The following is a 69,652-nucleotide window of genomic DNA, read 5'->3' on the forward strand; positions in this document are numbered from 1 at the left end:
CACATGTCCAGCTCTCCCAAGCCCTGACTCATGCTCTGCTCCAGCAGTGTTCTGGGTGGGGGCAAAAGGGTGGGTGGTCTACAGGTTTGCAAGTTCAACCAGCAAGCGTCCAGCCAGAAAATGTGAGGCCCATCTCTCTCCAGGCAGTTACTGTCAGAGCTCAGCTTCAGCCGCTTAGTCTTACTGTGTCCTCCAGCTTGACTCCAACTCCTCAACAAGCCACTCTTTTCTGTGGCCATACAGCATGCTGTCTGGACACGGCAAGCTGGAAATATGAAAGAATCCACACCCTCAAGTAACACCTCAGTCAATGATGGATAGGACCTGGTGGGTAAATACCCCAGCTTCCTCACCCTCGGGTGGATAACATTGAAATGCAACTCAAATCAGATGAACTTGAAACAAGGAGATTACCTGGGTGTTTCTGAACTTACATGTTCTGTTGGGTCCAGATTTTAGAGGAAGTCAGAGAATTAAAGTATCCACTAACTCTGACTTGAAGATGGGGGAAAACATGCGGCAAGTAATGTGGGTGGCCTCAAGGGCCAGGGAGCAACATAATTATCAGTCAGCACAGAAATGAGACTTAATCTCTATTAACACATAGTAATGAATCATGCCAACAATAAGAATGAGCTGACTAGACCAATAAACTTGTGTATATGAATACAATGAACACCAAAAAGAAAAAAACAAAAACTCAACAAAATCTAGAAAACTGAATCCAGCAACATATAAAAGAATTATAAACCATGACCAGCGATTTTAATCCTAAGAATGCAAGGTAGGTTTAATATCTGAAAATCAATAAATGTAATATGCCATATCAATAAAATAAATAGCACCCAACAAAATTCAAAACCTTTCATGATAAAATACTCAACAAACTAGGAATGAAAAGGAACTGACTCAAGTTGACAGAGCGTCTATAACCAATCCACAGCTAAGACCACACTTAGTGGGGGCAGACAGAATGACCCCGCCTCCAGTCAAGAGCAGGAACAAAGCAAGGCTATCTGCTCTCATTACACTCAAATTCTAGGCAGGGAAACTAGAAATGAAGAAGTTAAAAGCATCCAGATTATAAAGGATGCAAAATTATTTCTATTTCCAGATGACACGGTCTTGTGCATAGAAAATCCTAAGGAATCAACAACTATTTGAAATAATAAACAAGTACAGCAAATTCAATATACAAAATCTATTTACAAAACTCAACGAACAAGCCAAAAATGAACTTAAGAAAATAATTCCATTTACAGTGACATTGAAAGAATCAGATACTTATGGAATAAATTTAACCAAAGGGGCACAAAACTTGTACTCTGAAAACTAAAAAAAAAAATTGTTGACAGAGCTTTTAAAAGACCTAAATAAATAGAAAGACACCCATGCTCATAGGGGAAAAAAAAACTTAATAATGCTGAGGTAAGACTACCAGGATTCAGTGCAATCCCTACCAAAATCCCAGATGACTTCTTCAAAGAAATTCAGAAGCTGATCCTAAACTTCACATGAAAGGACCTAAAATTATCAAAACAATAATGAAAAGGAAGAATCAGACTGGAGGATTCACAATTCATGATTTCAAGACTGCAGAACGGCTGTGAGGAGGAGCTAAGCAGAGGGGTTCAGGAGAAATGAGGGGGAAAACACAATTGTGACTCCGCCCACCACTGGGCTGGTGGGAGGTCCGAGGCTGACCAGGTCGCTCCCTGAAGTCTGCACCCCGATGTCCAGCTACTGCGTTATCCGGGCTTAACTGAAACAGGACTTTACTGTCTCCTCTCATCTTGGGGTTTCAATCTTTTTTTTTATTTTTTAAGATTTATTTATTTATACACACAAGACCCGGGGTAGAGGCCAGAGGTGTGGGGGGGTGAGAGGATTCACCAGAGACAGAGTGGGGAGCAGAACAGGCAGACTGACTGAAATCCACTGCTGGGGGGAGCAGCGGGGAGACAGGAGAGGTCTGCCACGCCATGTGGGTTGCTCCCTGGCCAGGGATTGAACTCGTGCTGCAGTGGCTACAGACAGGCTCATAGGTTGCGGCTCAACCCCTTGTGCCACCAGGGAGGCCCTCATCTTGGGGTTTCAAAAAAATTTTTTCAGGATATTTAACACTAAGATGACAGGTTCTGGAACGGAAGGGATGAGCATGCCACAAACCACAGAGAGGCGGGGGTGGGGGGGCGGCAGGTGTCGCCTCCACCAGAAATGCTGCTGAATTCAAGAAAAACAAAGATCAAGGGTTCTCCTGCTGGGTGCGTGTGATTTCTCTGGGAACACGCAGTGAGGAAAACATGCATAAATCAAAGGGTTTTCCATGTGGCACAGTGAAATCTCTCTACACTTCGGCTCGCATTCCCCCGGGAGAGTGTCTTACTAGAATATTTGAACACACTTGTCTGGCAGAAGCGCTGTCCCCTCGGTGATGAACTCGCAGCCGGCCCAGGAGCGGGGGCAGGCGCCGCCTCCAGCCCTGCTCCTCGCCTGCGCTCAGAGGGAACCGGCACCCGCGTGTTCTGTCTTAAATGTCACGTCTTCTTTGTGGGGGCTGCGCCCTCTGCTCCTCCACAGGACACCAGAGGCAGACTGGACCTGCTCCTTCCAGACGAGGGGGCTTGCAGGGCGGAGTGCTCTGGAGGTGGTTTTTAAAACGGTTTCCAACGCCTGGAACATTTTCTTCTGACAAGATCTTAAGGGGAATCTCAACAAACAACAAAGACTTGGAAGGTCTAAAAAGGCAGCAGCCAACACTTGCTGGGGGCTGCCCCCCCAGCCTCACCGGGTTGTGCGAAAGGAGTCGGGCCTGCTGTGGGAGATGGGTTTCCCCGGGGTGTCTGATTCCTCTGTGGGATGCCCCCACCCCACCCCACACCCCACCCCCGCCACGCCCTGCTTGCATCCTGAGCTCCCCGCTGTCTGTGGGCTCCCAGCCCGGCTGGCTCCCCCACTGGGTGTCTGCAGCTGTCGGGGAGCAGTGGGGAGCAGGACGTTTCCTGCGGCCCCCTCCCTGGATCAGTCAGCTGGGGCTGCTTCTGAAGTGTGGCTACATCATCCTGGTTTTCTGAGTCTTTTTACGTCTCACGCAGCCTGTTCTGGAGTGGGGGCTGTGGGCCCTGAGATGTTCAGGCACGAACCTCAAGCCTTCCCTGACGAATATTCGCATGTGTTCTTTTACCTGGAATCCAGCTTGGCGGTTGCCTGAGAGACAAAATGCACTGCTTTGTGCCATTTAAATGTTGAGAGGTCTTGGGTATTTTTTTCTGCAAAAAGCCTGTTTACCAGGTGCTGAGTGCCCTGGGCCTCACAGTTTCACAGGTTAGGAAGTCCCCTTTCATTAGAAAGTTCTTTAGGAAATGAAGGGAATGGATTTCATTAATGCCGATGTGCTTTCTGCAACTCCAAATTAATTCCAGGCCGACGTTTAACAGGTCAGATCCACAGGGTCACCGCGATCTTTCTAGGTAGGCCGCCCACACTATTAACTGAGCACCAGCTTCGTTCTCCACAGGCCTGACCCATTGTCAATAATCCCCGACACCCCCCGGGAGGTGGGGTGTCTTCCCATTGAAGAAAATGAGGCGGCGAAATCAGCCGAGTCATTCAAAAGAGCTGGAACCGGAAGCCGTCTCGGTGCCCAAAGCCTGGACTCTCCCGCCAACACACGCAGCCCCCTGCACTTCACCCTCACATGTCTGGGGTGTCAGTCTGGCAATGTGCACATTTTGAGGCTGACCTCGTTCTCCTGCCCCTAACTGCTCAGTCTGTGAGCAAGCTCCGCCGTCTCCCAGCACTGCTGACTGAGCACCAGGAGGTCCCGTGTCACTCGGGATGGTGGAAACAAAGTCCCTTATTTGAGACGACACTGGGCACTTCTCCACCCAGAGCTCACGCATGCCCATGCCTTAGAGTTCAGTCCCCTGGGACGGAGAACGTCATAGCTGGTGTGCCCAGTGCCAGCTCCCGTCAGGACACTCGTGCAGGAGCCTCGGCAACTCAGGAAAGGGAACTATGCTGACAGCAGGGTCTCAGTGAAGAGGTCAAGAAAAGGCACTTTTTAAACTAAATGGAATTCACATGGCACGAAACTCACCCGTTGAAAGTGTACAGTTCAGTCGATTTTAAAATCTTCACCAAGTTGGGCAACCAGTAGCACTGCCTAATTCCAGAACATTCTCATCACCCCAAAGAGAAATCCCACGCCTCTTAGCAGACACTCGCCCCCACCTCCCCAACTCCCGGCCACCACGAGTCCGCCTCTGTCTCTTCGGGCTGCCCGTTCGGGGCACGTCCTATAAGTGGGCTTGGGCACAGCTGACCTTCCGTCACCCTCCACCCGCTGCGAGGTTTCCAGCTCCCTCCGAGGTGCGCTGTGCCGTAGTCCACTCCTTCTGTCTGATCACATCACATTTTCCATCCATTCATCAGCTGAAGGACATTGGGCTGTTTCCATGTCTTACTGTTATGAATAACTGCTGGAAATGTCCGAGCATGAGCCGCTGTGTGGCTTTTTTTTTTTTTTTTTTAACAGTCCTTGTGGGCAAATATCAAGGTGTGGGGCATGATGACAATGTTATCTTCCAAGGAATGGCCAGAGTGTTTTCCACAGGGACCCCACCATTTCACACTCCCACCATGGGGCTTGGGGTTCCAGTGTCGCCACAAGTTTGCCAATGCATGGGATTGTTGCTCTTTCTTCCTGTGACCATCTCGTTGGTGTGAAGTGGTAACTGATAGTGGTTTTGATTTACATTCCCCTTAAGCCTAATGATGTTGAGCTTCTTTTCATGCATTTATTGGTCATTATTATCTCTTTTTTGGAGAATGTCTGTTCAGATCTTTTGCATGTTAAAAAATTGGGTTTTCTATTGTTAGGAGTAGCTTATATATTCTGGACACAAGTATTTTATCGGTATATGATTTGCAGGTATTTTCTCCCCTTTTGTATTTTGTCTTCTCACTTTCTCGATGGTGTCCTTTGAAGCGCAGGGGTTTTTAATTTTTTTTTTTATTTTACTAAAGACCTGTGTAGAAAATGCCTCGCCATTTTTTTCCTGAAAAAGAGTAGTGCTCCTCTCTTTCCGGCCAGCGCCGAGTGATGGGCATCTCTCGGGACAACTGGCACAAACGCCGCAAGACCGGGGGCAAGAGAAAGCCCTACCACAAGAAGCGAAAGTATGAGTTGGGACGCCCAGCTGCCAACACTAAGATTGGCATTCGGCGCATACACACAGTTCGAGTTCGGGGAGGCAACAAGAAGTACCGAGCCTTGAGGCTGGATGTGGGGAACTTCTCTTGGGGCTCTGAGTGTTGTACTCGCAAAAACAAGGATTATTGATGTTGTCTACAATGCGTCCAACAACGAGCTGGTTCGCACCAAGACCCTGGTAAAGAACTGCATCGTCAAAAATCCTCAATAAAATTTTAGCTATCAGAATCCAACAATGTATCCATAAGATAATTCACCACGACCAAGTTGGATTCATTCCAGGGGCACAAGGATGGTTTAACATCCGAAAATCAATCAACGTTATCCAACACATCAACAAAAAGAAATATAAAAACCATATGATAATATCAATAGATGCTGAGAAAGCTTTCGACAAAGTGCAACACCCATTCATGATAAAAGCCCTTGAAATTCTTGGGATACAAGGAACATACCTCAACATCATAAAGGCCATCTATGACAAGCCAACAGCCAGTATCATTCTCAATGGTGAAAAGCTGAAAGCAATTCCATTAAGATCTGGAACAAGACAAGGATGTCCACTCTCACCACTGCTTTTCAATATAATACTGGAAGTCCTAGCCAGAGCAATAAGACAAGAGAAAGACATCCAAGGAATCCAAATAGGAAAAGAAGAAGTCAAACTATCACTATTTGCAGATGATATGATAATATACATAGAGAACCCCAAAATCTCCACAGAAAAACTAATTCAACTCATCAATCAATTCAGTAAAGTGGCAGGATACAAAATCAACACGCAAAAGTCAGTAGCCTTCCTATACACAAACAATAAATCTGAAGAAGAAGAAATCAAAAAAACCACCCCTTTTATTATCGAAACAAAAAAAATCAAATATTTGGGAATAAATCTAACAAAAGAGGTAAAGGACCTATACAAAGAAAACTATAAAACACTGTTAAAAGAAATAGAAGAAGACACAAAGAAATGGAAAGACATCCCCTGCTCATGGATTGGAAGAATAAACATTATTAAAATGGCCATCCTACCAAAAGCAATATACAGATTCAATGCTATTCCAATCAAAATCTCAATGTCATTCTTCAAAGAAATAGAACAATTATTGATGAAATTCATATGGAATCACCAAAAACCCGAATAGCCAAAGCTCTACTGAAAAAAAAGAAGGAAATGGAGGCATCACACTCCCAGACTTCAAACTATACTACAAAGCCATAATCATCAAAACTGCATGGTATTGGAACAAGAACAGACATACAGACCAATGGAATCGAATAGAAAATCCAGAAATAAACCCACAGATTATGGTCAACTAATCTTTGACAAAGGAGCAAAGACTATGCATTGGAGCAAAGAAAGTTTGTTCAATAAATGGTGCTGGGAAAACTGGGTCGCTACATGCAAAAGAATGAAGCTTGACCACTACCTCACACCATACACAAAAATCAACTCAAAATGGATTAAAGAACTAGACATAAGACCTGAAACCATAAAATACATAGAAGGAAATATAGGCGAAACACTACGGGATTTGCACATCAAAGACATCTTTACAGACACATCACCCAAAGCAGTGATAGTGAAGAGAAAGATCAACAGCTGGGACTACATCAAATTAAAGAGCTTCTGCACAGCAAAAGAGACAATAACAAAAACAAAGAGAAACCCCACCAACTGGGAGAACATTTTTGCACCCAACACTAATGATAAAGGACTGATCACAAAAATCTGCAAAGAGCTGATGAGACTCAGCAACAACAAAGAATATAATCCAGTCAAAAAATGGGCAGAAGAGCTAAAAAAGAAACTTCTCTGAAGAGGAATGCAAATGGCCAACAGACATATGAAAAAATGTTCAACATCACTTGTAATCAGGGAAATGCAAATCAAAACTACCATGAGATACCATCTCACACCAGTGAGAATGGCACATATTAAAAAAACTAGCAACAACAAATGTTGGCGAGGATGTGAGAAAAAGGAACTCTTGTGCACTGTTGGTGGGAGTGCAAACTGGTCCAACCACTATGGAGAGCTGTGTGGAGATTTCTGGACCTACTAAACATAGAGCTTCCATATGATCCAGCAATTCCACTCCTAGGTATTTACCCAAAGGACACAGAAACATCAATTCCAAAGAGCACCTGCACTCCTATGTTTATAGCAGCACTGTTTACAATAGCTAAGCTTTGGAAACAGCCCAAATGCCCAAAAATAGATGACTGGATCAAGAAGATGTGGTACATATATACCATGGAATATTACTCAGCATTCAAAAAAGATAAACACATGCAATTTGCAGCAACATGGATGGCACTGGAAGGGATCATGCTCAGCGAAATAAGCCAAAAAGAAAAAGAAAAATACCGGATGGTCTCACTCATAGCAGGAATCTAGAAAACTTAAATAAGGGACCAGGAAAATGAATATAAGAAAGTGAAAATCAAAATCAACAAAAACTATGAACCAGAGACACTTTTTGGGGGGTGGGGGGGCGGGAGGGGAAGGATTGGGGTCAGAATGGGGCGTTTGCAATTGTATGGGGGAATATAAAAATAAAATTTAATATTTAAAAAAAAAATAAAAAAAAAAAAAAAAAAAAAAAAAAAAAAAAAAAGAACTGCATCGTGCGTATTGACAGCACACCATACCGGCAGTGGTATGAGTCCCACTATGCACTGCTCCTGGGTCGCAAGAAGGGAGCCAAGCTGGCTCCTGAAGAGGAAGAGATCCTGAACAAAAAGCGATCCAAGAAAATTCAGAAGAAATATGATGAAAGGAAAAAGAATGCCAAAATCAGCAGTCTTTTGGAGGAGCAGTTCCAGCAGGGCAAGCTTCTTGCATGCATCGCTTCAAGACCAGGCCAGCGTGGCCGAGCAGATGGCTATGTGCTGGAGGGCAAGGAGCTAGAGTTCTATCTGAGGAAATCAAAGCCCGGAAAGGCAAATGAGTCCTCCTCCCTCCTCTCTTAGCTCCTGTAATAAAGGTCTTTGTTGTTCTTTGAAAAAAAAAAAAGAGTGGTGCTCCTGAAGACATTACATTCCAAGGACGTCTAGGTCGTTCTGGAAGGGCATCCCGTGGCTTTGAGAGAGACAACCCAGCAGCAAAGCCGGGATGATGCAGCCCAGGCGCCTGGGCCGTGAGCTGTCCGTGGTGCTGCACCAGCCTGTGGCACTGCAGCCTCGGCCAGAAAGTGGGTCCAGAGGATGATCTCACAGAAGTCTTGAGAGTGAAGGAAGAATTTGCCAAGTGGACAAAAGAGGAAGAGCATTCCAGGCTGTGCAAACAGCAGAAACAAAAACACAGAGGCAGACCCCAGAACGGCACATTCAACGAACCGCGGTCGGCTGAAATCCTGAGGCAACATGATGGAAGTGGCTTGGATTAAAGAGTAGCAGTCCTAGTGGAAAGGGGTGAACAGGTTGAGGGTGTTTAGAGGTAGAGTCGTGAAGACTTGAAACATGTAAGGGGTAAGGAGAAGAGGAATCAAAGGCACTCCTGAGTCTTTGACTGGAGAGACCAGATAGTTGAAGGTGCCATCTACCCATGAAGGCGCTCTCCCTCCCTCCCTTGGACACAAGTAGAAAAAATGAGTTTTTAAAATGGAATCAAAATCAAGGTGTCTGCTAAGATTAAGAGTGAGAGAGGAGAGGCTGCTATGCCTGTTTTCTTGCTTGTTGGTTAGTGTTGCTTTTGACCATATGGAGACTTCCTCGCCCTGTGGTGTGTAAACATGCCTTTATTATTAACCTATAAATTAGTTCTTCTTATGGGGAAGGGACAAACAATGGTTAAAGGTAGAGACTCTGGGGTCAAATGACCAGGGTTCAAACTCAAATTCCACTGCTTTGAACCCAGTTCCTCTTGGGTTAGAGACAGGTCATTATCTCAGAGATAAAGGTCTATCTTAGAGATAGAATGTTAATAATGTTAACATTAAATTAAATATTAAGCATCTTATTATTCTATATCATATTAAATATTAATTATTAAATGATTAAATATGTTATAAACCTGGAGAATGACTCTTTAAAAGATTTGGTTATTTATGCATACAAGAACTGGGGTACAGGCCAGAGGTGCAGGGGGTAAGAGGATTCACCAGAGACAGAGTTGGGAACAGAACAGGCAGATTGAATGAAATCCACTGCTGAGGGGAGCAGCGGGGAGACAGGAGAGGTCTGCTGTGCCATGTGGGCAGTTCTGGCTGCCTGGGGATCAAACTCGTGCTGCAGAGGCTGCGGATAGCTTCATAGTGCAGTGCTTAACCCTTTGCACCACCAAGGAGGCCCCAGGCTCTTAATGGATACAAGGTTTCTTTTTTGGGGTGATGAAATTAAAGAACAGTGATGACTGCATACCCCTCTGAATAGGTTAAAACCACTGGGTTGTATAATTTAAAGGTAGATAAATATTATGGCATGTAAATTATGCCCACAAAATATTTGGCATAATGCTAAGGAAGTGTTTGTTAAAGAACATTTACATTAATTGCATAAGTAATAAATTATAAGATGTTCCAGCGTCTATTTCACCACTGCAGAGCTGTCATCCTCGACCCTCTTTCTCATACATTCTCCTGTCGCCTCCCACCCAGCTGGTTCCCTTCCAGCTCCAAATGTCCCTCTTTCTGCCACATAAAGCAATATTGTTCCCCTGAGGCCTTTGCTCAATTTTGTGTGTCCAACCCAAGAACCAGAGTACCTCCCATTTAACAAGATTCACCCCTCATTAAAAAGCAATTATGGCCTATGTTTGCCTTTCCTTACACCAGTAATTGTGACAGAGACAAAGTGTGTCCTTTTTATTGAAAGAACTGAGAAGATAGAGTGGAGAAGGAAAAACTGGGTCCTCACACCAGGGACTGGGGAGTACAGACGGGCCTGGCAGCTACTGGTGCGCTTCTCACATGCTGACTGTCCCCACCACCTGGCCACTTCCCTCAGGTGTTTTCAATCTGCTCACACCCTTGATCTCCTCAGGTCTCTAGGATGTTCCACTGCTCCCTGAAAACCAACACCAGACTGTACTTCAGACTTCATCCCCCACACTCACTGTCCCTCTTGCCTGCTCTCCTTTATCCTTCTTAACTTGTATTAAGATCTGCCACCATATATGTTGTAGTGTCTACTTCTCTCTCTCTCTCTCTCTGCCAGCTCCCTCAAAGTTGGATGCCTCTTCCCTTTCCACTATGTTATTCCAGCACCTAGAGCAGCGCCTGGCACGTAAAGGTCTGTTAGATGGCTGAATGAGTGAACAAGTACATGAATGACATGAGAAGCCCAGCTCATGGAGTATTCTAGATGAGGGTGATATTTTGCAGAGCTGGGGGGTATAACTGTGGGAATGTTAATTGTCGTTTTGCCTTGTGAGTGAGTGAGCGAAGAGAGGCAGGGGCCGGATCACCTTTTAAAGCAAATAGCTCAGACAGTGCATGGGTTGGAATTCCAAGAGCTGGACGGAGCCAATTAACGTGTCCTAAAAATTGTTGTAAAGTCGTTAGTGTGACCGAGTCAGATAAATGTAAAGTGGGAATTTTAGGAATTACTGGGGAATAAAGCATCTTGAATCCTAAATAAGAATAAGGATTAGTCTATTGAATCTTGTCAGATGCCACCACCAACGCTGCCAGTTTTAAATGGGTCATTAAAACTTGTGAACACACCTGTGGGTGGTTAGTAGCTGGTGCTGCTAGCAAAATGTCATCCATGTAATGGTATATAAGACCAGAGGGAAAATCATTATGAACTGAATGTAAAGCATTGTCCACAAATAGGTAACACATGGTGGGACGATTCATCAACCCTTGAGGTAAAAAACACCATTGAAAACATTGTAAGGGTCGACCATTATTAATTTCAGGAACTGAGAAGGCAAATTTTTCTTTATCATCCGAGTATAAAGGGATTGTGAAAAAACAATCTTTTAAGTCCACAACCAGGAGATGAAAAGCCGAGGGGCTCATGGCTGGGTTAGGGAGGCCTGGTTGAAGTGCCCCATCAGCTGCATTTGAGCATTAGCTGCCCCTTAAATCCTGAATAAGTTGGCATTTTGCCGATTTTTTTTGGAGCACAGAATATAGGGGTGTTCCATGGACTGGTCGAGGGTTCAATAGGACCTAAACGTAATTGTTCATTGACGAATAGGTGGACTTGAGCCGATTTGTCCCCCTTTAGGGGCCACTGTCCCACCCAAACTGGGCAACCTGATTTCCATTTAATTTTGAGTGGGGAAGCGACAGTGGCCATAGCTAAACATGGAAAAATGGGATGTAACAGAGACGCACCATTGAGATAATAAATCTCGTCCCCAGGCAGTAGTAGGAACGGGAAGAATAAATAAGCCGCTCCTCCATCTCGATCAAAACATTGTAAAGAGTGGGGAGCTCTGGTACAGGAGAGGTGGAGCCGCCTATTCCTGATAGGGAGTCAGTTGTAGAACAGGTTTGCCAAGTAGGGGGGGCCAGTCTTTTTTAGCTATTATTGAGACATCTCTCTGGTGTCAATGAGACTGGCAAAAATTTGTTCGAGGTAGAGACAGTTAAAGAAGGTCGGGTATTTGTAATAGCAGTTGCCCAGAAGGCTTGATTTCCAGAGCTGCCAAACCCTCGAGGCCCCTTTGTTGAGATCGTGAGGTTGGGGCCCAGTATGGCAAAAGTAACAACTGTGCAATGCGAGTATGAGGGGAGATCACAACATATTTATGGGCCATAAGCATAATCTTAATTTTGCCCGAGTAATTGGAGTCCACCATGCCTGGGAGGACAAATATTCCATCTATAGTAATGCTCAAACGCCCTGAGATTAGACCTGAAACCTTGAGGGAGTGGCCCGAAAATCCCCGTGTTACCAAGGCGTACTTCTCCGGAGACATTAAGAATTAATTCATTAGGAAGAGATAAATCCAATCCCGTGCTGCCTTTAAAAGCTGCCTTTTGGGCCTCCCCGGTGGCGCAGCGGTTGAGCGCTGGGTTGCGAAGCTGCCCGCAGCCTCTGCAGCGCCAGTTCGATCCCCAGCTGCTCCCTGGCCACCGGAGGAGGGTCCCACATGGCGCGCAGACCTCTCCTGCCGCCCGCTGCTCCCCTCAGCAGTGTCCTTCGGTCCTTCTGCCTGCTCTGCTCCCCGCTCTGGCTCTGGTGAATTCTCTCACCCTCCCACGCTTCTGACTGTGCCCAGTGCTTGTATAAATAAATAAATAAATCTTTAAAAAAATAAAATAAAATAAAAGCTGCCTTTAGATCGAAAATTGATTGGTGAGGTTTCCCCCCTGAGGTTGGGGGTTTGGAAGGCTGGTCTGAGGCCACGTTGTTTGTGATATCCCTGGAGCTTCCATTTGCGACATGGAGACAGAAAGCTGGTTAGGGATGTGTGCTGGAGCCTGATAACTGCCTTGATTTGTTGGGTGAATTTAGAACTGCAGTAAATTGCCCGAGGGCAACCTCACTCACAACGGGGACATTTGGTTTTTGGTTTGTCAGTCCTAGGAGTTTTACCTGAATTAGTATTGGGACAATTTTTACAAAAATGACCCATTTGTCCACACTTACAGCAAGGGGCTGTCGTTCGTAAAGCAGAGGCCAAGACCAGCGCCTTATGGGTTTCTGTTCCAATATCCTGGCAAGCGTGCAGCATTTTTGTGATGGTATGAGGCTTGCCCACTATGGAAGCTAGCGCCTTTTGCATCCAGTATTAGCATTGTTATAAGCCCATTGTAATGTTAAAATCCGTTTTGCTTGTGCATTGTCAACTTGGCGATTTATTGCCCTCTGGAGAAGGTCTAGGAACTATAGACAAGATTCAGAGGCTTCTTGTCTGATAGTGACGAAGGTGCCCTCCCGGGCAGTGTCCTCAGGAACACAAGCCCAGGCCCGAAAGGCTGCATCTGCTATCTGGGTATGTGCTCTCTCATCTAAATGTAATTGATCTTGTACAGTGGCATATATGCCTTCGCCTAAAAGCATTTCCAGTGTGATAGGAATGTCTTCTGCTGCATTTCAGCGTGCCTGTATTTCTAAGAAATCCCTAAATTCTTTTTTTTTATTTGGTGGGACCCTTGCCGGCGGGGCTGGGGAATGAACCGGCACTGCAGGGGCTGTGGGCAGCCTCGCAGCCCAGCGCTCAACGGCTGCGCCACCAGCGGAGGCCCAGAAACCCCTAAATTCTTGATACCACAAGGTACATTGTGGTGCACTGAGAACTGTTTTTACCAAGTTTCCAGTCCCATGGTGTCATCTGATAACTGCCACCTACTCCTTCAATGACTCCTCTTGTAAAAGAACATGAGATTCTGTTGTCCCGGATGCTATATCTTAATTCTTTAAAAATAGAAAAGGGGATACTATCATGGGTCACACGACCCCTTTTTACCTTAACAGGAAATGCAAAAAGTCCCTCTTTTTTCTGGCCTTCTCTAAGCATTTTTTCAACTAACGTGAATTGACAAGGATCCTGAGAGACCCGTGGGTCGGAATGGTTGGAATGAGTCGCAAGAGACTGAAGTGCTTTAAGAATCTCTTGAAATTTATCAGAGATTTCAGTGGAGGGCGCCGTAGCACCCGCTACTTGATGAAAAATTTCCAGACACTATCCTCCAGTGGGGGCTCGTGATCAGGGTCAGAAGAGTCCATCGAAGCTTCTCTAGCATTGTGGGGCGCAGGGGGTGGGGATTAGCTCCCTCTGAACTATAGCTTGGCTCTTTAGGATTCATTAAGGCTCTCTTATCTAGCAACTGAATAGCCAATTTACATAAATTCCATATTTTAAAATGAGAGACAGGTGTTGTTTCTAAGTCTCTCTGTCTCTCTGTGTTTTCCTAGACTTTGCCAATTTTTAAATTTAAGATTTCTTCTTGAGGAATTTTATGATAATAGTTTTTCATTGCCTTTAAAAATTGAGTGATCTCCTTATCGGACACATCACATCCCTGAGTTAGTAGAAGAGCCCTAAGTTGTTCTTTACAGCTGCTCTGAGGGAGAGTGGGATTGTTGCCCATGTTTCTGAGAGAGAAAGGGAAGATTTAACTGAAAAACGTCACAGATTCTGGGTCTGTGGGCCCACTACCAGGCTGCCTGTTGTCAGATGCTGTCTGTGGACCTATCACCAGGCTGATTATCGTCACAGACGCTGGGTCTGTGGACCTATTACTGGGCTGATTTTGAAGAAAAAAAAGATGGGAAAGACACGGTACCTTCTTACCGCTTCGTTGCAGACTCTGCGTCTGTGAAGCCTTTTGGCCAGGCTTGAGAGGACGTCCAATTCCCTTCTCCAGGCTTTGAGAACTGGGGTGCGGGGTCCCTGTTCGGGCGCCACTTGTTGCGTCAAGCAACATCACAGTGACAAAGACACAGGAGTCGTGGAGCAAGCTGCACAAGGCAGGATGCTGCTGAGAGCAAGATCCTGGCCGGTTTTATTGATAGAACAATCACAGAGGACAAGGAGAAAAGGATGGGGGACACTCAGGAATGTCATCTAGGGCTTGGGGGACTCGAGTCTGCTGACCATGATATCAGCTTGATGACCAAGTGTTGTCATCGAAACTGAACCCCAGACCCCAGGCCATGGTCCTAATCTTATCAACAAGGCATCCACTGATCAGCTTCTGGGGTCCCTTGTCATACATTGGTCCTCGGTGCCTGGGACGTTCCTGGTCATACCTCATGATGAGTCGGGAGTGAGTTTATGCATCTGTCCTCAGCACCCCAGGTGTTCCCGGTCATACCTCTTGATGCACACCCTTCCCAGAGTGACCCAGCTTTCTGCTCTTGATTGATATGAAAGGCGACTTGCAAGGTTTGGCTCCTATGACTGTGACTGGACAGTTCTGAGCTTTGCGTAGGAACGCAGAACTGCAGGTAACCACAGCGGTGGCTGAACAGGCCGCTTAAGTCTAGCAGGCCCACATATAACCACATTTGGTGATATTCAGGTTCATCCGTATTCGTCCCCTGGGTGTGTGGAGGCCACTAAGAAGTCACTGTTCTAAAATAAAGTGACAGGGGAGAATGAATCACTTAATTCAGAAGCATTTGTGCTTCTGATTAATTCGATGTGAAAGGAAAAGGCATGGAAAAGGTCAGCACACTTTTCCCTTTTTCCTTTTCTGTTTCAAAATCCAATCTCCTCAGTGCTTGTCTTGCTGTTTTTTCCCATCAGGCTGAGAATCCCAGAAGGAAGGGCTGAGGGGGCTTCACACGAGTGTTTCCTCCTCTGGCCCGCTGCGCTCACGCACCTCCTGGGAGATGATCTGCTCGTCCCTCCACGCATTTTGCATAAATGTGGACCCATTTTGGTGCAACAAAAATGAAAAAAAAAAAGTCAAAAAGCAATGCGAAACAAAGCAACACGCCCGCCAGGCCTCCGCGGAGCGCGGGGGTCACCCCGGGTGGGCCTGGGAGCCGGGCTTCCCGCCAACGGCCCCTCGCGCGGGTCCTCCGCGGGCTCCGGGCCCCGAGCTGGGCGCGCGGCCGGGCCGGGGAGGGCCTGCAGCGCCATCTGCTGGCGAGGCGCCGGGCGCGGGGTGCTGGGGTGCTGGGGTGCCGGGGTGCTGGGGTGCGCCCGCCGGGCTCCAGCCGCGGACGTGGGGGCCGTTCCCCGCCCTGACCCCCCCCCCGCCTGCTCCCGAGCCCGCGCCACCTGCGCGCCCAGGTCCCCTTTGCAGAGGGCGTGGTCGCAGCCGCCGCGCGGCCCGGGACCCCCAAGCTGGTCCCCGGGCGACCCCGACCCCGCCCGGGAAGCCCCCGCAGTCGCCGAGGGCCCCGGCGCCCCGGCCCTCGCCCGCAGCGGCCTGGAGCCCGTGCGCGCCCCCGCGGCGACGGTGCCAGCCCGGGGCTGCGTCAGGGGCAAGCGGGACCCCCGACCCCGTAGGCAGCGCCCCGCGAGGCTGCAGGGGGTGCGGGGCGTCGCCTCTGGGACTGTCCTGCGGGCGGGCGCGGCGGGACCCGGACAGCAGGCGCCGGGGAGTCACCGCCGACCTCGCCGGGACTGAACGTTCTTAAACCGCAAGCACACCCATGAAATCAGTACCAGCACCCCACTTCACCCCACTTCACCCCACTTCCCGGGTGAGGACATGCGCCCAGGGAGAAGAACGAACTTGTTGGGGGCCCGCAGCCAGCGATCCCACCGGGACTCCAGTGCCTGCCGCCTCCGGAACTCGCAAAAAGTGCTGCTCCCCAGAGAGGAGCTGCCAGCCAGGGCCCTCCCTCCCTCCCGGTCTCCTCAGAGCCTCTCGCAAAGGGGCAACTAAGCAAACCTACGGCTCCCCTACCCCAGAGCCCCTCCATGACGCTTCCACCACCGGCCAGCTCCTCCTTAGCTGGGGCCTGGGCGCGCCCCAGCCTTGCAGGGACACCCGAGAAGCGCTGGGGCTGAGGAGCTGCGCGCGGCCCGCACTTGCCAGGCCAGGAGGGACCTGCCGGAGCCCGCGGCCTCGCCACCCTGAAGCCCCCCAAATCACACTGCTCAGTCTCTCGGCCCGCCCTTTGCGCCCATGTGCCACTTCCTGCCACTCGATTGTGTTTATTTGCTCGACGCCTGTCTTTGCAAGGGCAAAACACACTGGAAATGAAACCGGATCATTTTCCCTGGGAACAGAGGACGCGAGGCCACCCTCTCCCCTGCCCCAGGTCCTTCACAGGCCCTGTCGCTGCAAATTCCTTCCCTGCCCCTTTGTGCCCGCGTGCAAAGCTTTTGAAAGGCTACAAAGCCTCTTGCCTGGTTTGTTTGGTTTTTTTTGTTTTTTTTTTTCACAAGCTGGAATGTTTTTCTTAAGCCCTCTTTGAAATGTTAACACCAGGAAAGTCCAGGGCAGGCTGACCACAGAGACACAGGAAGCTGATTATTCCTTTGGAGAGAGACACTTAGCAAGCACAAGTGGCCGCCCAGTTCTCCGTGGATTTAGGGTGAACCGTGTGACCAGTGACACCCTGCGGCCCTGCTTGAGAGCCCGCTGTCCTCTACCCGGGCACGTGCCCGGCAGCGTGAAGGGTGCGCGTTCTCTGCCGGCAATCTCTTTGCTGGGACGCCTGCCATGAGCATCACATCTTGGCTTAGTGCTTGTAAGAAAACTGGTCTCTTTCTCTTCTCTCCATTGTGGAAAGGTGATCTGGGATGGCGGGTTTTGTTTTGAATTCTGTTTCCCCAACACCTCCTCCTGTAGAACCAGAGGGGTGGTTTTCCCTCTGGTTGGGGTGGTTCCGCAGCAGCTGGAGCTTGGGGGCGGGCACTGAGTGCTCAGAATGTGTTTTTTGGGGTTTTTTTTTTAGATTTATTTATTTATTTATTTATGCAAGCACTGGGCACAGTCAGAAGCGCGGGAGGGTGAGAGAATTCACCAGAGCCAGAGCGGGGAGCAGAGCAGGCAGAAGGACCGAAGGACACTGCTGAGGGGAGCAGCGGGCGGCAGGAGAGGTCTGCGCGCCATGTGGGACCCTCCTCTGGTGGCCGGGGAGCAGCCGGGGATCGAACTGGCGCTGCAGAGGCTGCGGGCAGCTTCGCAACCCAGCACTCAACCGCTGCGCCACCAGGGAGGCCCAGAATGTGTTTATTGAATGAATTCATGAACTTGCTGGCTGGGAGGTTCCGATTTTATGTTTCACAAGAAGCCACTTTCTTATTGTAATAAGAAAATCCACTGGGCTTTAAAAACTCCACAATGGCCAATGAAGAGGCAGGTGCTGAAGGATATTGATTTTATTTCCTGTTGATGTCAAGCTTCCCAGACAAGCTTCCTTAAATCGCTACTGGTGACGGCTTCAGATGCTCTCATTAGCCACCATTTCAAACATCATACCAAACATGGGAAGAAGGACAACTGGAGACATCACAGTCCCAGCTAAACCAGCTCCTTCCTAGCTTCTGAGAAGCGACCGTCCATCTCACAGGCGGTGGAGAGGCTCTCAGAGCCACAGCAGCACCTCGTCGTCCAGCAAGCTGCCACTTACTCTGTGGGTGGAATAAAGGCCACGCCATCCACCTCTTCTCGGAATGAGAGAAACAGCAACCGGACTGAGCTCGCCCCATCGGCTCTCCGGGCTGGCGGGTGCCAGGCCCTATGCCAGGGACCCCGTGTGCATTACTTCTCCTCCTCTTCAAGTAATCCCGCAAGGTGGGCACCGTTATATTCCTATTTTATTTTATTTTATTTTATTTTTTAAATGAAAGCTGCATGGTCTCTTTTTTTTTTTTAAAGATTTATTTATTGATACAAGCACTGGGTACAGTCAGAAGCGCGGGAGGGTGAGAGAATTCACCAGAGCCAGAGCGGGGAGCAGAGCAGGCAGAAGGACCGAAGGACACTGCTGAGGGGAGCAGCGGGCGGCAGGAGAGGTCTGCGTGCCTATATTCCTATTTTACAGATGAGAAGACTGAGGTTCAGGTGTGGAGCGCCTCGCCGGGGAACCCAGCTGCTATGACTGAAAAGCCCCTGTAGCCTGGGGACCCACGTGCTCAAAAGCACCCAGCCCCATCTTTGAGTGCCCAGCCGAGGTTCCCACTTATGTGGCGAAGAAGCTTCCAGACAATCCAACCCTCCAGTGTCCACGTCACCCCATGTCGTGTGACTCTTCCCAGCTGGGGCAGGCAATGCCCCCAGTACCTACCCCCTGGGTGTGATCCCTGCCCGTCGGCAGGGTCAGGGCCTGGGACTTGCTTCTGCCAGCTGGACGCGGCCAGGGCGACGGTGATGGTGATGGTGACAACCCCCCTCCCCACGAGAGCGAGACATCTCCCTCACGGCGTTGAAGCTGCCCGTTGTGAGCTGCTGTGGGGAGAGCCTGCGGGGAGGGACTGCGCGCAGCCCCTGGGAAACGCGGAGCCCTCGGCCACCAGAGAGTGAGGGCTCAGTCCGACGGCACGAGATGAATTCCACCAGCGACCTGCAGGAGCTGGGATGTGGGTCTTTCCCCAGGGGAGCCCCTGAGGCGCCTGCAGCCCCCCACCACTGGACGGTGACACCCTGAGCAGAGAGCTCAGCTAGGTGCGCCCTGACTTCCAACCTGCAGAGACCATGAGGCCGTGGTGTGTGTTAAGTCACTACTTTTGGGGGACTTTGTTACACAGTAGTTAATCATTAATGCACAGCTGCGCCCAGACTGGAGGAGCAGAGAGGAGTCCCCAAGCGCCCTGTCCAAAGTCTCACCCACGGGTCTCATGAGCCTTGCAAATGGCCACTGCTTACACACACACACACATGCACACACGCTGCAGCCATCTGCTGCCCAGAGGGGGACAAACACCGGGTGAGCCGCGGACATCAGCTCCCCAGTGCCCTCAACAAGGCTGAGCCAGGATGGTCACTGCCTCCATTCTACATGCGAGGAAACTGGGGTTCAGGGCGGTTTATATGAAAAGTGCCCAAGGTCACACGAACAGCGTGTGGCTGGGAGGCTAAAATGAGATCCATGACCCGCTTCTGTCCCTCCAGATGGCCTCTCACGCAGAGCCTAACGCCGTCTCACAGACGGAGCAAGCACGTCGGGGCGCACCTGTCCCCGGGCCATCCTGACTGGGGCGCCGGCAGCTGAGGCCTCACTCCCGTTCGGGCGCTTAGGTTTTCAGGTCCGTCCATCCCCCTGAAGCTCCCGCTGCTCCTGGGTGTCCCCCGGCCCCTGCCACGCCCCGCCCGGGCAGCGCCCACCTGTTCGGGTCCCGGCCCTGCCTGTTCCGACACCTGCTGCGGGTGGACGGGAGCAGGTGCCTCCGCGCTGCGCAGGGACCGCGGCGGGCGCCTCTCGCCGGCGCCCTGTGTGTCCCCGGTGATGGCCACGCGGGCCCCGGGTTTTCTCCCGCGGCCACGAAACCTGCTCCCGGCGGTCCCGGCGGGCGCGCACCTGGCGCCGCTGCAGAAGCCGAGCGGAGCGGAGCCGTGGGGCTGGGGGAGCAGACGCTGCACTTTTTCCCCAATTCACGCCGACAGCGCACGGGGGTCACGCAGAGGATTCTGGCAAGTGCTGGCGCCAGAGCCCACAGTTTTTCCTCCGTCTGAGCGAATAGGTAAATGCACCCACAAGTTTCTCAGGTGTCGCCCGCTTCTGTAGGGCGAAAACCCCACAGGCTGAATTCCCACGCTCGCCTCTGTGACCACAGACTAAATCCAGCCGCCAAGCGGGGTCCGGGGTTGGAGGCCCCAGAGCCCGGGACGCCCTAGACCCGGGACGCCCTGCAGGCGACCGTCCCAGGGGCTGGAGGGCGGGGCCATCGGTGTGCACGCCTCCGGGCCCGCCCACTCTGCGCTGGCCCCGCCTCCGGGCCCGCCCACCCCGCGGCTCCGACTCCGGGGCGGGGTCGTGGGCGGGCCGTGGGTGGGGTCAGGGCGGGCGCGCGCGCAGCTCCGGAACTTCCCGCGCCCGCCCCGCGCGCCCCCCGCGCGCCGCCGGCCTGGCGGGATCGGGCGCCCCGCGCGCCATGGCCGGGCTGCTGACGCTGCTGGCCCCGCCGGCCGGGCGGGCGCCCGGGCCCGGCCCCGCGCCCCCTGGCTCCCGGGTGCCGCCCGCGCCCCGCCCCGCCGGCCCGGCTGCTGCCGCTGCCCCGGCCGGGACCCGCCGCCTGGATGCCGCGCGCCGCCCGCGGGCTCTGCCGCGGCCGCCAGGTGAGCCCCCCGACGCCCCCGACCCCGCGCGCCCCGACCCCCCCCCGCGCCGCGGCCGCTCGCCTCCGGGGCGCCCCAGGCCCCGGGTCCCCGCGCGCCACAGGCCGGGTCTCCCCAGGCGGCAGGCGGAGCAGCGGAGGCGCCGCCCCCAGGACGCGGCGGGACTGCAGGTGGAACCTGGACTTGGCCGTAAACTTGGCGGCGCCGGGCCGGCCCCTGCCCCCCCCCCGACGGCGAGGGGCGCCCGCCTGCGCCCCGGGCGGCTGCCGCGCTCTCCGCGCCCTCCCCATCCCGCCGCTGGCCGCCTTCGCTCCAGGCGGGCCTCGCCGAGACCCCGGGCTGTGCTTCCCTCCCTCGCCTTCCGTGCACCCAGGTGACCCCGGTGCCACTCGGACCGTGACTCAGGCCGGTGCCCGAGCTCAGCAGGCCGGGACACGTCTGCTGTGGGGCAGACCTCAGCTCTGCACCCTAGAGTCCCTCCTGCCTGGGTGCCCTCCCGGCCCCTGGGCGCGCCCCGAGCGCTGCAGGCCCTGAGCCTGTTGTTGAGCTCTCAGGGCCGAAACAGCACCTCCCAACAGGAATTTGGGAGACAATGGCATGAGCTGATGTAGGCCTGAGCACAGGACCCCTGGAGCCGGCTTCCTGAACACTCCGTGGAGGTCAGGCCTCTGGCATTGACCCTGCTCCCCCATCTGACAGGCAGGATCTTGTCTCTAAGCCTTGAGCCCAGTTTGGGGCTCCGCACCAGCCGGCACCCTCCAAACACCGCTGCTTCCTGGCGATTCTCACAGCTCAGTGCCGCAGTCCCTACCCCCAGGAAGCCCTCCCTGACCCCCAGGGATGCCTCGGGTGCCCCCACCGGCCCCCTCAGACCCATGGGGGGTGATATCTCTGCATTCACCATCTGATGGTCTCTTGGCTTCCTCGTCTGTCCTGTTGGCCACCCCAGCCTTCACCCAGCCCAGGCTCTGCCACTGGCAGGTGCTTGTGAGCGATGATGCCCGTATACAGTGGTGCGTGGCCTCGGACTCCCGGTGCGCCCCACTCGCTGTGGCCTTCATCAGTCCCCACGCTTCCCTGTCTCCTCGTCTGTACAGTGGGGTGTCACCAATTCACCTTTCATACTGTGAGTGCAGACCCGTCACGCTCCTGCCGGCATCCGGCTGGCTCTGACTCGATTAGCTATTGTTATTATCGCAATAAATGTACGACACCACAGGGCCCCGGGCGCTGTCTTGTTTCTCTGCTGCAAGGGCCGATCCAGGATCCAGGTGGAATCAGAACCTAACAGGAAGTTGGGACAAAAGATACTCCTCTCCCTGGAAACACTCCCCAGGGGGCCTGGGAGCTGGTGGAGGGACAGGTGGGCTTTGGCCAACCCAGAGCCTCCACTGCCCCCTGCCCTGTTCCTGGCTCCCCCAGGCTCCTCACTGTGGTCACTGGGAGGACAAGCAGCGCCCAGCTGGGGTCCCCAAAGGTCCCAGTTTTCCAGGTTAATTAAGTGCCCACCTCTGCCTCCAGCCCGGAGTCTGTGCTCTCAGCAGGAGGAAGAGTAAAGACAGTCACCCGAGAAGCTGCCCTTTTTACTGTGCATGCTTCAAGGTCCTCCCCCGGCTACGCCTACACTAATCTGCCTGCCTGCCTAACCACTCTGGGAGGGAAACCGTGGGCTAGTGACTTGCTCTGCAGGATCCCTAGTGTCCCCAGTGTCCTCATCTCCAGCGGTCCTCAGGGAGCACTTCCCTGATGAGCTCATTTAAACCCGAAGTCCTCCCTGTCCACCTCCCTTCGTGTTTCTCTACGCACCTGCCATCCCTCTGGGCCCTGGGCCTGCCTTTTCTGCTTAAGCTCCCTCCCCCGCCACTAGACTCTAGACTCCCTGAGGGCAGGGCTTTGTCTGTCCGTCTGCCCCGAGGGAGGAGCACAGGGCAGACACTTGTCCGTGGGGGCTAATGTTTGTCCCTCCCGTTGGGTTGCAGTAGATGCTGGTTATTCTGAAGCCTGGCTGTCTTTTTCTCCCCTCATGTTTGGCCAAAAGGCCTTTTGCCGAAATAGAAGTTGTAAGAAAAAAAAAAGAAAGGCCCTCACAGAGCTGGCTGCACCGGGTCCTGGTAGTGGGCAGGAGGGGCACACTCAGGTTTCCTTGGGCCAAGTGTCAAGGACAGGAGGGGAAGGGCTGTCTGGGCCTCAGAAGGTTGCCGGCTCTGCACACGGTGGGCGGCTGAGTATCAGCGCTGGCCATCTGGAGTCTCCCCAGCGGCAGAAGGTGGGCAGGCTGGTCCTTATCAGAACCCCAGCTCTGGGCAGGCCTCCTGCTGGGGGGTGGCAGAGACAGTCAAGGGCTGTGAGGACAGGGGCGTCGCTGTGCTGGCCAAGTCAAAGGAAACCATGACGGGTTTCCTCCTTCCCTCTGGAGCCTGGATCTTCAGGCAACGGGGCCTGCTTTGGGGCTGTTCGGCTATGAAGGGGGGCTTGCGGCCTCATGGCCAGGAGCAGTCCCAGGCGCGGCCGGCTTGTCACTTCCCTGCCCCAACTCGGCCTGCCAACTGTCAAAGTGGGAGCAAGTGAGCACCCCCCCATCACTGGGTAGGAGAGTTTGCAGGAAATGAGGCCTTTCCAGTGGGGGCCTGCCCTGAGCCCATGGGTAGTTTTCTTCAAGCGTCTCCAAAAAGGTTCCACTCCACTGCCCACCAGAGTCGTCTCTGGGGCTGCAGTAACCCCATCCGACCCCGCTCCCCCGCTTTGTTTTGCCTTTGTCTTGTTTGTCTTCAGACGCCGCAAATGACATGCTGGTCCCAGGACTGCGGGCCCTGAACACGACTGAGATGAGCTGCAGGACCAAAGCTTCTGGGTTGTCTCATTTTGTTTTGTTTTGTTTTTGTCCCAACTACTGTTTGGGAACAAAAGAGATGCTCTCAGATGGGAGGCAGAGAAAAGACTCTTCATGAATAAATTGAATTTTTGTACAGGCTTTGGGAGGGGAGCAATGAGTAGCTGCTTTGTAGGGTTAAAAATCAAGGGGAATGCTGCAGGTTTTACCCCAAGGTCAAAAATGCTCGTGTGCCCTTTCTGAGCCTCAGCGCCTCCGGGGACACAGGGGGGTCTGCTTGTGTGGCCTCCTTGCCTTCTGCGCCCAGAGTTTATCTTCTCTGGATGCCACTGCTTCCTGGCCCTGCCTGAAGCCAGGCTGAAGCGCGGCCCCAGGGTGACCTGACCTGGCTGGCCCCACACAGTGAACCCTGGAGCCTGTACTTTGTAGGACAATTGAATCAAATTCTGCTTCATGAAAAGGGATGAAGCTCTGATACCAACTACAGGGTAGATGAGCCTTGAAAACATGGTGTTAAGTGAAAGAAACTGGGTCCATTCCAACCTTTATAACAAAAACACTGTAGACGGGACTCAAAGCCTCAGAATTTTCAGTTCTGGGGGCTGGAAGTCCAAGGTCAAGGCACTGGTAGACTGAGGCCCCGTGAGGGCTGCTTCCTGGTCTGTCTGCTCGCGGGATCTTCACAGGCTGGAGGGCCAGGAAGGAAGACACTAACCCCGTTCCCGGGGGCTCCCCCCCACCATGTCCACCTCCCATCTCAAATACATTAGGGATCAGGTTTCAACCTATGAATTTTGAGGGTCACATGCATTTAGCCTACAGCAGAGTCACAAAGGACCGCGCAATGTGCAGTCCCGTGTACATGAAATGCCCAGAATGGGCAAATCTCAGAGACAGAAAGACAGGGTGCCCTGGGAGAAGGAGGTGCAGATAACTGGGTGGTGCAAATGTTCCAAAATCAGCGATGGCTGAGACTCTTAAGTCCATGTAAGCCATTCAGCCGTCTACTGGAACCCTGTGGTTCGTAACCTACATCGCAGAACTGTTAGGGGGAAATGGCTGCTTTAGGAGGGACCAGTACGGGTGACCCAATGTGGATGACCTCCCTGGGAGGAGGAAGGACCCCATGTAGCAGCTAGTTTCTGAGCCTGACTTTCTAGGCGGTGCCGTGAGAGACACAGATCTGGCCCCAGAGCCCGTGGTCACAGAGATAACCTGGTGGGTAAACGATCTGCCCAGTGGTGATGGCAGGCGGATAAGACACAGGGAGAAGGCATGGAGGGGGCTCCGCTTCGGGAAGGCCTCTCTCTGAGATGACACAGAGAAGGATCTGGAGGGGGCAGTGAGGGGGCAGCTCCCGACGCCAAGGCAAGACAGCACAATGCGGGTGTGGCTGGACAGGGAAGCCACATTCCAGGGGCTGGGGGCGTCTGTGGGCCAGGGGTCTGGAGCAAGGACTACTTTGGCTCCCAGGGGAGCTTGGGGGAGTGCTGCTGTCACCCACCTTGGTTTCCACAGGCTCTTTCTGGCCACTGTGTTGAGAAGAGACTGTTTTGGCCAGACCTATGGGCTTGATCTTGAGAGTGTGGTAAGGGTGGATTGGTCATTTGGGCTTATTACAGATGTGTCTCCCCTGAACACCCAAGCCAGGCTGAGGTCTTGCTGGGGTTTGCACCCCTTCCCCCTTCCAGCGACCTCCCTATCTGGACACACAGGTGACCAAAGAGAAGAAACCGAGGGCCATCAGCTTGCAGGTCCTGTCTGAACCCTATCCCTCGGGTGCACCTCCCAAGGTGGTCAGCAGCCATACAGTTCCCACTCGGGGTGAGCCCCTCATGGACAAGGCCTGGAGGACTGGCCCCAGGGGCTCCTGGGTATTGTGTTCTTTACATGGCCCTGGAGGTGCTCAGCTGCAGCAGGCTCTAAAAATACAAGGGAGAGGTAGGCCAGCAGCAAAGGAATAAAACTGGAGCTGATGACCCAGATCCTGCCTGTGAGGACTCGCTGAGAAGGTCACTGGAGTGCAGGAAATCCTCTGATGAGAAAAGCACTTTTCATGCTGAGAAGGAATTTTGGACTTGGGTTTTTAATCTGGTGTTGGTGGCTTTTTTCTTTCTCCCTGTAGGTGCTCAGTTTAATGTCCTGGCCCCCACTTTTTCTTTTAAAGATTTATTCATTACTGCATACAAGAACTGGGGTGCAAGCCAGAGGTGGGGGGGGTGGGAGGATTCACCAGAGTGGGGAGCAGAACAGGCAGACTGAAACACACTGCTGAGGGGAGCAGCGGGCGAGGCAGGAGAGGTCTGCTGCGCCATGTGGGTAGCTCCCTGGCCGGGGATCGAACTCATGCCACCGTGGCTGCCGATAGCTTGATAGCGCTGTGTCTTTAACCCCCTGCGCCACCTGAGAGGCCCCCAGCGCCCACTTGACCTGCTCCTGGTCAAGTGACCTGCTCAGAGCAGATCTTAATTCTGGAAGTTCAGACACTAGTTCGGCTGTTTATGTCACACCACATTTGGTAGCGTCACATGGCGGCTATGCGCTCAGGCTGCGGACAGCCTGGCCTGGTCCTGGCGACCTTGCGCTGGCCCCTGGGCCTCTGCTCCCCGAGAGGAAGAGCACTGGGGGTGCTGTAGGGTGCCGAGGCCGCGGCTGAGCCCTGCCTGGCCCGGAAGGTGTGAGGTCAAGTATCCTTGCTTAAGCAAGTGAGCCTCTGGCCGCCACAAGAAGCCACCAAGAACCTGGAATCTTGTCACAGCCACGCTCACTCTGAAGTGTCAGCCAGACCGGTTCCTTCTGGAGGCTCCAAGAGCAGAGCCTGTTTCCTGTCTGGAGCCACAGGGCGCTGCTCGCCGCCCTCTCCCCCTGCAAAGCCAGCTACGCGGCAGCTTCAGGTCTCAAGCTGCTTGTCCTCACATCTGCTTCTCCCGCCTGCCTCCCCCCTCCATTGTGATTACATTGGCCACACTCGATGCCCCAGAAGAACCTCCCCGTGTCGGCCTCCTCTGGCCGTGTAACAGGCACAGGCCCGGGGGCGCGGGCCGAGTAGGGCCGTCACCCAGCAGCCATTCCTAGTGCCCGGCCGCTCTCTGGCTTGGCGGCTCAGCGGGCAGTAGCCTGTGCCCTGAGCAAGCAAGCGGGTAGGGAATAGCTCCCTGGGCAGGGGGAGAGCCGACCCTGTGAGCATCAAAGCCGTGGGGACCACTGCCACCCTCGTCCCTGCCCTAAAGAGTCTCCCCTCCTTTGGCTTCGGCACAGGACCCGGGCAGAGGCGCGGCGGCCACAGGCGGCGGCGCCAGCAGCGCGGAGCAGCCACCGAGCAAGGCCCAGCAGCTGAGAAAGGTCTTCCAAGAGTACGGCGCGGTCGGGGTGTCGTTCCACATCGCGGTCTCGCTCACGTCCCTGGGCATCTTTTACATGGTTGTGTCGAGGTGAGCTCCGGGCCCGTCCCCACCGTCCTGTGGGCCTTATGAGAACTTTCCCCCTAAGACTTTAGCAGCTTTCATCATTTTAAAAGATGCTGCAAATCTTATAACCGAGTCACCTCCTAAGTTTAATCCCTTGCTGTAATAATCGGGTCGTTTTGTCTCGTTTCTGCCCTCTCCTCCCCCCGCAGCGGCGTGGACATGTCCGCAGTCCTGCTTAAACTGGGATTTAAAGAGTCGCTGGTGCAGTCGAAGGTGGCGGCGGGCACGAGCACCTTCGTGGTGGCCTACGCCATCCACAAGCTCTTCGCGCCAGTGAGGATCAGCATCACCTTAGTTTCCGCGCCCCTGATTGTCAGATATTTCCGGAAAGTGGGATTTTTTAAGCCTCCAGCTGCAAAGCCTTGATGAATCTTCGATTGTAGATCTGAAAACCTATCTTTTAAATTAGGTATTTTTAGATTAGTCTTAGAGTTGAAGGGCTTGGGGTGGGGGGGCAGGAGGAGAATTGTTATGTTCTCATGGATAAGTCTTACCTTTGCAAGCCAAGTTCAGGTTTTTGAACAATTGTAATTTCCTTCTTCGGAAGCTTTCTGAATGCTCTTCACCATAATCCACAATGTCAGCAGAACATCACAAAACAAGTTGTCTCCAGCCACCTTGTGAGCCCAGGAAATGTTCCTTCTGGAAGATCTTTGGCAAGGGTGTCTGCAGAAGCCCTAGGAGTTCATCTTTGCTCAGATTCTTAAAAGGCAACGATTCATTATGCTTGATATTTAAATTCCTTTTCCTCCAATTTTTGTCAGGCTGCCTGCAGTTTAATATGCAATATTCTGCAAAGCCGCCGCCAGTGCCAGTGAACAAAGAACACGCAACAATGTGTAATCAGAATCTAACTCAGCTTCCACACTTCGACATTCTTACACTTGTTTGGGGGAAAGAAAAATAGTATTTCTAGTTTTCAGTGACCCCCAAAGCACCTTCCAGTCTGGCTGAAGGGGTCCACCTCAGGTGGCTCTTCTCTAGTCTCTGCTGAGGTAAAGCACGAAGCTCTGTCCAGCGCAAGCGGCTCCAGATGCCCATCCCTGCACACAAGGCGAGAAGGGCACCGCGCTGAGCCCTCTGCAAGCCTCAGACATTCCAGAATGGCTGCCTCATGTATACACTGGGTTGCTACCAATATTTTTTGACAGTTAAAATTTATTAAGTTAAAAAGATTTTTGTATCGCTCACCCAACAGGCAAGGTGGTCTCCCTTGCTGCAGTGATGAGGCCCGGGAGGAGAGCCAGGTGTTACCACCTTCAACTGAGCAGATTGTCCTGGGTGTCCCGAGAGCCCCTCACTCTGTTAGGGAGGTTACTTTAGAAATTCAAGCACAGAGCAGGCACTTGAGGAGGACCCCCTTTTGTGGGATTCAGCATCATGGAAGCTGCCTGCCCGGAGCCCCCAGGAAACCAGTTCTGCCCACCTCCATGGGGGAAGGAGCTGTGCTTATCTTTCTTGCCCCATTTTTTTAATTACCTTTGTGACAATCAGAAAATGGAAAGAACTAGAATTCAACTGCCCTGGCTTTACTGAGCCCTGCCTCTTGACACCAAGTTCGCCCCCATATCAACTAGTTAACTAGTTCTTAAGTTTACTTTTGTCAGACCTCTGTGGGACAGTCTCTGCTTCCAAGACCTTTCACAGGTATCTGCGTCCTTTTCAAGCACTTAGCCCAGAGCCAGAAGTTTTCCTGACTTAAAATTCCCAGGATGCCTGCAGCTGCGCAGGTCAGCCAGCATGCACAGGACCCGCCGTTCCGTCTCACCCGCACTACAGGAGCCGGCCGGCCTCCCGGCCACCGGGGCCCTAGTAAGGCATATGCACAAAAGCCACGTTAGCTCTTTTCCAAATTAAGTCTTAAAATTGGAATTGTTTGGAGTGATGGGAATGGGTGGAAAGGCCAAGCAATACAAGTGGTTATCACACCCTACGCCACCCTGTGCCCTTCCAAGCCCAGCTCTGCCCCGGCAGCCCCGCTGGAGGAGAAGCCAGCGACCAGGGACTCAAGTGTTATGTGAACTCACCAGCAAGACATACGAATTCCTTGTATTTACATTGTTTTTATGGACCTAGGGGAATAAAGCTGTCTATTTTAAAAATACAAGCCAGTATTTACCTGTACTGTTTTTATCTGACAAAACAGCAACTTAAATTCTGTGAAACAAACATCTTTGTCAAGTCCATGGAGAACTTTGCGTTCTTCTGGAAAGCCCTCGCTGTTGAGTACAGAGCAGCACACATGCGCCCAGCTTGCTGACGCGGTTACTACGAGGAGCAGTCTCCTTTGCTCACATGGGGGAGCCTGAGCAAGTGACGAAGTCTCGCTAGAACCACTGGCGAAGCTGGCCGTGCCGCACGGACCGGCGTGGGTGAGGGTGCCTGGGGCACATGCTTTGGTTCTGCTCCAGACTGTGGGAACCAAGAGCTGCTTTGTCCCCAGGGGTAACTGGACACTCCCAGTTCCTGTCACTACTGTTTAGACATGACATGCTGCCTGGAAGTCAGCCACGAGTAAGTCACCCCCTAGTTCTCACTGTCCCGCACACATCACAGGGGCCTTACCCTTCACCACTGTTTCCCACACCTTTGGTTGACAGATGGCACGGCCGCTAGGAACACATGGGGAACCCGACACAGGGGCACAGAACAAGGGACCAGGCACAGGCAGACCAGCTCTGCCAGTGGTGAGCGGGTGGGAGTCCCCATGTGCTCTAGAAATGCATCTGCGCAGGGGTGCACGCGGCCAGGCCTCCACGCAGAGAATGCAGCCCGTAACATTTACAAACAGCTTGGAGACGCAAGTAGCACCTGCCCCTAACAGTCCTGGGGTGGGGGAGCATGTGCCACCATAGTGTCAGACAGCAGAGGCTGCGGTCACCAGGAGGGCCAGGCAGACATCATTCCTACAGGGTGCCACGGAACACACAAGCCTGCACAAAATTCTTTATTTTAACATTTAAAAGGAAGAATCCCATATTCATTCTGACAGCTAGACCACACGTGGCCCCCCAATAAGTTACATACACCCTGGGGTACTCGGAAGGTATTGCACAGCTCTCAACTGACCATCAGGGCTCAGCAGCCACTCGCCCCAGTCAGGCCTGGCGAGTCTTCGGGGAGGTCGCCTCACCCAGGACAGGCTGTGGAGCGGCTGCCTCGAACTCAAACCAGGGACGCTCACAGTCTCGTGAAACACTTTCCTTTGGCGTGTTTGTTGCCACAGAGTTTCTGAACGGGGAGGCCAAGTACTGCCTGCCCAGTGAAAGAGAAAAATGACTCCTGGAGCGCCCTAGATGGCAGTCGTCGGCACCAGCTGAAGGCCAGCAGCCCGCCCCAGCAGCTCCCACAGCAGCCCTGGGTCCGGTTGCTCCCTGCACGCCCTAAGATTGTTTGCTCGTCGAGTCTTTGTTTTTGTGGCTGCTTGGTGGCTTGGATGAGTTTGCCGTGACCCACGGGTGTTCCAGCACTTCCTTCAGAGTGGGCCTCTGGCTGGGGTTATGCTTCAACAGTCTTGAGATGAAGTCCCTGGCGCCCTCTGGTACAAAGTCAGGGAATGTAAATTCAACCTGGAGCACAGCAAGTGACAGTCACACAACACGGTTTAGAGAGAGAAGCGTAAGCAGTGAGAGGGCAGCCTGAGGTCAGGCTGGTAAGAAGTCTCAGTGCAGCTCGGAACCCTTCCCAGCTATGTCTTACCCGCGATATTCTTTTGTAGGTCTCCTCGTATGTGCTTGCCTCAAAAGGAGGCTTCCCAACTAAAAATTCATAGCAAAGGACCCCAAGGCTCCAGAGATCCACCTTCTCATCGTGCATTCGGCCCTCGATCATCTCCGGGGGCAGGTAGTCCAGGGTGCCGCAGAGGGTGGTTCTCCTGAAAATGGGGGAGGCAGGTTGACGCGTTTCTGCTTCATTATTACAACAGCAGCTCAAGGTCAGGAACAATCACGCTAGCATCGACCGAGAGCTTCTCCTAGGCCAGGTCCAACGCCACAAAGCTCTTATAAATCCCCACTTGACAAGAGGAAAGACTGAGAGATGTGCAGCATCAGACGGCCCCACACTGCATCCCAAATGGGCCCAAATCCAGAACCAAGATCCACACGATTCAAAGCATTGCTGTATAACAGCAGCCACACAAAGCTCTCTGTGAGCACAACCTGGAATCGATACTGGTTTACACCAGATAGGCTAAGCAGCTTAAGAGTCAGGTGACAAGAAACTAAAAGCTGTCCCACTGTGAAAGCACCAGGTCTGGGGTTACAGATACATACGACTTTCTGATACATGACAGGTAGAAAAGAGAAACTTAAATTTTGGGAGTGGTCCATGTTTTGCCAAAAATATTCTTTAGACCCTTTGACCTAACTTCAGTTTTCAGCAAACACAAAATGAAGGGTCACGCTAAGTAACAACACAGTTTAAAATATCCACAATGTTAAGTTCTGGGGGTTGAGTCTGCTAGAACAGATGTGATGTTGAAAGGTAGGAAAACACTGGTGAACTAAAACCGCATCCCTACGTGGCAAGTAGGACTCAGCAGCAATGACGTCACAGAAGCAACTAGAGAGCTGGTACATAGTAGAGAGAGAAGCAGGCATGTAAACGTGTTTTTTTTAATCTTAAAATCTCTTACTCTATAGTCGATGCCCATTTTTAAAACCGAGACCGATTTACAAGGGAAGGATTCATTTGAAATTAGAAACTTAGACACATATACAATCACAGGCCTTGGCTGCATTCAGGGTTAAAGGCACGGCGTTTTGCAGACTGCCGGGGAAAAGCGAGCATGGAAGGCGCATTCCGCATTAACACGCCTGTTCATCTTCTCAGCAGACTCATGGTGCCCACAAGTCATTTCTGAAGGCCCACCAAAAAGCAGGCATGTTATGATGGAGGTGCTGGGTAGACGCAGTGTCTCTGTGTGTTTGAGTTTTTGTATCAAAGGCTGCCCAGGAGCAAACATCAAACTAGGAGCAAGAACCACGTAGGTCTGTATTGCGTTTCCGCTGGGTCAGGGCTGGTGTGGGGTCCCCAGGGTGGTGCCCAGCGAGCACACAAAACCTCAATCAAATGACCAGTGACCTCTTCAGATGTGCCACCCCCACATCACCACAAGGACCGGGGTCCTCGAAGATCCGCACAGGATACCCTGGGAGATCTCTGGTTACTAACATTCAGAAGAGGACCAATGACCATGGAATTTACATAAAGGTCCTCTTCACTCAGCAGCAGCTAAGCTCTTGCCTATCAGATGACTCAATGGGACAGGCCACAGCCAGGATGGCCCTGGTGTCCCTGAGACCCACAATGCTTCCTTGTTCATTTCACCAGGTGCCAACAGTGCCTGGTTTATAGAGAGAGACTTCAATCACAGATTCAGGGTCCCTGGAAACAGTCAGAAGTGGTCTCTAAGAAGCCCACCCCACTCCATGTCATCTGTTTAAGCCTACGGAACATATTTTTTAAGTGCATAATTTCTGAAGTTCTCTCTCAAAGCTGACAAATGCTTACTGGTAAATGTATATTTTTAAAACGACCTCCTTCATACAAGGTTTCAAAAGCTAATTTAAACTCCAATTAAAACAGTATTTGAGCTCTTTTGTGCAAAGTTCACTTAATGTTCAAATTATTTCATTCAATTGCTCCCTCTGCTTTCAGACAGACAAGCAAGAACATGTTCTCGTGACAAAAGTTGACCAAAGATACTCTTGACCACATCCCTGAATGTCCCAGGCCACCAGCTGGATGTTGGCGCCCCTGCTCTCTCGGCTCTGAGATGTGGCCTTGGGTCTAGGAGGCCAGAGTCACCACCCACCACCATGTCAGCACCTCCTGTCACACTTGCACATCTTCATTAGCCACCAAGGCCACTAAGCCCCTTGAGCCCAGGTCTACAACACCGTAAACAGCCTAAACTGAATGCAGAATAAAATGCTCTTCAAGACGCTAAATCACCATCAAGTCTAGATTACTCCAAAGTGTGGTTGTCAGTGACCTGCCCCAATGCAGCACACAGCCGTGCTCAAGCATTTTACAGTTTAGCTCATGATTAGATGCTGGTGCTTTTGCCAAACCAAACAAGTCCCACAGCTGACATCACATACCTGGAGGATGGGGCGTGAACAGACCACCCGAAATCCGCAATCTTCAGTTCTCCAGCTGATCCGAGGAGCAGGTTCTCGGGCTTGATGTCTCTGTGAATAACTCTCTTCGAATGACAGTAAGACAGGGCATCTGCCAGTTCTGTGATGTACTGTTGAAAAGGAAATTTTGAAAGTCTGCTTTAGATTTACTTATACAATTTTAGATAATCTCTTCTGATAGGAAATCAATACAGATTTTAACACATTTTATAGGTTTTAGGCAAAATCTAGAAATAATGGATGACTCTTCCAAAATCAAAAAAAAATCAGTTGAACCAATTTATAGAGCTCAGCACGCGGCACAAGTCACGCGTTTGCTGACAGAGCAGAGGTGATGCTGAAAGACAGGAAAACACTGACTATGGACCGTGACCACGTCCCTCCGTGGCAACCTAGGACCCAGCCGCAGAGAAGTCACAACTAGCTAGGAAAATGCTACAAATTAGTCAGACACAAACTGTGGAAAGTTTTTTTCATTTTAAAACCTAACTACAGGGCCACCCCTGTGGCGCAGCAGTAGAAGGCTGGGCTGCGAAGCTGCCCGCAGCTTCTGCAGCGCCGGTTCGATCCCTGGCTGCTCCCCGGCCACCGGAGGAGGGTCCCACATGGCGCACAGACCTCTCCTGCCGCCCGCTGCTCCCCTCAGCAGTGTGCTTCGTCAGTCTGCCTGTTTTGCTCCACGATCTGGCTCTGGTGAATTCTCTCACCCTCCCGTGCTTCTGACTGTACCCAAGGATTGTATAAATAAATAAATCTTTAATAAATAAATAAATAAAACCTTCTAACTACAGTCAATTCCCATTCTTAAAACCAAGGTCAATTTACAACAAAATGTTTCATTTTAAGTTAAAAATGTAAGAAACCAAGACTATAAACAAATGGGACCACATCAAACTAAAAAGCGGCTGCCAAAAAAAAAAAAAAAAAACAAACAAACCCATCCTTAAAAGGCAGTGGGAGAAGTATTTGCAAACCACACATCCAGGCAAGTCACTACAGCGCCATTAAAAAATGGACAGAGGCTCTAAATCAGGGTTTCACTGAAGACACACAGATGCCTTGAGATGCACGAAAAGAGGTTCCTTGTCACCATCTTCAGGGAAGTGCAAACCAAGCCACAGAGAGATTTCTGACCTCACAGGGGTCAGAGGGCTATAATCAAGAAGTCAAGAAATAACACACGTTGGGGAGGCTGTGGGGAAAGGGGGGGGGGGGGGGGCTCGTGTGCTGCAGGCGGGAAGGTGAATTGGTGCAGGTGCTACAGAAAACATGGAATTCCCTCAAAAAATGAAAACAGAATGACTACATGATCCAGACAGCCACTCCGGGGCATCTACCAAAGAGCATGGAAACCCCGGCAGCCCCGCGCTCACTGCAGCACTGGCACCGCAGCTGTGGCGGGCAGCAGCCAGCACCTGACCACGGGTGGGTGAAGGAAGATGAGTCCCCCGTGGAGTACGGCTCAGCCATCAGAAAGATGAACCCTTGCCATTTCGACAACCCCGGGGAGGGCCACTACGTGAAATAAGGAAGACAGACAGCATCATGATTGCACTGATCGGTGCAATACAACGAAAAGCAAAATAAACAAAAACACACACTTAGACTGACAACCCAATGGCGGGGACCAGAAGCGGGGAGGGGGTGGCTCGGAGGGGATGGTGACAGGACGTCGGTGGTGGGTGTGCTGTGACACGTGCGGCTGCGGAGGTGAGACGCTGAGCCTGAAACCCTTGCAGGGTTGTAGACCAGTGTTACTGCTCTAAGGGGGCTGGGGGAACTAAGGGTATTGGGGATATAATCCTGAACAATAAACAGCAACTTAATAAAAGCAAGTGTCCTGCATGATCACCAAACTCACCTTAAGTCTAAAGCTATTCTAAAATAATTCTCAAAAGAGAAAACCACCATTTATACACATTTCCACAGGAAAGTAGTTGTGGAAGTCAGCCCCAGTGCTCGATTTATCTGGCCACATGGCACGTTCAGCTCAGCTATCTTGATTCTTTCCATTTCAAACCTGACCCTACTGAGTGCTTCCGGGGGACAAACCCACCCTGGTGCGCAGGGGCTACCCGTGCCGCAGCACAGCAGAGGGAGCAGAATGAGCGGGACAACAAAACCTACCGTGGCAGTTCTCTGCTCGTCAAACTTGGATAGTTTCTGAAGCTCTCTATACACGGCGCCGAGAGGTGCATATTCTAGAATTAGGTACACTCTGGTGGCATCGTGGAAATACCCATAAAGCCGGAGAATATTCGGATGCCTGCAACAAAGGATGGACGCTAGCACCTGACTTTGGCGCGGAGACCACAATATGTATTAAGTATCAAGCAAACCCCTCACGTGAAACCAATGGTGAAAATCGGTCTGGTCATAGGCCGCCCCCCCACCTTGAGAATCTGAAACTAGAGAACCACTCCCAGAAAAATAAGCATATCTGCTCCGTATCAGTTTACACACATTTCAAAGTATTAGTGGATGGCAGGTTTAGTGTCAGAGCTCTGAGTATTAGCTACTGATTCAAATCTGGGAAAAAACTCTGAAAGGAAAAAAAAAAGAAAAACCACCCACCAGTCAAAGCCAACCCGCAGGCTGCCAGTGCAACCTCTGCTTAGAGTTCAGAGCAAGAGGTGTCACTCACTTGCATTAGCCACACACACACACACACACATATACACACACACACCCCCACTGCTCACATAAATTACTACAGGACATTAAAACTTAAAGCAAATTTTTTTTCTTTGGACCATGGCCCTTAAATCCAGAAGATCTCTAGAAAATGACCAATTTAACCCCCTTGCAGTGCTATACAGCAGGCCTCCTAAGGAGGCCAACAATCGTTAAGAACTTCGAATCCCTGAACGTCACCCTGAACACTTACCTAAGGTGGGACTGTATTTCTACTTCTCTTCTCAGCTGATGCTCAACCCCTGCTTTCTCCAGCTGAGCTTTAAACAGCACTTTAAGAGCCAGGATAAACTTGCTTTGTTTTTCTCTTGCCAAATAAACATTGCCAAACTTTCCTTTACCCAGCGGGCGGCCAATTTCAAAGTCTTCCAAAGCCCACTGTCTTCTAAGAAAGAATTTGGTGTGGGGAAGAAAGAAAAGAATTTGAACATTTTTAAAATGTGAAAACAAATCCCTAAATATGCACTGAGCAGTAGACATCCTGTAAGCACTCTGGCACCCACAGCTGTACTCTGCAGGTACCCTCCTCTGCAAGAACCAAGCCAACAATGAGTCGACACAAACCTCAACCTCCCCCAACTGCTGTTACCTATAGGCGTGACAAGGATCAGTCTGGACTTTTAGAACCGAGGCACTCAAGGGAAGTGTCCCAAGGCAGCACTAGGCTCAGAAGGACACTTAAGACCACCAAAAGGCTGAGGGAACTTAGACAGGAAAGAATGCTTCCAAACAGGACCTCAGCCCCAGCACTGCTCCATCTCAGAACTGCCCACACTCTCTGGGGTGGAGAACCCCCTAGAAGAGGGATGAGCCCCACAGAGCAGTTAGGAGAAGGACTGGATTTAGAGTCTCAGGCTCCAGTAGGCAGAGAAAGCAAAGCAAGTCCAAGGTCAACCCTGGTCCGCCTCCTTCAGCCGAGGGTCCAACTCAGACTGACAGCAGGCCACTAAAAATGTCTGGGGAAGACACTACAATCACGCTTTATAATAAACACAAAACTATTCATTCTGTCAAAATACTTGTGCAGTCAAGCGTGCAGAGTTCAAGAGCATACTGCAGGTTTTTTTAAAAAACTTGCACTTCTGCAAAAGAATACAGTACAGAAACACACAAACCATCTGGAGTGACCCCTGCCAAGGTGGAGGGGAACTTTTACTTCATTTACACATTTCTGGGACAGATTCATACAAGCTTTTCCCAAATTTAGAAAGTAGTAAGAAACTGGGGTCCCCAGGAAACACCTCTTTAAACAAAATCTCCCCCCTTTCAGAAAGATTTTCTAGTGAAAATCACATGACCTAGTTTTTACAAGTTCCTCTAACAAAACTTGCAATGAAATGACATATTCTGGAGCAGAGGACAGAGCTTTATAAACAAGGTAAAGCTTACTTTTTGGATTCTCCAGTTTTCTGTTTTGATGCCTGTTCCTTTTCAGGATTATTTCCTGTAAGTAAAAACATGGCAAGAGAGAGAAATCAAAGAATGTGTCACCAAAATATTAATGGTATGTCCAGAATAATCATCTGGGCCACTTTCAATTTTCTTTATAAAAAAAACGACGACAGCAGGCCCTGGAGTAGCATCATTTCGTTCAACAAAATCCCACTGACATTGAATGGGACTCAAGGTGGACCTGCGAGGGTGGAGGGGAACTTTTATTTGGGTTACACATATACTTTATTAATCTGTTAGCTTACAACACACACACTGTATCGCTTACTAATATACTATGAAATGGTGTATTAGCTGCACAGGGAAACAGAAAAAGAGAAGCCGAGTCAGCAAATGTACAATAAGCCATGTGCACGACGGGGGCCGAGCAACTCTGCCCTCAGCCAGCGCCTGCGGGGGACTAAGGGCAGCACAGCAGGCACCGCACAGGCACTTGGATGCGAGGTCAAATTGGCTCTCCCTCCCTGGTTCACTAGCTCAGCTAATGCCACCAATATAACTGCCATTTCCAACTCCCTTTCACTCACCTTCCAGTCCAGTCACCGCCCAGTTCCAGCTGCACCCCACATGACCCCACCTCCCTCGCCACGTCTGTGGATACGTTAGTCTCAGCTCCTCCCCTGTAGGCCTGAGTTGCTAACTCTGCCTGCCTTTGTGGCGTGGTCTCGAGAACTGCAGCAGACGAGGAGGAGCAAAGCACACCTCCCAAGGAGCCAGGGGTGTGTCACTCACCTTACAAACTACTACTAGTATCCAATGCCTCAGGCCACTGCCACAGCTGCCCTAAACCACAGTGGACTTCCTCCTACCTGGCGTCACACAGGGCCCAGCACTGTTCTCGTCAATTCATTCCACATATGCAGAGATGAAGATTTCTAGAAGGCAAGTCAGACCCTTCCTCTCCTGTTCAAAAACCCTCCGCAGCCTCCCAATGCACAGGATTGGCAGTGCCCACCATGGCCTCGCCCGGCACCCCATTCATCACTCCCCTTCATGTCCCAGATGTTGAACTATCGCAGGTCCCCAAGAGTACCTGCCACAGGCACCTCGACCCCTCCGCTGCTGAAAAGCAATCCTCAGGACACAGAGGGTGCCGTGCCCTCGCTGGTTGCCCGACTCTTCCATGAGGGCTGGAATCAGGCCTGTGTTCTTAGCCCAGACCTGGCCCACAGGAACAGGGTCACTTCACCCCACATGTCAGATGTTCCCCATCCTCAACAGAAATGTAAAAGCTAAGACTCCAAACACTCAAGTTAGTACACTTGCTTTTTAAGCAACCAGAATGACTCGGCACGTGGCCGGGCTGCCTCACCTGGTGCAGACGGCGGGGGCGGGGGCTCGCTCTTCGGGGCAGCAGCCAGCGGCCTGGAGACGGGACGAGCCACATTGCTTGCCTGCAATTGCTTCTGCTTCGGATTTGTAACTGCTTTGTGGCTGGAGACAAGCTTTTGCGCTTGTGACGGCAGGCGCTGGGAGGAATTTGAAGGACATAAGACCCGCTGAGCCTGGCCACCACTTGCAGACGATGGATTCTGTGAAGGAAAGCGCTGATTCACGGGAACACGCTTCGCACCATCACCAAGTGGAACCGTCGTCTAGATTGGGAGGGGAAAAAAAAGAACCTTCATGGGCTTCATGTACAAAAGCTGATTTAGAATTTCCTACTTGTTCTCTCACAGAACGAAATGACGCCACTGATAACAAATGGAAGGGGACATTATTTGTCAGCACTTTTCAGAAGACACAGCGTGTGGCTGAAAGGAATACCTCCTCCCCTAGAAATCACACCCGTTAACAAGTGTCCCCTAACCACACTTCCATCTAAAGAGGAAGACAGGCCCCGCTTACAAGACCTGGTGCTGACTCACACACCTCCCAAAAGGCCTTCAGGTTCCCCAAAGATTATGTGCTTTTCCTCCCCTGCACCTGACACAGAACCAGGCCCAGACGGGGCGCCCAGGAAGAGTTCACTAAGACGCAGCTGGACATGCCCATGCTTACCACTCCTGAAAGGTCACAAGAACACACAACAGCAAAGAAATCGATCTCCCAGACACAAGAAAGTATAGGCAAATGTTAGGCACCTACTGTGTACACTACTATGCTACCTACAATGGAGAGATAGATACTTAAACAGCTACTATGAGAAAAAGCAGAACAAAATAAGTTACCAGGAGGTCATCAACAAAGTGTTATGGGATGCTAAGAAAAGTGACCTCCTAGCCAGGAAGGTAGCAGAGGGCTCTAAAGCTACAATCCAGAGTAAAGGTGAAAAGAATTCCAGATCTAAGACCAAGCTCCATTTGGATTTTATAAATGTGACTGAGATAACAAATGATTCAATTTACCTTAACAGGCCCTGAGATGCAGTTTTCTTTAGATTTGTCCATGATGCCTGAAAAGACAAAAGGGCCACTGTTAGTTACACTAACGCACCTGCTTCAAAGGGCTGCCGTGCTGATCGGGGTGATGGCGTGGCACACTCCTTTACCCCACGACGCAGTTATCTCAGGTGCTAATGTTCAGATCGGACCTTCCCGGTAAGTCCAAGCTCCACTCCCCAAACTCGACCCTCCACTCTGCACCTCCTCCTCCTACTCCATCGGCTCCAACCCTGTGCCCAGGGACCCCATTAACAAGTCTGGTATGCCAGTCCTTGGTTCAGAGCCCTTCAGGGCGCTTCAAAGAAACTAAAAATCCAACCAGGACAGACAGATCTAGGAGGCAGACCTTGCCCACCTCTCTGACCTCATCTCCTGTCTCCAGGATACAAGCTACATAGGATGCCTTTGTTTCCTCTAAGCCTCCTACCACTGGGCCTTTACACTTCCAGTTCCCTCCGCTTCTAGGCTCCTCCCACTAAAAGAAGGCTGGGTCACTCCATTTCCTTGAGGTCTCTGCTCAGATGTCCCCTTCCAGACCACCTGTTTTTCTTCAGAGCCCTTACTTAGTACCCTGTGAGACATTACTGGTATGTGTTCACTGTCCATCTGCCCAGATTCATTTCCAGCTACCTACTCAGTTATCTCCCAAGAGTTCCCAGAGAGCGAGGGCAGAAGTGTCCCACTTTGTTCACTGTCGCCTCCCCAGGACACAGAGCATACCTAGTACTTAGAGTGGCCAATGTTTGGGGACTGAATTAACCCATGGACAAAGCAAAAATGAGAACCACCTGAAAGATGGGGCCAGGCTGGAGTCCTGATACCAAACAGTGGGGTTGTGGAAGCAGACCAGCAGGGAGAGGAAATGTGTGCTTGTGTTATGCAAACTCCAACTGCACCCTCTAGTGTTTCCTCCACTCAGTTCCTAACAATTACAGGTCACAGACTGGCTCCAATTTAATATACTACCTTTCCCAGGAAGACGAACGGTGGAAGATTCTGACTGGGAAATTCTGGGACAGCACCAGGAAGAATAAGTCAGGTGATTCTCATCTACAGCCAGATTCAGGAGTCACCCGACCACAGGCCCTTCCTTCACAAGCTCCATTCCCTACAAATCAGAGATTCTACTACTCTAAACCGGAAATCTGTTAGGGGTGGCACTGTGGGTTTATCCTTTCTCTCCCTTTAGTCTGACCTGGGAATGTCTACACTGATGAAGGAAAGGGGAAGGAAATGAGTATGTCGCTGAAAAGCACCGATCTGTAAGAACAAGGAAGCTTAAGTAAGAAGACACCGACGGCCACTGCATGCCCATCGGGGGGTCCATCAGCAAGGGAGCCCTTCAGGCCCAACCCCAAAGCTAACCAGGCGGCTTCTCCATTTAACACGGCCGACGACCCCTGGGGCTGGTTGAAATCACCGGCTCCCACGCCCCCTGGAATCACCTGGAGCTCTGGGTCGGCCACCCGAGTCCTGCGCCGGCGCGTCTGCCCCGTGGGGTGTGCGGTGGGTCGGCCTTTTTACCAGGGACCCCCGAGGAACCCCGACAGAGGTGAGCCGGGGCCCAGTGCCGGAGAGGCACCGGCCCGGAAGGCTCGGGGAGGTGGCCCCCTCCCGCTGGCCAGCCGCCCGGCCGGGACAAGGGACCCGGGGGGCCCCACCCGGAGCAGCCCCCGCCGGCCCCTGTCCCGTTCGCGACGCCGCCTGCTGGGAGGGGCCCTGGGGCTCGCCAGGCCCCCCGAGCCCCACCGGGGCGGAGAGGGAGGCCCTCTGTTCTTCTCCCCGGGCTCTCAGTGAACGCGAGCCCAAATGGGAGGCGCCCCCTCCCCCCACCCCCAGGCAACGACCCCCCCCCAACTCCCGGGGTTCAATACCCCAGGGCGCCCCGACTCCAGGGCCGCAGGGAGGCGGGCGGGGGGCGAGGGCGGCCTGGGCGGCCTCCTCGCCCCGCCGCACACCCTCCCCCGCCGCCGCCCGCCGCGCAGCGCGGCCCCCGGGCCCACGCACCCGTCAGCGCCGCCTCAGACCCGGCGCCGAGTCCTCCGGGAGCGCAGCCGTTACGATTCAAAGCGTCTTCATTTTAAATAGGAGTTAAACCCTCCGCTCCGCGCGCTGATTGGCCCGGGCCGCAGCGGCGCGGCCTTCTGATTGGCTCCCCGCGAACTCGCCGCCGGCGTCACGGGTTGAGGCGCAGGCGACGAGCAGGCGCACTGACCCCACCAGGCCCCGGAAGCGGTGGCGCCAACGGCCCGCCAGTCCCGCGGCGACTGTAGCGGCCGCGGTGCCGCCGCGATCAGACGTTTGCCCGTGGGACCGCAGACCCTTGGCGCCGGGGGCCTCGCGTACGAGATAAGGTGGGAGCAGGAGCGCGAACTCCTCGAACGCGCCAGTAAGTAAGATGGCGAGAAGGGCCGGAGACAGGGGCACGTTCGATAGCGCGGCGTTCGGCGCGGCGCCCTGGACGCATGCGCAGGGGCGTGAGCTCCGAGCGATCGATCGAGCAGGTTTCGCGCCTCCATTTTTCTAGGAGCGAGCTGGGGACCCAGAGGGCCGGACTAGCGGGTACGGGGCGCCCGGGCGGCGGAGCGCGTGGCTGGGGCGGGTGGCTGGGCCTTTCGGAGGCACCAGGGGGGACTGGGGCGAGGCGGGGGGTGTCCCGAGCGAGCTGCGCGTCCTGCGCCGACCCCCGAGTGGCGGGCCGGGCCTGCACGCTCCCTCCTCCAGGCCGCGCTCGCAGCGGCTCCCGGCCCCGAGGTCGCAGCACAGCCCCAGGGAGCGGGCCTTTGTGCTCGCCTCCCGGTCCTTCCAGCCCCGGCGAAACCAGCCTGGCTCGGCTGCTTCCTGGCCGCGGACCTCGGCGCCCCCTGCAAATTGAGGATGGGGTTTAGGGGTCCCCCTGGCCCGGCGAGCCAACGTTCTGCAGGAGTTGAAAAGCGGGGGCTCGCCCTCTTGTTTGTTTGTGTGTTTTTCCTCCTTCTGTTTAATCTCTTTGTACATGCCCGGATGCACCAGGCGGGAGTGAAAAGACAAAATAGAGACTAAGTAGGTGGCTCCCGCCTGCGCCATCCTGGCGAACACTCTGACTTGGACAAGCCACTGCAGCCACTTTTACTTTTATTGAGTTTCTGCATCGCTTTGAGCCGGCTCCATCATCGTCTACTCTGTCCCTGTGTTGTCTGATGAAGCATAAATTTAAGTACATTTGCTTCTGCATGGGCTTGAATTCATTCAGTGAGCTAAAGCTTACACAGTTCTGAGCGCGGTGTCTGGCAAGGGCTTAACTGCAGGTTAGCTGTTCATCCCGTCAGCACAGCACATTAGAGCTCAAGCTGTGGGGTCAAGGAGCCTGGTCCAGGCTATGCCATTCACAAGCTGTTTGGTCTTAGGGGAATTACTAACTTCTCTGGGCCTTGGGTTGGCCATCTGTAAAACAGGATTAGATTAAGGCTGATGTAGGTGTTAACCTGTTGTGCGCTTGCATAACGTGCTGCTATGCTGAATATTACTATTAAGTTGTTTAGGAGCAGCAGTATAGGTAATGGTAGGTAACAACAGTCTTTGGAGTCAGACCCTCTGTATTCTAATCCTGGTGCCTTCAGACGCAAGTTGTGAGACCTTGGGAGAGTTATTTCCCCTCCTCATCTGTAAACAAGAAATTAGAAGACTTCCTTTATAGGATGGTGTTGAGGATAGAGCTAAAACCAGGTGAAACACTGAGTAAATATTAACTATTATTATTATGATCTGTAGTCTCAGTAATTCTTCATAGGGACTTGTAGTTAGAAAATGATTTTTACCCCTTTATAGCCCTCCTCTTCCAGAGTTACCCCTGTAAAGTACTGCAAGACCAGGAGGTCCTGGTGACAGCGCTCACTCTTGCATTTCATCCATTTCTCCCAGGCCCTACCTTCCAGCTTTCATCTCTGCTGTGACTACTTGTCTGCAGCTTTCATTCTTTATTGCTGTCCCTAGGCTCCTGCACCCTTCCAGTATCTGTCCAGACATACACATACAGACACTTTTGTTCATCAGATTATCTAATCAGGACCATAAGTTGGAGTTCTTTGTTGGCATAAACTTAAAACCATCATCTGCAATTTTCCTTTTCACTTTGAAAGACTAAAGCAGAACTTGGAGACTTGCACATCAATCTTAAGTGCATGATCCTTCCCAATTTTTACTGTTTCACCAATTTTTTTAAACAGTTCACCTTTGAACCTTTCCAAAGTCTTAAAACAGGTTTGTGCCCCCTGTTTTGGTTTACTATCAAATTATGTGCTTTAACCTGCTGGGTTGCCTTTAAGCATGGTTTAAGAATGAATATAACTGGCATTAATAAACATTTGAGTAGAAGCAGTTATTTCTAGACATCCAACTATAACAGTTGTCTTGCCTATTGCAAACACCAGTCTTTTTTATTAACAGAAGAAATGGAAGATTCTGGGATAGCAGGGTTTTTTTTGTTTTTGTTTTTTAAAAATCACAGGTGGGTTGTTTGGCAGGGAAGAAAAGTTGATGAAGAGATTCTGCTTAACTGGAGGTTAGCTGGCAAGTGCTTAACTGGAGGTTAAACTAACGTGACTTGAACAACGTTTGTGCACCGCTGTACTCCTTACACTGCATACACCATCTTTGTTAACCTCGAGCAACTTGTTTAACAGCTGAAGAGCCTGATTTTAGAGAGACAGGTCACTGACTGAAGAGCTAGTCAGAATGAGCAGATTCCTTTGTTGCTTTTCTGACTTACAGCGTCTTTGCCCTCACCACCCGTTTTCTCTTTTTCAGCTTGCAGGAAAATTGTCTCCACGTATCTCCAAGATGTACAGAACCAAAGTGGGCTTGAAGGACCGCCAGCAGCTCTACAAGCTGATCATTAGCCAGCTGCTCTATGATGGCTATATCAGCATTGCTAACGGCCTCATCAACGAGATCAAGCCGCAGTCTGTCTGTGCGCCTTCGGAGCAGCTCCTGCATCTCATCAAACTCGGTAGTCCTTGGGTGGGCATTCATGATACCAGGAGGTTTCTGTTTCTTTCCCACATCCAAATTTTTCCAGATTATTTCTGTGCTAGATACTGAGGGAGTAAGCAGTAGCCACGCGTTCAAGTGTGGTTCTCGTCTCAGGGTCTTTATACAGATTATCTGGAACATTTTGTCATTATACATTCATGCATCCCAAAAGACGTGAATGCATTCTGAAAAGTGCATTTTGTGCAACTGTCACAGAGTGCAGCTACACAAGTCTGGGTGGGCCAACCGTTCACTGTAAGCCTGGCATGCTTGCTGTGTTTCCTGTAATCCTAGGCTGTGTGATGCAGTGTCTCTGAGCCACTGTCACATATGAGGCGTTTAGTGGCACGTGACTATTGTCTTCCTCACCCTTCAGGTTCCAGCTCAAATGTTACCTGAGTCTTCAGCCCTCCTAAAGTCACGCTACTCTCCTCTGACCTCCCCATTACTCTACCACAACCATCCCATTTGCTTCATAACAGAATTGCTGTCTGAATTGTGATTCTTTGGATTGTTTTCCTCACCGTCCACGCCCTACACACATATCTCCCCAAAATGACAGCAAGCTCAAAAAAGATCAGCACCTTGTCTTGTACCACAGTGCATCCTGGCACCTGCCTGGACCATAGAAGATACTCATTAAAATAGAGAATTACCAAGCGTGTTTATAGGCTCCGACCTGGCAGTGCCAGTGGTGAAAATTTGTCCCGAGGAAATAAAGTGACTACAACTGACATAGTGTGAAGTAATTACACAAGTTCCTGTAGCCATAAGAGACCCAGCAGGAGCTTGTCATCACCAGGTGGTGTTTTTTTAATGCATACCTGGCATACTTGCCTGACTCCCTGTGAGCCTCATGGCAGCATAGTGAAGCTAGCAGCATTACCAGCTCCTTAATTCAGACAGGTCACAGCACTGTTAAGTGACAGAGCCGCTGCCGTCCCCCGAGGCCTGCCCAGAGCCAGGCTTCTTTTTATTTTCTTGCTCATCTGTTTTCCTGCCTTGCCCTGTGCTGCCTAACCGTGTTTCTGTGAGACGGCAAGTTGTTTTTTAACTTGTGATGCTAGTTTTGATGGAAAGTTCACTTTAAATAACAGTCTTTGAAAACTGCTTTACAGGTGTAAATGTTTACAGCATATCTTACTTAGTGTCACAGCTGCTACTATGAGCTGTAAATCCTAAAATGCAGGGTAGGGAGAAAATGGACAGTTTACAGGACTGCTTTTTATTTCTTGTGGGGTTTTTTTTTTGTTTGTTTGTTTTTGGTTTTTTTGCACTTTCTATACTTGTAGTTAAAGTAGTAAACTCCGGAGGCAAAAGTGAGAGGAGGTGGGGCCTGAGCTTCCACAGCCGCACGCGCCCCCCTCGCCCTTTCGTGGTGTGGCGCCCTGTGAGCACACACAGATTTATAAGGTACTAAGAGCCATGAACCTCCAGAACAGTGAGTGGACGCTGGTCAGCTTCTGTTTCAACTCTACATGCAGAACTTTGTATTGGCTTTTCAGAAAAAAAAATACTTTCCTTTTACCTTTCAGGAATGGAAAATGACGATACTGCAGTTCAGTATGCAATCGGTCGCTCAGATACAGTCGCCCCTGGCACAGGAATCGACCTGGAATTTGATGCAGATGTCCAGACTATGTCCCCAGAGGCTTCAGAGTATGAAACGTGCTACGTCACCTCTCATAAAGGCCCGTGTCGGGTTGCGACCTACAGTAGAGATGGGCAGTTAATAGCCACCGGCTCTGCCGACGCTTCCATAAAGATCCTGGACACGGAAAGGATGCTGGCCAAAAGCGCCATGCCCATCGAGGTACCGCCTGACCCCTGCCCTGTGCCTTTCGTTACTCGTTCTCAGAAGAATGGGAAACTAGCTTATGTCAGCATTAGTGTCCAGCCGTAGCTCGTATGCTTTGATTCAGACAGATTTTACCCGTTGAGCATCTCTCTTCTCGTTGGTCTAGGTCATGATGAACGAGACTGCACAACAGAACATGGAAAACCACCCAGTGATTCGGACTCTCTATGACCACGTGGATGAAGTCACATGCCTCGCTTTCCACCCGACAGAGCAGATCCTGGCCTCTGGGTCCAGGGATTATACGCTTAAATTATTTGATTATTCCAAACCGTCTGCAAAAAGAGCCTTCAAATATATTCAGGTTAGGAATATTTGAAAAAGAACTTTAACTTTTTTCTTCCATGCAGTAAGCTGTCTTATGGACGAGTCTCTTTTTAAGAACAATCCGAAGCGCTCATCCTATGGAGCAGGAGCGCAGCAGCAAGCACACCTGCTGCCAGTGGCTCGCAGGGCAGGTTTCCTTGGCACGCGGTTCGTGGGTAATCGGGCACCCACTTCCTCGGCCCAGTGGGGCTGATGCTGGTCCCAACTCGAGCAGCCAGAATTGAGACTCCATATCATTCTTTAAAACGTCGCAGATCCCTTTTCAAAAACAACACATGCAACTTTGCTAAAGTGGAATTTAAGGAGGTGGGGATCAGAAAATTAGTTCACACTACCAGGTGCTTGCTCAAAAAGTGATACATTTCATCCATATTTTGAATATGCGCATCAGGATACTAATGTTTTGAGTAGTGGCTTCCTTCTTTTAATGATAAACTTAATTTTGTACACAATATTTAGGGCCTTGGGACAAATGGGCAATTGTGTTGTGTTTTTCTTCATTCGTTAATTGTCCATGAATGTGTGCTAGATTGACCTGCTGTGAGTTCACCGAGTATTCTTTGCAAACAAATTCCTTTACAATGCTCGTTTTTGGGTTTTTTGAACATTCTTACCTGTAAATATGTATTTTTGGAAATCTTTATTCAAATGACACTGCCATATGTTCCAGAAAGTACTTTGTTCTTTCTCACACCTGTGTCATATTTAATCATCGTTTTATGAATTCTTTGCATCTGCCGCACATTGTCCACTTTCCTTTGGATCTGATTGCTCACCAGTCGGTCATTTAGTATCAACATCTCTGTCCTAACAGGAAGCGGAAATGTTGCGTTCCATCTCTTTTCATCCTTCCGGAGACTTCATCCTTGTTGGGACTCAGCATCCTACTCTTCGGCTTTATGATATCAACACATTTCAGTGTTTTGTCTCTTGCAATCCTCAAGATCAGCACACCGATGCCATCTGCTCTGTTAATTACAATCCTAGTGCCAATATGTACGTAACTGGTAGCAAGGACGGCTGCATCAAATTATGGGATGGCGTTTCAAATCGATGCATCACCACATTTGAGAAAGCACATGATGGTGCTGAAGTTTGTTCTGCTATTTTTTCCAAAAATTCTAAATACATTCTCTCGAGTGGAAAAGACTCTGTAGCTAAACTTTGGGAAATATCAACAGGACGAACACTGGTCAGATACACAGGTATGTGAATAATCGGTGTCACTAAACTTTTCTGTCACATTTTCCAGAACTTGTTTAGGTCTTCACAGTAGATCCATGTAAAATCTGCATTGAGTGAGGCAGAGGTTATCCCTTTATTGGATAAGGGGAAATTAAGGCTCGGTGGTTTAGCCCAGGCTGCCCTGAGTAAAAGGCAAGGCTGGAGATAGAACCCCAGATTCTTCCCTCTTCCAGTACATCACAGCTTAATCTAGGACTGATTCCAGCCAGGAGCATTGGAGAGCCTGGCGGTCCACTTACAAACCATGGGCCACACACCTCCCGCAAAAACCAGGACAGCAGTCCAGAGAAAAGCCTCGGTGGACCTCAGTGGATGTGTTAGAGAAACTTTCACCCTAACTCTTCAGCCCAGAGGGAAGATCCTGGCCCAGTATTTCAGGCCGTAGGATAAATTGGCAGTTATGTACAGGTGTGTTCTAAGAAAGCAGAGGTAGCGCCCAAGTGAGACCACAAGTGTTCTGAGTTAAAGTGGGCCACCCGTTCAGACAGGACAAGCGAGGTTGATTTCATCTCATTGCCAGTAATTCACATCGGTCACTAATTGGTAATAGCTGTGCCACCTCAGCACTTTTTATGGTGAGATCTATTTAAACTTATCATTAGTAGTGGTGGTCGAGTCTTGGCGTATATAATGTCTAGTGTTTCTTAAAATACTCTCTTACTCTCCTGTACCTATGGCAGCAAGTAGAACACTTTCAGGAAACTCAGCTGGTTTTTCTCTGTTGTGAAAGAAATTTGCTGGAATCTCGACCGTGCCTCTAAGCTCACTGGCAAGCACTGTTGTGAGGGGCTTTGCTGGGGCATCACGTCGCCGCTGGAGGGCGCCGGAGACAGTGGCCTGGCAGCCACTAGGGTGCAGCACAGCCTGCCTGGTCGGGCTCCCAGCAGCCCCAGCCCAGCCATCTGTTTCTGGAGCGGTGGCTCTGCTAGCAAGTATTGTCTAAGGCTTTTTGGGAAAATGTCTCTGTTTCTACATAGGACTGTGTGCTTGTTACAGAAGGGAACATGCAAGTGTCAAATCAGAAATGTGGGTGCTTCCCCATTCAGAAGTCAGCCACTTGTTTTACTTTATGACTGTTTGGGATGGTTTTTGGTTGAATGTGTTTTGGTGCAGAGCTGGGATTTGATTTTTCAGAAAAGATGACACTGAATTTATATGCAAATTCCCCCTTTTTTTTTTTCATTTACAGGTAAGACCTCTGTCAACACATTTAGATCTATTTCCAGTTTTAATGTTAGAATTCTGGGGGCTCCTGAGAAAATGGAAAAACTACCAAGAAAACATTAGAAATTTTGATGCTAACAATTAAATTGGAACAGAGTTAATGTGCTGGACTCATCACATAAGTAGACATATGAAGCGTGGTATCTAATAGTGAGAAACATTTCAGGAAATCACACTATCGTTAGGCATGTCAATTGGTGAAAGATTTCTGAAGCACGGTGCACATCCAACTTGTAAATACATCTGTTTTGACCCATTCTTCCACTTGTAGAAATCCTACCTGGAAAGGTCAGTGGATGAGAGGTTGACTCCTAGCATCCTCCCAGGGGTGGACAGCAGAAACACTGAGCACATCCTTTCATAGCACGTGGCCTCCAGAAAATAAATGCTGTGTGCGGCAAGGCTGTGCATGCGGGGTCCCTCGTGTAGACCCCACAGCAGCCCTGCGTGGGTGCTCTGGCTGTCCCCACGGAACAGAGGAGAAAGTTAAGGTTTCGACATGTAGTGATTTGCCCACGGTCACATCACTGATAATTGCTGAATCCACATCTGATGCCAAGTTGGTGGTGGTGTCTAGTACGCCGTGTCCACACTTCAGCCTCTATTCCTGAGTGAAAACAGCGTGTGACGTACATGCTGAAGCACGTGCTTTACAAGTAAGGTACACCAGAGAGGGACTTGGAACGGTTGTTCTCCAACATACTGGCTCTCGGGCAGGTTTTTTAAATATAGGTTATATGATATGTGTAAAATACGTAATTTTTGTCTCAGCTGTGAAAATTACGGGAAGCTCACTTTCGGAGAGCACATGTTCATACAGCACAGCAGGTCTGTTCATGAGAGTTTAACCCTAAGGGAATGTGTTCTCTGCAGAGTGTTCATCACAGTGTTCTTCCCCTCGTGTGAGAAAAATTATTAAGGAGCGGTGCTTCCGGGCCACAGGATACTTACAGCTGGGAAAAGCAGGGAAATGCACTAGTAAAGTTGGCTTAAACTACGATCAAAAAAGCATACATAATGTTTCAGAGGGGTTTTTTTGCCTAGATGTGCTCCAGAACAGCAAACCTTGGAGGGCCCAGAATCGCACGATGACGGTGTGTTAAATTGCTGTTTGACCAGCAGATGACAGTTGCTCTGAAGGTCTGAGGAGGGAGTCGGAAGGCCCTAACCTCTGCTCTCTCCGCAGGCGCGGGCCTGAGCGGGCGGCAGGTGCACCGGACGCAGGCCGTCTTCAACCACACTGAGGACTACGTGCTGCTGCCCGACGAGAGGACCATCAGCCTCTGCTGCTGGGACTCACGGACGGCAGAGCGCCGGAACCTGCTCTCCCTGGGCCACAACAACATCGTGCGCTGCATCGTCCACTCGCCCACCAACCCCGGCTTCATGACGTGCAGCGACGACTTCCGAGCGCGCTTCTGGTACCGGAGGTCCACCACGGACTAGGGCTGCCGGCGCTGCCCTGTGGGCCTGCCCTCTCCGGCCCTCACAGCTTCGTAGTAAGTCACTGCACCGTCTGCGGCCGTTGTGCTGCCGCCTCTACGTCCCTCGCGGATTTGTACAAAAGAATCTTTTTTTACCTTGATGTAGAATCATGGTGGGAAAAGTTGGAATCGCAGATCTTTGCGCTTGTTCTACATTCACTGGTTATTACAGTGTGATTCTCATCGATTTTGTAAATACGGGACTTGCTCTTTCTCTTGAATTTCTTGATCATTTGAAGAAGGATAGAGCATTAAAGTGCTTTCTAGACTCAAATGGATCTGTCGTGAGGAATTTTCATGGGTGGTTTTGTCTACTGGTGTTCACATTGCACACCCATCATACTTAGCAGGCGCCTAGGCACACGGCTCTGGGAATCAAGAGTTTGGTGCCTGTAAAACCATTTGAGAGAATCTTATCAGTTCTGTCTAGAGTGACATCATTCTGCTAATAAAGCTCAGATTTCCATCTTAGCATTACACATTTTTCCACTTCAATAAAATGAATGGCCAGTTTTTCCTGAAGATTCAGAGGCATGTGTCTTCCCTCACACCACCCACACTGTCCTGGTAACCAGCCTTGCTTGTCTTCAGTAAATGCATTTCTGGATAAGGTTATACCCGCTTCCTGGGAAACCTAAAGGGAGAGGTAGCCGATCTAGTTAGGTCAGCCGGCTGGCGCGCTTAGGCGTGCTTACCTTCAGGAATGATTATTGTCAATTGACTGTTCATTTGTAACTTTAAATCTTATTTTTTAGTTTCTTTTCAGTGTGAACTGTAATTGCTCCTCAGGGATGCCCAGGACAACCATGTCGTCTGAAGAGTTTTGCATTTAACCAGCTGGCACAGGTTTCTTTATTGTGAACCTTCTTAGAAGGTAGCTGTCTCTATTCACCTGTGTCAGTGGCCCCTGGATTTCCCTCACCAAGATCAGCTTTGGTTTATATTTAACCCCAAGTACAGATACCTCGTTCTCTAGGTGAGAGAACCTAGAAATATAATCTGGGATCATTTGATAGAAATAGTTTAAAGATTAAGGTAAAAGTAATTGCTTTACCCTGCAGGAGCTTTACGTCTCCTTGAGGTTTCTGGCACAGGACTCCTTCGGTCATCGTCCATGAGGAGCATGTGAAGGCTTTGGGCTGTAAAGCCAGCTTCAGCATTCTGAACATGTCCAATGAAAAAGTTCAGATTTTTAAAAGAACTATCTTTGGGTCCATAGTGAATTTAAACTTCATTTTGCGTTAAGATTCTCCAGTGCTGGACCTCGGCCATCCCTTTTGTAAAACTGAAAGGTGCCACTGAGGAGGAGCAAGGCTCACCGTTCCACCATGAAACACTGGCCAGAATTCCCCCTCTCTGACTTTTGCCTTCAGCCTGACACTGAGGCAGGGGTGCCCCCTCTGTTCTGCTCTGACACTGGCACGAGAGGCTACACTGCCCTCCTGACAGTCCATTGGGCCTTTTTAACTGTTGATTTATTCAAATAACCACGCCTGCTGTTCCCAGGTGTGGGGACAGGCTCACCTGTGGACCTGCAGCTTACGGGGTCAGGAGACTGCGTTTCCTAAAGACACCTTTTTTTTTTTTTTTTTTTTTTTTTTTTTGTCTTTTAAAAGTCACGTTGATACCTGGACTAGCACATGCCAGGAATGGTCCTTGGGCTGGTACCCACCCCTGTTGATTATACCACCCGCATGACACCCTGGTGTTCACATGGTAAAGAACATCCAGTCAGGCTGAGGACTTACAACGTCTATGTTTTTTTAAGATAACGTGATTTCTAAAATAAACTTTTGTATGGAATGATTATTTAAAGCTAATTCGTTTTTTTTAGAGCTTGCTTTGAACCTCTCCATGTCTGAATAGTGTGTTCTCAAGTGGCTGCTTGGCGCTTTTCTGTTTCCTGTTTTGTCGGTCTCGTAGCTGTGTGTCCTTCCTCTTGTCTGTCTGTGCTGTAATTCCACTTCTTTGGGTCATTTGGCAAAACCTCCCTTTTGCCTTAAACTTTGGTCTACTTGGGAAGGACGATTTTGTGGGGTCGTCTGGTCTCAGCTCTGTCACTGGAGTTCTAAGGAATAGGGCAGGTCATTTCTGGGCGATAGTGTCGTCGCCTGTAATTAAAGAGGGTCATCAGAACCCCCAACACATGCTTCAACCACGAAAGTTCCCATTTTAATTTAGCACATCATGAGATGTTCTAAGTGAGGAACCGGTTGCCATGAGAATCTGCAGAAACAGCTGGAAAAGACCGGTTCCTCAGGCGCGTAACGTGAGGCTGTTTCAAGAACTCAAGCAGGGCAGATGGACGGGGCGAGAGGGCTTCAGAGGTGACCCGCTGGATCTGAGCGAGGACGGTAGAACTCGGGAATCTCGTGCGACGTTTCCAGAGCTCTCCTCCGTCTGCCTCTGGCTCTGGGCTCGTGCCCCTCGCCCCCCACCCCCTAGGTGGGTGACGTCTCTTTCCCTCTCCCCTGGGTCTCAGTTTCCCGACAGCCCTTCCATGCTGTACATGCTAACGTCTGGTGTCCAACCCTGCTGTCCGACGTGGACAGCCCTGGGCTTGAATCCTCCCAGTCCCGGAGGTTGGGGGCCAAATGCCACGTGAAAATATGATGGCATCCAAAAACTAGGTCGGCAGGCAGAAGCCAGGCCCTTGGGGGTGGAGGGACCACTCACTGGATCCAGAGGAGAGTGTTTATCATCCCCAAGTGCCGTTCTCAGTAGCACGCGTGTGGCAAAGGGGAAAAGGACCTCATTCGAGTTGCCCTAATTTGGTTCTCCTGAACAGTGTCTCAACCTGCAGGCCGCAGGGTGTTACGAAAGCCACCCCGTTACCTAGAATTAGCGCCTCTTCCGATACGTGCGTGTATCCCAGCCTCGCTTGTCTAAACCCAAAGACATTTCAGTGAAATGACTTCAGCCTTTTATCCAGGAAAACAAAAGGACCAAACACCACACTGAGGCTCTGCGTGTCTGATAGCCACCTACCTGGTGTCTGAGTTGTTTTTTTTTTTTTTTTTACTCTCAGTCAAATCTTAACTACCTCTTAGTCTTAGTTTTTTGTAGTGTCTTCATACCTTTACCTACAAGGAAAGAGACAGATTATAGCTTTTTCATCCATTGTGTGGCTCAGAGTCCCCCTTTATGTAGGGAGAATTGTCAGGACGTAGACAGGTGCCAGGAACCGTCCAAACTGGATTTGGTGTGAAGTCTGCTGTCCTGGGACACCTGAGTTCAAAGCCTGTCACATCACCGTCTGGCCTTGAGCAAGTCTCATCCTTGCTTTTGGCATCTTTTCAAATGCATCCGAGAGTCAATCATACACTAGAAAAAGCAGTTGCCAGGGCTGGGGAGGAGAAGGAGCGACTGCTGGTGGCCTGGGGTTTCATTTTGGGGTGATGGGAATGGTCTGAAATTACACAGTGGTGATAGTTGTGCAACTGTGATTATCCGAAAAGATGCTGAATAGTCTTTAAAAGGAAGAAACTTGTGTCATGTGGATTACATCTTTTTTTTTTAAATTTATTTATTTATGCATACAAGAGCTGGGGTACAGGCCAGAGATGCGGGGGGTGAGAGGATTCACCAGAAACAGAGTGGGGAACAGAGCAGGTGGACTGAAACACTGCCAAGAGGAGCAGCGGGCGAGACAGGAGAGGTCTGCTGACCCATGGGGGTAGCTCCCTGGCCAGACGGGGATCAAACTCATGCTGCAGGGGCTGCAGGCTGCTTCACAGTGCCGTGCTTCACCCCTTGTGCCACCAGGGAGGCCCTGGATTACATCTAAATAAAACCATTGTTTTAGAATGTAATGTTAACAGTATAGCACAGTGAGGCCCCACCAGCCCACCACTCAGATTCCCCAACTTCCAAGTCATGACCCTGAGGTGAGGGCAATCTGGCTGCCACATCTGCGCCCCCACTGGGGTCCAGGGTGCATTCACTCACCTGGTGGGCCTGGGCCTGGCATGCGTCTCCCTCACTCACCACACCACATGCTTCCCTCCCAATGCAGCACGTGCCTCCAGCGAGGGGCCGGCCTGCCCTGCTGCTGATGGGCTGTTCTCCCCTCAGGGGAACACAGTAGCCGCTCTTTGCTGAGGCTTCCGAACAAGCTCCCCAGTCACCACCCATGTCTAATACATCTACCCACGCTCTGCTTTCTTGAATTACTTGCTTGCTTATTTGTTTATGCTTTGTTTTCTTGAATTTCGTGGCCGCCAACCTTAAATATTTCTTATCTGCAAATATTTCACTCCATAGCTCAGAGAAAAAGGACTCTTTAAAACACAACCATAACATCAGTGTACCGAAAAACAACATTCATTATTAACAGCAGATATCTGGTCGGCTTCACATTTCTTTAGAAAGGATTTGTTTTGAATCAAAATCCAAATCAGGCCCAAATATCATGATAGGATGCATTTTCCAAGTCTCGTCCTCATCAGGTTCCACATCTTTGCCCCCTTGGCGGTTTATTTGTTGAAGAAACCAGTTGGTTGGTTGGTTGAGTTAAGCATTCCCTCCATGGTTGGGGATATGGGATTCTTGTTTTAGAAAAGGCTGGTAGAAAGGGGCTTCTGGGCTGAATTTCACCCTCGCTTAGAAATGCTTTTCCATGGACGAATAACTCTAGACGCACAAATGAAAGCTTTGGCTTTGTTTCGCGCGTCCCCACCTGGGAACGTGGACCTCAGCCTTAGCTCCAGGGAGCTCTTCCTCCCCTGAGATGCTGCCCAGCCACGTCCACCAGGGACATGGTAGAGCCAGAGGGGCCACGAGCCAAGAGGGGCCCCCAAGGAAAATATACCAGGCAGCAGCAAGGCACACAGCTGCCACATGGCCTTGGCCTTGGCCTCCCAAACACCTCACCGCGTGCATGGCCATGGACTCACCACCATGATACGTCTCCTCTGAAGACAGACGCATCTGCCCGACAGGCTGTTACTCGCAGCCTCAGCCGGATGCCTCGGTCCTCTTCCACGTGTGTTTGCTTGTCCTTCAATGGAGTTTGCTGACGCCATGCTTGTTCTGCATGTCATGCTGCGGCAGCCGTGGACCAGCTCTGCCTCTTCCATACCTTGCCTTCCCCTGAAGCTGCCCCTCCATGGCTGTCCTCACCTCCCCGCTTCCTCTTCCCTGTAAATCTCCCTCTCGGACTTGGTGCTCAGCTGGTTTGTGTTCACTCTGGGGCCCCCGCTCAGTCCGTGTGCCCCCCTCCCATCAGCAACACGTCAGCGAGTGCTTAACCCTCGAAGCTCTTTCCCATCAAGGATAACATTTGAAAATAAGGATCAAATGCACCAGAAATCAGTGAACTACTTCCCTCAGCACATCCGGCCAGCTACCCAGACGTGAGGGCACTGTTCCTGAGCAGACGTGCTGTCCGGGCAAGAAGGCAGTGGAGAGGGTGGCTGCCTGCTGGATGCAGCTCGAGCCGCGCTCAAGAGGGACCGGGACCAGATTATAGAAATGAAACCAAGATGCCACTGTGCCCCGCCAGCCATCTGTCTGCTGCCGGCCGTCTCTGACTGTTTCGAGTCTGAATTAAGGGAGAGCAAAAATCCTGGCAGGTAATGAAGTGCAGCAGTTGATGTGGTTTCTAGAAAGTGCCCACAGTACGCTGGTGAGATAGCAGAGCCAGTATCTGCAGTGTTGTGAGCTCAGCACGGCACCGGGGTGGAGGCCGGGATGGGGGCTGTCTTCGGAGGGTGTTCAGGGCTGTGAGTGGAGACCAGGAGGTGGGAGCAGGTCAGAGCGGGGCAGGTGCACCCCAGAGAAGGGGGATGAGGTCCTTGAAGGCACTGCATCCCTTTTGCCCCCCCAGCTGTTGCGGGCCCCTTCGGGGAACAGGAAGGAAAAAGCGACCACTCAGAAATTCGGCCTCGTGGCTCTGCCCAGAGAGATGAGCATACCCTGTTTCCAGGGAGCTGCCCCCCAGGAGCCCAGGGGCGAGAGGGCTGGGGGATTGTACATCGTGGTAGTCAAAGTGGAACTTCATCCTCTAAAGCAGAAGAGTGGGGGTGTTTTTCCCTTGTGGTTTCATGAAACAAAAGTGCGATAGTGTCTACTTAATGAGGCAACTCGTCAGGAGGGAGTGTGACCTCAATTCCTCCTCCTCTCCTTCTCCCCTGCAGCTTGGTCTTATCGTGCCTTCCAGAAAGCAGACCCGCTGCAGGACCTCTGACGGTTTCCCATGCTGTCAGATAGCTCCATGGAATTCGACTTCTGAGAAGCAGAGGCATGTGGTGACATTGCACAATCCTCGCTGGAGCCTGGTGATAGCAGCCGCGGGGCGCAAAGGAGCTGCCGGCCACCAGCATGAGGGGAGCCAGCACCGTGGACGGGGTGCCCAGGGTGAGTGGCGGGGACTGTGCGAGCAGCCCCGGGCAACAACCTGCTGGGGGGAAGGTGAAAGTGAGTTGTGCTTAGAGTCTCGTGAGGTCAGAGGAGAAAGACTAGCGAGTAGCGAGGGGGGAGACTGACTCGGGGGGTTGAATGGAACTTGCGCTGGGAAGCTCCCGGCCAGCTTGACTCAGAGGTGGATGAAAGTTACTTTCCAGCAGAAACCAGCTCGGGCTGCTGCTGATGCCGCCCGCTCTGTCCACTCACCTCTGGCAAACCTCTCCCAAGATGAGTCTGTGCCAGAGCCTCAGCTTTCTCTGCGCTGAAGACACAGGTCATGCCTGTATCTTCCCTGACTCTGCTTCTTCCCGGGACCTCGGCCGCGACCTCCCCAGGAGTCCTCACCTCAGGGGGTCCGCACATCACTGTCACACTAGCCTCCGGGCTGACGTGTGTCCCCAGAGCTGGGGCTTCCATACAGAACTCCCGCCTGTGACATGAATCATGAAAGACTATCTAGAAAGTAGGAATGGTGTCCCCCCAAATGGCTTGAACACAAGGACAGGGAAGTGCCAGCGTTTCTCGGCTGCACGCTTTCTGTATTTTAACTAGAACGGAAAAAAAGAAATGCACCATTCCTGATGGGGAGCCTGCTTATGTGATTCCAGTATGTTCTTTACCATCACAGTGGTAATAACAGACTCACTCGTGGATGCAAGGCCCAGTGACAGCCTCTCGTGTAGAATGTGTGTAAATATTGTAGCTACCCTAGTATTTGTGGGGGCAGGGGGTGATTTGCTTTGGGGGGTTTCTTTCATGTCAGCAGTTTTTAATGACGGTTCCATGTAGGATCACTTTTACCCTGCATCGTCCCAATTGTTTCTCCCTTGGATTTGCCCTTTTGCCTTCCTTTTTGGTGAGATGTGGCTTTGCACCCTCGGGTCTTTTCAGGTCTTGGTCCAGATTTAGTCTAGAGACACCCACCTTGTGGAGTGAGTGCCAACAGGGACGGGGGTGCCACTCAATTTCCCCACACACTCGGGCAGAGCAGACATGACAGTTACGCTGAATAAAGGTCACATACTTAGGATGCAACCAAACCATAACAAAATCCGGCTCTCCGGAAAAAGCCTCAATGTTATGAAAGAAAGAAAAGGGGTGGATTGTCCTGGGTTGAGAATGACAGGACCTGACAGCGCAATGTGCGATCCTGGAAGGAGTCCTGGCTTGTAGAAACAAACACAAGTAACGACAGCCAAGAAGGCTAAGGAAGGCTAATTTTGGAAAATGTGGACGTGGCCTGAACACTGGAATGTCATTATTAATTCCGAGTTCGTTCTGTAGATGAGGCAGTGATACTGGAGCTGTGTCCTTGTTTTGTGAAGCACGTCCTTGTTTTTAGGAGACGTGTTGACATATTTGAGAGTGAAGGGACATGACATCTGCAACTTGTTTTCAAATGGTCTGGCCACACCTCAGTGCGTGCCAGTGTCTAAATACACAAAAACAGCCACATGTGGGTGTGAAGAAGTGCCAGGAGTCGGTGCTTCCAGGTAAACGATGCAGGGTTTATGAATTATCTTTTTCCCCATTTTTGCAATGGTTTAAAATTTTTCAAAGAAAATAGTCGGGTCCAAATGCTAGAGTAGCCGTCACTGAAGCACCGGCGGCCAAAATGAAGTTCAAACGCTCCGTGACTTCTGACTGCACGAGAACCATAAAGGCATCGCACCTTCAATGCGCGGTTTCCTCTGTGTTCTAGAAAACGATTGGGACACACAAATACAATCAGATAATCACCCGAAATCCGCCCTGCACAAGGGGGGCTCTACTGATGTGGATGTGGAGGTTGCAAGCCCTGCACTCGGGCACGACCATTTGCCCGGGAAGACCATCTTCCCCTGTCCCACACACGGGGCAGAGGGCAGCGCTCGTCCGGCCTGTCCAGGGCAGAGGGCAGCAAGCCGGGAAGAGCCAGGCCCGCTGGGCGCCATGTCCTGGGTATCAACGTGGTGCTTTGACCGTCAGCCGCCCTCACTGTGATTCAGGGGCTCCCCTCCATACACTGGGGGTGGCCTGTGTGGCACCCCTCGAGCCGTGCCCAGGTGCAGGGCTTGCAACCTCCATATCCACATCAGTAGAGCCCCCCTTGCACAGGGCGGATTTGGGGTGATTATCTGCTTGTACTTGTGTGTCCCAATCGTTTTCTACAACACAGAGGAGACCGCGCATGGAGCATGATGACATGACAGGGTAGGAAACGCCGACCTCCAGCCAACGAGAGAGGGAGACATGGTGCTGGCACGTGCGGGCAGCTTCCCGGCTCCTCCAGCACCCCCGGGCCCGGCTCTTAGGCTCCAGCTGCTACTCTGTCCAGAGTGGCTAGAAAACGAGATCTGAGAGACAGGGCGACGCGGTGCCTTTACTGTCGGTCACTGCCTGGCGTGGGTCTGTAGCAGTTTCAAACGTAGCTTATTTATGGACATGGAGGCGGCAGGGACATTGCGATTCAGTCCCATTTGGTGCGCGTCGGTTTTACTTTCGAGTGGGCATGTGTGGCCTCCCGCGCCGTTACAGGTGACCGGCAGGTCAGCATCAGTGCGAGGCCTTGGGGTGACTGTCAGAAATTGAGGGGGACTCGCCGAGTCCGTTCAACAAGGGTGTTTGTTTCCACTGTCTTTTCTCTGTAGCCTCTCCTTTCTCTCTTGTGAAGAAGAATGTAAGCGAACTCGGCTTTCCTGAAGGGAGTGGCAGACAATTGTCTTTGTAGGAGTCTGCAGGGAGGTGGATCGGGGAACCGCGCCAGCGACTATTATGTGTAAAGAACATGTAAACATTCCTGAATGTTCTGGACATTTCAGATCCAGCATCAATTAAAACGCCAACATCCTGGGGTCTCCTCCATCCCAAGTCTGAGTGGAATGGTTCCAGGCTTACTCAAGGAGGGGCAAAGCCTTAGAATAAAAGGAAATTCTTTGAACTCTCCCTGGTGGGTGGGGGGGAGATGCTGGCACACCCTGCGTGGCATCAGCCGCGACTGCAGGAACTGGGCAAGAGGTGTTGCGAGGCTCCAGTGATGACAGGGAGCGATGTTAGCCTCTGGCAGCTGTAGCGGCTCTGAGGAGGTGAGCAGGACATTTTAAACTCGGCCTTTGTCAAAGAAGGGCTTGTGGCACCGTGTGGGATTGGAGCAGAGAACTCACCACAGCCCCCGAGGCCCTGAGGGAACAGCATCTCTGTGAGGGACCCACCTGGGCTTTCTTGTTCCCAGAGCAATGCCTGCACATAGTAGGTGCTCAGGCAATCCTGAGCTCAGGTGTGATGGGAGGTGAGTAGTGCAGAGACAAAGCAGCACTTCCTTGTCCTCGGAGAGCTGGGAACAGAGGCCATGCCTGGCTCTCAGCTCCCTCACCTCCTGGCCCCCTCCTGACCTGCCACACAGCCTTGATCCCAGAACTGGGACCTCCTCCTGCGGTTAGATGTTGCCTTAGACTTGAGCCTTTGCAACAGAGGTCCAGATCACAGGCGTGTGACTTCCTCTCACCTTGTCCAGCAACTTCATCCCTTCACCTGCCTCACAAGGCAAAACAGCCCAGATGCAGCCCCCCGCTGGAAAACAGAATGTACTGTCCAGTTTTTCACCCAACACAGGGTTATTGGGACCTGGGGGTTCGGGTGAGCAAGGCAGAGTGAGGTCAGAAAGTCTGCAGATGAATAAATGGACACATGACTTCAGGTGGCAATTGCCCTAAAGAAAATAAACCATCTTGGTGGACAGCAAAGGCCTCTTTGGAGTCCTGAAGGATGGGGAAATTATCAAAGGCAGCAGGAACAGCAGGTGCAAAGGCCCTGTGGTGAGAATGCATGTGGAGAATTGGCGGTTGGAGCAAGGAAAGCAAGGGACAGAGTGGTTAAAGGAGAGCCCCAAGGAGCAAGCAGGGTCCCCTTCACATTGATTTTGTTGGCCCCGGAAGGATTTTGAAATACATTCTAATTGCAAAGGAAACCCTGGCCTATTTAAAGCAGGAGATGACACAAGCTGATTTATGTTTTTCAAAGCTCACTCAGGCTGCTATGCAACAAATAAATGGTCAGGAGGCAAGAGCAGAAGCAGAGATAAAAAGCAAATGAAGCGTTTGGTGTTGAGACCGCCAGGGGATGAGAGCAGAAAGAAAAGCAAAGCACGGTGGAAATAGCTTTATTGAATCCTATTTCCTTTTTATAAGAAACTGATGTTGGTTTTCCACCAAACTCACTTCGATTTTCTGCTGAGACAAATATACTTTTCATCCGTTCCACACACCCTGACAGCTTTCTCAGCACCAGGCTCCCTTCTCTGCGCCACAAGGCGGCCAGGCCCTTCTCCGTGATGAGGAAATAGTCATCACAACTAGTGGAAATCCATGCCCCGGCCACTTCACGACGTGTTCCCGTTTCGCAAGCTTTATTGCCTTCACATTCTATTTCCATAAAGCCCGCTTTTTAAAAAGGAAAAGAAAGGCGTTTCCAGAGAACTCCGCCACGCCACTCCAGGAGTTTACAAAGTCGGTTCAAAGCAAAGTGGCCGCCACCGGCTGTGGAATGGGGAAGCGGCGCGCGTGGTCATTTTGGGACAGCCGTGACTCAGGAGGAAGTGACAAGGCCGGGAGGGGAAATAGCTTCAAAGGAGGAAGGTGGGAGGCTGGTTAAAGGGTCCGTGCCGCTGGATTGACCCTCGACCACTCCATGGACAGCTGCAAAAGGGGGAAATCCTTTTTTTAGGAGCCGTTTCCTGATGTGCTGCTCGCGGCCGCTTGCTCCCTTGGCTGAAGCAGCCAGAGGGTCGGCGCCCAGGAGCTTCTCCAGCTTAGTGACGGCACCGGGCCCCGGGCTCTCTGCCAGGGGACTTTGTGCATGCCTTTGTTTTTCTCTACACTGTTGCTTCTCCTTAAAATCAAGAGCAGCTGGTGTGTGTTAAACATCTGTGCACATCTGTCCAGGCACTTCTGTCACCTGGGGTTGGGGGGGTGAGAAAAAAATATGAGGTCAGAAAGCAGGAGAATCTCTCTGCCCTGGAGACATTTGCCATCAGGTTCACAAAGAGCAAAGAGTCTTGTGGAATGTTGGCTTCAGGTTAGAATGAAAACTGGGCCTGTAGCTGAAGAGCCTCTCGGTGCTTCTCTTTTTTCCAAAGTGTTGGCAGAGCAGCATCAACCACTGGGTGATCGCAGAGGCAGGTATAGCCGCTGATCCCGAACCTTCCTGGCGGGTCCCACACACGTGGTCCGTAGGTTATTCACAAGATGAATCTAAAGGGGGGCAGAAAAGCTCCAATTGCCGGGTGGCCTCTTGCTTCCCCGACACTAAGAATGGTCTGGGAAAACGGGGTGCACAGGCAGGAGGCATCATGCACTGCTCTGTGACCCACTAACCAGCTTTAAAGCTTTTCTGATTGAGCCTGTGGAAAAATCATGTCCACAGGGACCACAGCCCTGCCATCCAAGCAGTTCTAGGTCTGCCCCACAGGCAGATCATTTTTTAAACATTAGTTACGTATTTTAATGTGCACTAGGAAAACTATAAGTAGCTCATCCACCCTGTAATTTCACGGGTGATCTTGCTTAGAGAGGTTATTATTATTATTATTAGCTCAATTGAATTTTTTTTTATTTATTTATTCTTATGTAGAAGAACTGGGCTATAGGCCAGAGGTGCGGGGAGTGAGAGGAGTCACCAGAGACAGAGCGGGGAGCAGAACAGGGGGATCTACTGAAATGCACTGCTGAGGGGAGCAGCGGGGAGACAGGAGAGGTCTGCTGTGCCATGTGGGTAGCTCCCTGGCCGGGGATTGAACTCAGGCTGCAGGGGTGACAGTGCTGAGACTTAAACCCTAGGCCACCAGGGAGGCCCTCAATTGAATATTTTACTTTAAGTAAAGAAAAATACAGGCGGCGCGTGGATACGGAAGGAAGTGTACAGTTCAGAGACTCGGGGAGTTTGAGAAAGTCTCACGAAGCTTGTCCCAGTAGGTGGGAATAATTGCTCGTGACCAATCAAATAACAAAGAATGGTTTTCTTTCATCTCCACACCTTTCCAACCCTGTCCTTCAAAAAAGTAGGAAGGAAAGGAAGGAACGGGACCTACTTGTCATTTTCTTTAATCCCTGGGATGACTTTCAAGAAGCAGGAGTTGAGAGAAAAAAAAAACATGTAAACTATAGGACGTTGCAGAACCCTACAGAGTGACCCTACAGAGTGACCTCGCTTTCCTTTGAGAAAATTGAGGTGCAGAGAAGTCCTCGGTCCCTTGTTCTTTTCCCCTCATGAGTTTTCCCACAAGCAAAGGCTGCACCTTCTGCCCCTTAGCTTGTGGCAACATTACTCCCGAACCGCGTATCCTAAATGATAACTCAGGGGCTCGCCGCTGCGGCATGGACTTGGGGGTGGTGGGAGAAGGCCCTGAGTTAACAGGCTGCTCTCCAGGGCTCTGCAAGCGTAGAAGGCAGCTTGGTAGCTTGGTATAACCTGGTCTTGGACCACATTTGAGACACCAGTCCCTGGAAGGTCAAGGTCAGGGAGATATTTATTGTTGCATCATTTTGATGCTTAGGCCAAGGATGCTTCATCCTTCATCTCCTGCCTCTTGGGCAGACGCACAGTGGGCGATGAACAGATCCCCGTTCATCAGTGAAGCACTGAAGGTGCCTCTGGGCGAGTCTCTGGGAATTGGGAAGTCTACTAGACAAGTTAATCTGGTCAAGACCCAAACCCATTGGATAGCGCGGTTTTCAGACACCTGGGAAAAAAGATATTTTTTTTCCATTGTGTAATTTTGGAATCTTTCTCTGGCCACAGCCTCTTCCTCAAAATCTGGTTAGGAGGCAGTGCCTTCTGCGGCTCTGGAAGTCCCAGGAAGGGGCGGCTTTTTTATTTTATTTATTCTGAACCATCAGAGAATTTAGAGCTGGGGGATGGATCTGAAGTGAAGGTTCTCCTGGAGGAATCCATGAAGGTCCCCGCTTGTTCACAGAAAATGCCGTCAACCCGGGCCACTGGGGAGGTGCTAGAAAGCAGAGTCCGTCTGGTCTTTAAGGTTTGCTCTCTGCCTCCGCTCCTTTCCAAGCTCAACATGGTTATTGGCATCTGTGCCTGTGGATACACCCTGGGGGCTAGTTGATCCAGACCCCGGGAGGGCATGACTGGGAATGTGAGGGGCTGTGTCATGTGGCACCCCCACCGTGGCCAGGACAGCTGTAGAAAGAGCCAGATCAGACCCCTTGTGTCAGCCCCAACCAGCTCGAACCGCTGAAGGAATCGCCCTTCAGAAGGGATTTGGCTGATGTCCAGGACACGGAAGAGTCACCTTTAAAGGTCATTTCTTTGCAGGATCCAGGTGAAGGTCATGTGAGCGCTGAGTTCCTCTGCTGTCTTCCGTTTCCTACAACCACTCAATTGCTTGAGGCCCTTTGTTAACCATGTACAGGGGCCACTGCTTGTTATTTCAAAATTTCTCCCCTAAGTTAAGGAAGTCTGTAATGAAGGATGTTTCCCAAGTTAACTATGGGCCCCAGGTTTTGAAGCAAAAGAGAGAATTTCTAGTTTGTTTATAAAATTGTTTTTTTGTTTTTTGGGGGTTTTTTTGTGGGTGGCCGGGGATTGAACTGGTGCTGCAGAGGCTGCGGGCAGCCTCACAACCCAGCGCTCAACCGCTGTGCCACCAGGGGAGGCCCTATAAAATTGTTTTTTAAGCTTACATGTTACTATTTTTAAAAAAGGAATTGGGGGCCTCTGTGGTGGTGCAAGGGGCCAAGTCTCATATCCGTAGCCACTGCTGCACGAGCTCAATCCCCGGCCAGGGAGCTACCCACATGGCGTGGCAGACCTCTCCTGTCTCGCCTGCTGCTCCCCTCAGCAATGGATTCCTTCAGTCTGCCTGTTCTGCTCCCCACTCTGTCTCTGGTGAATCCTCTCACCCCCCACATCTCTGGCCTGTACCCCAGCTCTTGTATGCATAAATAAATAAATCTTTTAAAAAAATAAAAATCTTTTGGGCCTCCCGGTGGCGCAGAGGTTGAGCGCTGGGTTGCGAAGCTGCCCACAGCCTCTGCAGCGCCAGTTCGATTCCCGGCTGCTCCCCGGCCCCCGGAGGAGGGTCCCACATGGCGCGCAGACCTCTCCTGCCGCCCGCTGCTCCCCTCAGCAGTGTACCTCGGTCCTTCTGCCTGCTCTGCTCCCCGCTCTGGCTCTGGTGAATTCTCTCACCCTCCCGCGCTTCTGACTGTACCCAGTGCTTGTATAAATAAATAAATAAATCTTAAAAATAAATAAATAAATAAAATAAAATATACATCCTGCATCTTAATTTAAAATAAATAAATAAATAAATAAATAAAAATCTTTAAAACCAAAAAATAATAACTAAAAAGGAATGGGGAAAAGTGAGTTTTTTGAACTCGCTCTCACATCCTTTGCTTTACATAATTCTGGAGCACTTCATTCAAGAACTTTCCACGTTTTTCAGAAGTAGAAGCTCTACTATGTTCCAAAACTAACTGGCACATCACTGGGAACCACGAGAAAAAGGAGAGGATTCTTCAGTCTCTCCTTCAGCCTCTCTGCCAAGTTTTTCAAAAGCTGCGCCAAGAGAAGGATGTTGCCAGAGGTTGCTGAGCTAACACTTCATTTCAAAATTCTGAAGATTTCTGAGACTGAAATGCAGATGATGGAGGCAGCCCTGTCCGAGTTCTTCATTCTCTCACCACATCAGACACGAGGCATCAAAGAGAAAGAATTGAATACCGTTGCAAATCTCAGGGCAAGTTCTGGGTCTGAAATACACCATGTTGCTGTCTTCAGTGACTCCCGGTTCCCCATCACTGGTGGAATTTGACTCTGACATGTAAGTGTTGCTGTGGAAAGCAACTGACATCCACGAGGGAAAATCTCAGTGATCGGAGGTCTCAAAGACGGGAGGAGAGGAAGGGCAGGAAGAAGACAGGAGAAAGGAGGGGAGAGAGACAAGTGACAAAGCGGGGAGAGTCGCAGGTCGGGGGGGGCCGGCTCTTGGCTGGTGTCCCCACGTCCACTGCAGACATCCTCATAGCGCTCCCCGGAGGCACGTACTGGTTCCCAACCCTTGGCCCATGTTACCCCCACCCCCGCCCCCCCCAGCCACCCAGCCCTGGTCTCCCGAGGCAGCACGTGCTAACTCTTGCTGCTGGCCCTGGTTTGTGTGCAGGTGGTCAAAGGGGGAGCAGGTGTGGTGGCAGGAAGGGCCGTGGGTCTCCCCCAACTGCCTGGACACCTGTTGCCTGGGCCGGGCCAGCAAAAAACCCGGAAACTTCTTCCAGCAGAAACTTCTGTGATGCTCACTGCACCGACAGGCAGCCCCTGTGGGGTGTAACCAGACCCCGTGGAGTGTAAGCGGTTCCTCCAGCCACGACCCTGCTCTCAAGGAGCTGGGGAGAAACACTCCCCAAATCAGCTGGTTCTCAAAATCCGCTCAAGCCTCATTCAAGCTGTCAGTGGCCTCCCACGCCTGGGCCACCTGAGTGGGCGCGATGGTGCCAGTCATCCCCGAAATTCTTGCAGGGGTTCCCCGGATGAGAGCTGCTTTTGTGGTACATTCCTAGCGCTTCGTGGGCTTGTGAATGTCCAGTGAAATAAGCAAGATCCAGTGAGGTAATCCATGCTGACGATTTATCTCGGGGCCAGCACGGAGCAGAACAGCCACGTGCCAGCCTGAAGCTCCAGGCACTGGCTGAAGAGCCGGCAACACAAGGGGCAGTTCCTGACTCAGTTTGCATGCAAAACGCTACAGACCGTTGTTCTTCCTTTGGTTAATCGTGGGGAAACACTGCACACACTTGTGTGGGAGGCTGCAGGGTCCCGGGGTTGACTCTCCCCCCTCATCCTTCCGGGGGTCAGCGCCACCTCCCCAAGTGTTGTCACCACCAAGTCCCTCCTGAAAGCCGCATCATATGGACACCGGGCCCCTTCCTCAAGGGTGTCCTTCTTCCTCTGTCTGTCTTCCCTTTTTGGAGAATGTGGATGGGAAAAACGGAGGTGGTGAGGGGATTTCTTGTTACACCCTTGGAAACCTTTCTGTCTTTCCTTTTTTTTTTTGGTGTGAATGCTTTTAAAAATGATGGAAAATAAACCTTCATAGCCCGAGCTCTGCTTGGCTCTTCCAAGCCTCTCTCTCTCTGCAGTCACAGAATGCAGAGTATTTCCCAGGAGAGACGGTTGTCTCTAAAGAGGATCCACATGCTCTCGCCACCCGAATTCGCCCCTGCCGTGCTAGCCTGGCTGGGCCCAGCTCCCTCCTGCAGATCTGAGAGATCATTTCACTGATCTCAAAGGAGGCGCCCCCCCCCCCATCCAGGAAACCCTTCAGGAGCCTCAGGGATTCACACTTCCCATCCATCCAAGGTCTTGAGTTATTTACCATGGAAGCTTTTTTAAAAATGAGGTTCATGTATAACCATTGTCTCCTGGCCCTTAGAGGGGAAGTATGAACAATTCTGCCACCTTCCCCTCAAACTAAGAATTCTTGGAAGGCAGGGAATCTGTGAGAAGGAAGTTAAAATGCTAAATACTGGTAGTCGTGGGTGTTCTCACAAATGTATTTCAGTAGAAGGAAAGTGTTCAGCTGCCTGATGGCGCCTGTGCTCCGTGGAGGCGGGGCCCAGGCCCCTGCAGCTCTGGGCAGTCCCTGTCCCTTGTTTTGCTTCTTGCTTAGCTCCTGCTTCCTGCTGAGAGCCCGTGACCCCAGCATGACTTACCCTCCCAAGGAAATGCTGATATTCTGGGCTGCTTTTTGTTGTTGTTGTTGTTAATTTTTTTTAATTTATTTATTTATGCATACAAGAGCTGGGGTACAGGCCAGAGGTGTGGGGGGTGAGAGGATTCACCAGAGACGGAGCAGGGAACAGAACAGGCAGATTGACCGAAGCACACTGCTGAGGGGAGCAGCAGGCGAGACAGGAGAGGTCTGCTGCACCATGTGGCCATGTGGCCAGCTGCTCCATGTGGCCAGCTGGGGGATCGAACTCATGCTGCAGAGGCTGCAGATTGCTTCATAGGTTGCATCTTAACCCCTTGTGCCACCAGGAAGGCTGTTCTGGGCTGCTTTGTGGAAAGCATCTCATGCTCTCCACTCTTCTGAGGCCTGGCTACCACTTTCAGGTGGTCAGAGGACAAGAGAAGAGGGGCTTGTGAGAGATAAAACAAGGAGGGAACAGGATTGAGCCATGATACTGGCCTGCCCTGTGCAGAGGGAAAGAGGGAACGAAGAGGAGAAGGCAGAGAGCCTCAGGCAGTGAGCACCTTGCACCAGCCTCAGACCCAACAATAGGAGGACAGGGGAGGGCCTGTAAAAGGAGTCCTGCTTTGCACAGGAATGTCTAGCCCCTTGCCTACTAGTTTTTGTTTTGCAAAGGAAACCAGGCTGGGGTTGCTACGCAGTCCCCAGCAGTGGGGTGGACTCAGCAGCAGAGCTCTTAGCTTGACCTAACTAGGAATATTTCAAACCTGCCTGAGCATGCCACAGTCTCCACCACTCCCAAGTGCTGGCCTCTCATTTATATCTATTTCATTTCCAACCCCTGTAGTCATTTGAGTTTGCTGTTCTTGCCTATAGATGTCCTTCATTCAGCTCCTTCTAAACGTATATGCATTTGGACTTCAGCAGACTCGTGTAAGAAACAGACGTGGACTTGGGGAGTCTATGCAGTGAATGGACAGTGGCAGGTGGCAGAGCCAGACAGACTCAAGCTAGAATCCCCACCCTACTGCCTGCTGCTGTGGGACTTTAGGCCAGTTGCTTTACCTTTCTGTTCTCAGGTCCCACCAAGCTCTAAAATGAGGCCACTAAAGCAAACGACGTCGCAGGTTCCCACTTCGGTTTAATTCTGAGCTTCTGTGACTGCTTTTTCAAGTGAACTTGAAGAAAATCAAAACAGAAAGTCAAGCAGAGAGACCATATGGGCTTTTAAGAGAGCCAGCGTGGGCAACTGTGCCCACCCTGCCAGTCTAGAGAGGGGCCACCCAATAGGAAGGATAGCAAGGATGAGGAAGAAGCAGAAAAATGCAACTTCGACAGGTGGTGTTTCTAGAGGCTCGGACACCTGGTTCTGTCTAGAACTGGAGCTGCCGTTCGCGGCTCTTGATGTCACTGCAGGAGACAGAAAGCATGAGGATGGTTCGCCCTGTTCCTTGCTCCCCCTGGTCCACAGTGCATCCCTGCTGCCTTCTCTGGCAACGCTAATCCTGCCCTTCCTCCAAGACTGACCTCAAAGGCTGAACACTCCTTCACCACCTCCTCACTACAGCCCCCCGAAAGCCAGCCTCCACCCACATCTCAGAACAGGGCAGCTCCTCCCTGGATTGGGCAACTGGCTT

The 69,652-nt window shown here is 51.1% G+C and overlaps 4 protein-coding genes across 6 annotated transcripts; 3 read left to right on the forward strand and 1 right to left on the reverse strand.

The window, feature by feature from the left end:
- The first annotated feature begins 5,087 nt into the window (after positions 1-5,087).
- Positions 5,088-8,220, forward strand: LOC119254635 (40S ribosomal protein S8-like). Its single transcript, XM_037521739.2, is given in 3 exon segments — positions 5,088-5,326; positions 5,328-5,408; positions 7,838-8,220. Coding segments are annotated over 3 exon segments (657 nt in total). The 5' UTR covers positions 5,088-5,104; the 3' UTR covers positions 8,192-8,220.
- A 12,401-nt stretch (positions 8,221-20,621) lies between these two features.
- Positions 20,622-29,244, forward strand: FAM210B (family with sequence similarity 210 member B). The gene is given in 5 exon segments (XM_037500689.2): positions 20,622-20,640; positions 20,643-20,711; positions 20,714-20,805; positions 26,894-27,066; positions 27,252-29,244. Coding segments are annotated over 5 exon segments (570 nt in total). The 3' UTR covers positions 27,469-29,244.
- Positions 29,245-29,503: 259 nt separating this feature from the next.
- AURKA (aurora kinase A) lies at positions 29,504-41,924 on the reverse strand. 2 transcript variants are annotated; one of them, XM_037500677.2, is made up of 9 exons: positions 41,224-41,324; positions 39,743-39,789; positions 38,707-38,989; positions 37,332-37,386; positions 36,136-36,327; positions 35,376-35,514; positions 33,210-33,358; positions 30,802-30,976; positions 29,504-30,671 (listed from the first exon to the last, which is right to left on the reverse strand). In XM_037500677.2, the coding sequence occupies exons 2-9, from the start codon at positions 39,782-39,784 to the stop codon at positions 30,486-30,488; spliced, it is 1,221 nt and encodes a 406-aa protein (XP_037356574.1). In that variant the 5' UTR covers positions 39,785-39,789; positions 41,224-41,324; the 3' UTR covers positions 29,504-30,485. The 2 variants fall into 2 exon arrangements, with proteins under 2 accessions (XP_037356574.1, XP_037356564.1); XM_037500667.2 differs by lacking the exon at positions 41,224-41,324 and adding an exon at positions 41,786-41,924 and having other exon boundaries at positions 29,505-30,671.
- A 114-nt stretch (positions 41,925-42,038) lies between these two features.
- Positions 42,039-51,189, forward strand: CSTF1 (cleavage stimulation factor subunit 1). 2 transcript variants are annotated; one of them, XM_037500711.2, is made up of 6 exons: positions 42,039-42,167; positions 44,564-44,765; positions 46,324-46,601; positions 46,753-46,950; positions 47,788-48,178; positions 50,629-51,189. In XM_037500711.2, the coding sequence occupies exons 2-6, from the start codon at positions 44,597-44,599 to the stop codon at positions 50,886-50,888; spliced, it is 1,296 nt and encodes a 431-aa protein (XP_037356608.1). In that variant the 5' UTR covers positions 42,039-42,167; positions 44,564-44,596; the 3' UTR covers positions 50,889-51,189. The 2 variants fall into 2 exon arrangements, with proteins under 2 accessions (XP_037356608.1, XP_037356598.1); XM_037500701.1 differs by lacking the exon at positions 42,039-42,167 and adding an exon at positions 42,205-42,340.
- Positions 51,190-69,652: the final 18,463 nt, after the last annotated feature.

Source organism: Talpa occidentalis, unplaced genomic scaffold (genome assembly GCF_014898055.3).
Source record: "Talpa occidentalis isolate TD23 unplaced genomic scaffold, MPIMG_talOcc4v2.1 talOcc4.10, whole genome shotgun sequence".
Lineage (NCBI taxonomy): Eukaryota > Metazoa > Chordata > Mammalia > Eulipotyphla > Talpidae > Talpa > Talpa occidentalis.

Bases quoted from the DNA above. Each gene is read 5' to 3' on its own strand.
- AURKA (XM_037500677.2), bottom strand. From the start codon at position 39,784: ATGGACAAATCTAAAGAAAACTGCATCTCAGGGCCTGTTAAG. The intron at 38,990-39,742 runs GTAAATTGAATC...CTCCCAATCTAG, and splicing joins GCATCTCAGGGCCTGTTAAG to ACGACGGTTCCACTTGGTGA. The intron at 35,515-36,135 runs GTAAGTGTTCAG...CCTTTGTTGCAG, and splicing joins GAAATACAGTCCCACCTTAG to GCATCCGAATATTCTCCGGC.
- CSTF1 (XM_037500711.2), top strand. From the start codon at position 44,597: ATGTACAGAACCAAAGTGGGCTTGAAGGACCGCCAGCAGCTCTACAAG. The intron at 46,602-46,752 runs GTACCGCCTGAC...TCGTTGGTCTAG, and splicing joins AAAGCGCCATGCCCATCGAG to GTCATGATGAACGAGACTGC. The intron at 46,951-47,787 runs GTTAGGAATATT...CTGTCCTAACAG, and splicing joins GAGCCTTCAAATATATTCAG to GAAGCGGAAATGTTGCGTTC.